The 60,948-nt window shown below is 55.3% G+C and overlaps 1 protein-coding gene and 1 long non-coding RNA gene across 8 annotated transcripts; one reads left to right on the forward strand and one right to left on the reverse strand.

Moving 5' to 3' along the window:
* Positions 1 to 5,556: 5,556 nt before the first annotated feature.
* TRIOBP (TRIO and F-actin binding protein) lies at positions 5,557 to 59,866 on the reverse strand. 6 transcript variants are annotated; one of them, XM_077914592.1, is made up of 22 exons: positions 59,710 to 59,838; positions 55,677 to 55,822; positions 53,923 to 54,118; positions 52,759 to 52,927; positions 46,009 to 48,805; positions 39,742 to 39,856; positions 37,909 to 39,054; positions 34,965 to 35,042; positions 32,470 to 32,607; positions 23,424 to 23,480; positions 20,867 to 20,935; positions 20,665 to 20,754; positions 20,207 to 20,316; positions 18,197 to 18,722; positions 17,442 to 17,552; positions 11,805 to 11,952; positions 9,978 to 10,080; positions 9,268 to 9,427; positions 9,077 to 9,190; positions 7,976 to 8,062; positions 7,035 to 7,198; positions 5,557 to 6,291 (listed from the first exon to the last, which is right to left on the reverse strand). In XM_077914592.1, the coding sequence occupies exons 1-21, from the start codon at positions 59,821 to 59,823 to the stop codon at positions 7,037 to 7,039; spliced, it is 6,636 nt and encodes a 2,211-aa protein (XP_077770718.1). In that variant the 5' UTR covers positions 59,824 to 59,838; the 3' UTR covers positions 5,557 to 6,291; positions 7,035 to 7,036. The 6 variants fall into 6 exon arrangements, with proteins under 6 accessions (XP_077770718.1, XP_077770719.1, XP_077770722.1 ...); XM_077914593.1 differs by lacking the exon at positions 32,470 to 32,607; XM_077914595.1 differs by lacking the exons at positions 5,557 to 6,291; positions 7,035 to 7,198; positions 7,976 to 8,062; ... (2 more) ...; positions 9,978 to 10,080; positions 11,805 to 11,952 and adding an exon at positions 16,364 to 17,270 and having other exon boundaries at positions 59,710 to 59,866.
* On the forward strand, positions 21,628 to 29,903 carry LOC144323754 (uncharacterized). 2 transcript variants are annotated; one of them, XR_013389119.1, is made up of 3 exons: positions 21,628 to 25,079; positions 26,239 to 26,336; positions 29,699 to 29,903. It is a non-coding gene; the product is annotated as an uncharacterized LOC144323754 (long non-coding RNA). The 2 variants fall into 2 exon arrangements; XR_013389118.1 differs by lacking the exons at positions 21,628 to 25,079; positions 26,239 to 26,336 and adding an exon at positions 28,937 to 29,148.
* Positions 59,867 to 60,948: the final 1,082 nt, after the last annotated feature.

The raw sequence follows: 60,948 nt of genomic DNA on the forward strand, positions 1-60,948 counted from the left end.
GGCCCCTCCCTGCCTGGGCTCCGAGGCTGCAGGGCCCTCATAAAGTCCAGAAGGGACGCTGGGATGACAGGGATGACTCGGGCTTCCACCCTGGCCTTTGAGGTACCAGAAGCTACCATCAGCTCCCAGGCCCCTAGGCTGGCTGCCAGGCTTCCCAGATGGTTTATGAGGAGACCCAGCCCATGGCAACTTGGGGTGCTGGAGAGGGGGCTGAGGCTGTGGCTGCGCCCTGGCTAGAGGGCGCCTGGCTGCCTGCGTGGTCACCTGCTTCTGGTCAGTCGGTCAGCCAGTCAGTCAACACACACACACACATCCAGCTGAGACTCCACGTGCTCTGCGCTGGGCCCTGGCCTCAGGGGTCTCACAGTCTGAGAGAGCCGAACGGAAAGAACACGGCGAGCGGAGGAGCTGTGGGAGCCAGAGCCGTCGTCCAGCCCCATCGGGGGCATCTGGGAGGGCTTCCCGGGGGTGGCAGATGATGACTGATCTGAGTTCTGACTCTCCCAGGGGAGGTGCGGGCAGGGGGCAGGTGTGTGTGGAGGAGAGCCGTGAGGACAGCGAGTGTGGCTGGGCACCCCGGGGAGATGTAGGCGGCCTCGTGGGGACGGCCCGAGCCCAGGGAGCCCAGAGGGGCAGAGAAAGCTGCGGGACGGCTGGGGGGCTCATGTGCCAACATCTGGGGGATCGGGCAGACCTTCGTGAAGAGAAACAATGGCCAGCTCTGTTCTAGAAAGCCCATGCTGGGGGTGTGTGGATTGGATGGGAGGGGAAGAAGCCAGGCTGGGGACGGGGACAGGGAGGAGGCAGACAAGGGGGGGGCTCAGCGGGAGGAGCTGTCGTCCTCCCGACCGGTGCTGCACCTGCCGGCAGGTGAGATGCGCAGGGAGCTGCCGTGAGCTCCTTAAGCGGACCCTGCTGGAGGCGGATTCTGCCCCAAGGGTCTGGCCTTGAACCTGGCAACACATCCTGCCTGAGAGAAAGGAAGTCTCAGGAAATCCTGAAAAGCAACAGGTGGGAACCGGCCAGAAGGGAAGGAAGAGGCCTGGATCCTGATGGGCCTTGGAATTGGGGTTTGGACCAAGTGTAACCAGACCTCCTGTGGAGGGCGGGGGAGGGGCGGGGTGGGGGGGGCAGGGCAGGGGCAAGGGGAGGGGCAGGGGCACCCAGCTGACTCCTGACAAATAACCAGTAATAACAGCTGCTGCTTCCCTAAGTACCTAGAACATGACATTCACCTGACCTGGAACACGCTCTCTGCCCTCCTAGCCTGGCTAGTTCCTGCTCAGCTCCAGCACCCCCTCCTCCAAGAAGCCTCCCCTGACTTCTCAGGCCAGGTCTGCTGCAGGCTCTGTGCTGACTGTGGCTCCTTGCAACTAACTGAAGAGCAGCAGGTTGGAGGGAAGACCAAGCCTTGACAGTGGCCTTGAGACTGAGGCCGCTCAGGTCTGGGGTTCCTGAGCAAGGTCTGGGCTGGAGACACACAAAAGCCAAACATGAGCAATCAAGGTTGTCACAGAATACATAGAAGGCTGGGCAGGAGAGCTGGGGACAGACCCCAGGAAGCTCCAAAATTACAGGGCTGGTGGGAAGAACAGAACTGCACAATGGAGGCCGAGAAGCAGGAGCTGGAGAGAGACGGGAGAAGCAGGAGTGGGGAAGAAAGATGGCGCCCAAGGAACCACTTCGAGCATTCAGGCCCCAGTGGCGTCCCCTTCCCTTGAATCAGGACTGACCCTGCGACTTGTTTCTGACTAATGTGATAGAAGTGATTCCACAGCACTTCCAAGCCTCAGTCATAAGAAGTGTGAAGATTGCACCTGGGTCTCTTGGAACTCTCCCTCAGGGAAGTCAATCACCACGGAAGAAGTCGGACTACAGACTCCCTGAGGCCGCCATGCTGCGAGGAAGCCCAAGCTAGCCACATGAAGCGGCCACGTGGAGAAAGGGAGAGAGCTGTCCAGTGCCGCCCACCCCCGATGTCACAGCCACCCCAGCTGAGGCAGCAGACATATGTGTAAAGAAGCCATCTTGGGGCAGCCCTGGTGGTGCAGCAGTTTGGTGCTGCCTGCAGCCCGGGGTGTGATCCTGGAGACCCCGGATCGAGTCCCGCGTCGGGCTCCCTGCATGGAGCCTGCTTCTCCCTCTGTCTGTGTCTCTGCCTCTCTCTATATATATCTATCATGAATAAATAAATAAAATCTTTTTTTTTTTTTAAAGAAGCCATCTTGGATGTCAACCCAACCGAGCCTTCAGATGACTCCCACCCAGTCACCACTTGACAGTGACTGCAAAAAAGACACCATGAGAACTGCCCAGTTGAGCCCAGTCCATCCACAGGACATGAGTGATAATTTAAAAAACTTGTTCTAGGCCATGAAGTCTGTAGTAATTGGTTATACCACATGGTTGTTGAAGCAGTTGGTAATTTAGAGCCCTCTGGGGTAGACATCGTCCCCATTTCACAGATGGGGAAATAGAGCCCAGAGAGGGATGTGACTCAGTGAGGGTTATGTAGCCAGCTGGAGGCAGCGGTTGGGCTTGGAATGCAGGCAGGTTTGTCTGGTAGCTCAACCCATGCTCTCTCCACTGCCTGGGACCAGACCTCACAGCCCCATCACATGGTTTGGGCCAAATTCCCTGTGTGACAGGCCACTGGGCTTTCCCCAGGGCAGCTCACCTGGGCACCCACTGGAACCCTAGGGTTTGTTTTTTTTTTTTTTTTTTTTTGCTTTGTTTTCCATTGAGACATGATTCATACACAAATGCACAAATCGTAAAGTATATAGTATGGGCCATTTTACATGTGTATACACCCCTGTGACCACTACCCAGATCAGATCTACAACATTGCCGGCACGCCAGAAACTCCCCTTGCTGCTCCCTGCTGGCCCATGTCCATCTCCCACCCCAGCCCAGAGGTCCTCCAGTTCCGATGACCTTCACCATAGCGAATGTCGCATCAATGGAATCGTACAGCCTGTGCTTTTGTGCCTGGCTTCTTTTGCACATTATCTGGAAGATTCCCCCATGTTTCTATGTGTGGCACAGGCATCCTGTCCTCTTACCATGTAGGATTCTGACGTCTGAATCTACCACCAACTCATTCGTTGGGACGCTCGCATGGTTTCCATATCCCGGCTACATCGGAACATCACTGTGCTAGTCATTTTGTAGACTTCAGCACTCATTTCTCTGGGGTGTATAGGAAGGAGCAGAAATGCTAGGTCACAGGGAGGATGCCCGCGTCACTCCACGGAGAGACTGCCAGCCTCCCACAGTGGTTGTATGAAGACCACTCCCCACCCCGCTTCTCCATATCCTAGGGGACATTTGGTATCGTCGGTCCCTTTATTGGAGTCGTCCCAGTAGAGGGGAGTGCTAGGTCACTGTCTTTAAAGGTGTGCGGTGGAGCACCTTTGCCCACATTGGCCTGATTTTTTCGCTTGTCCCAGCAGTTGAGGAGGGGGTGGGTGGGACCCATCGCTGCCCAGGAGCTAGATGGGCGCCCCCTCCAAGTTGGGCTGAGTTAGTTCTGGAGGCAGAAGATGGAATCGAGCACGTCAGGAGGGCTGGTGGGAGGTAACAGAGCAGGTGCAGGTGGGCAGGGCTCTGAGGTCAACTGGGTGCCGGGGGCCAGTGGCAGACATCACTTCAGAGTGGCTCAGGGATGCTCCTGATCTGAGACTAGAAGTCCTCAAACAGGGTGGCGCCAAGCCTGGGAGATTTGAAGTTTCAGGGTTCTGGTTCTTCCTCTTTCTACTTGGCCTTTTTTTTTTTTTTTTTTAAAGATTTATTTATTTACTAGAGAAAGGGAGAGTGTGGGAGAGGGAGAGACTCCTAAGCAGACTCCCCGCTGAGCATGGAGCCTGGCTGGGGGCTCCATCTCACGAACCTGAGATCATGACCTGAGGAGAGATCAAGAGTTGGACGCTCAACTGACTGAGCCCCCCAGGCGCCCCTCTACTTGGCCATTCTAGTATATTGACAAGGCAAAATGATGGCAACATGGGAACTTTACCTGACACCGTCGGAAGCCCAGGAGAGGACTCCCTCTTTTGTACCTCTTTTTTAAGAGCAAACACCTCCCAGATGGCCCCCTCCAGCTCTCCACCCCACTTCAAGACCCCTCGGCATCTCACCGACTGAAACTGCCTCCTGGGCGCATCCCTAAACCCATCACTAGCCAGGGAACGGGTATATTCTCCCCACAGCTGACACGGTTGCTCCCCTTGAGTCTTTCTCTGAACACATCAGGGATGTTTATAGGGCATTTGCTCATGCTGTTCCCTCACTTGAAAGGCCCTTCCTGATTCTTCCATGTAGAAAGATCTATTTCAAAATCACCTCCAAGGGATCCCTGGGTGGCGCAGCAGTTTGGCGCCTGCCTTTGGTCCAGGGTGCGATCCTGGAGACCCAGGATCGAATCCCACGTCGGGCTCCCGGTGCATGGAGCCTGCTTCTCCCTCTGCCTGTGTCTCTGCCTCTTTCTCTCTCTGTGTGTGACTATCATAAATAAATAAAAATTAATAAATAAATTAAAAAAAAACAAAAAAAAAAAACAAAATCACCTCCAAAAACCCTCTTCTACCTGCAGGTTGAGTAGGGGGGTCTTCTCTGGGACCCCAGTGTCTGGGACCCAACTTGTTTTTGTGGCCTCAGTTGGGGCAGGGCCAGTCCTTGATCACCTCACCCAGTACCCAGCCCAGATTGATTAGCAAAGCTGAGGGGAGAGGAGCACAAGGCCGGCTCACTTGTTACCCCATCTTGGCCATAGCCCTGCCGATTTGACAGCTGGGGCTGGGCTTGCACTGGCTCACATGGGGACTAAGGCTGAGGCCTCCAGCATGGATGTGTGGCCACATCCACCACCCCACCAACCTTGCCCAGGCTGGATGTGACCTCCGGGCACAGCCTCAGTATAGGATTGGGGCTGAAAGGCACCCATTTGACAGAGAAGCAAAATAAGGCTTAGAGGTGGGGCGTGGCTTGGCCGGTCAGCAGGGGCAGAGCCTCAGTACCCACTCTTTCTGAGGGCTAGGCCTTCTTGGACTTGGAGAAGTCACTGGGGGTCTGAGTCACAGTGTAGATTCTGACTTAGTGGGTCAGGGTGGGACCTGGATTTGGTATTTCTTTTTCTTTTTTTTTAGGTTTTATTTATTTATTTTATGATAGAGAGAGAGAGAGAGAGAGAGAGAGAGAGAGGCAGAGACACAGGAGGAGGGAGAAGCAGGCTCCATGCCAGGAGCCTGACATGGGACTCGATCCCGGGACTCCAGGATGGCGCCCTGGGCCAAAGGCAGGTGCTAAACTGCTGAGCCACCCAGGGATCCCCTGGACTTGGTATTTCTAACCAGCTCCCTGGTGATACAGCTGCAGCTGCTGGTCTGCAAACCCCACGAGGTGCTGCAAAGCTGTGGCCTGATGCATGAACTGGATTCTCGACTCTGCCCTCAGAACTCTCTCGCCTCCCTTCAGGAAGGGTGGAGAGCCGGGGGTGTGGGTGGTGAGGTCCCAGCCTTCATGACCCACCCTGCCCCAGCCATCCTGGACACCAGAGCTGTGGGAACATTTTATTAAGTTAAGAAGGCTCATGGGGCAGGAGAGAAATGCCTTCATGGGGCGGCTCCAGCGTTCCATGCCTAGCACCCCCTCGAGGAGGAAGAGGAGGAGGAGGCAAGGCCTTAGGGACAGCTTCTGGCTCCCTCTGCCCATCTGTCCCTCTGTCCAGAGTCCCAAGGTGTGGGTCCCCTCAGGGCAGGAAGTAGTTAGTGGGAGGTAGGGTAGGAAAAAGGGTGGCTGGCTCCCTGCCTCTCCCACCAGAGTCCACCCTGCCATGGCCACTGCTGGGCCTCTGCTAGACTCCTCGGGTAGGGCCACGGGCCCAGAAGCCCGAGCAGGTGGCTAGAGACAGAGGGGGAGCCAGTGATGGAGGCACAAGGCCACCAGGAATTGCTTTTTTCAAAGTATAAAGTGTTCTGGGGGGAAAAAAAAGGAAAAAATCTATATAAAAATCTCTTCACATATAAAATCCTGAAGAAGGTGCAAGGTAAGACCCAGTGCGAGGGGCGCGCTCAGATACGCAGAGTGTGTATGTGTGTGTACATGTGCATGCGTGTGTGTGGTGTGTGTGTGTGTGTGTGTGTGTGGTGGGTATGAGTGCATGTGCGGCCCACAGAGGGTGGGGAGAAAGCTTGGCTGGCTTCTGACTTCCATCCAGCAGGAAGGAGGGCAACGGACTGGTCCCCTCAGGCCAGAGTGGGGGGTCTGCCGCCAGGGCCGGGCCACCAGGACCTGGAAGGCAAAAGTCGGGGAGCTGCAGGTGGAGGCCAGGCAAGGTGGTCCCCAAAGGCTGGGCCAGACCTGCTGCTCCTCTGGGCTTCTCCCCAAATCGCCTGGCCCCTCCCAAGTGCCTCGGGAAGTCCACAAGGATGGGTCAGAAAGCAGGAGCTCCAGGCTGGTGCGGCCTTAGGAGATGCCCCCTAGGAGTGCTGACGCCTGGTGAGTCCCCGATGGCCCGAGACTACGGCAGGGCGCCGAGCTCCACCCGGGATGTCAGAGGTGCGCGGCTCAGTGGAAGGGATGCTGTTGAGGGTCAGTGATGGGCGCCACGCTGCCAGCTCTGGAGCGGGACCCAGGCTCCCTGGATTTGCTGGCCCAGCCGAGGCAGACCCACCAGGGGCACTGTTCAGTCCTGACAAGGCGGGTGGGTTCATGAGGCTGTGGTGGGGGGCAGGGGGCGCAGCGCTAACAGGTGCCTGCGGTCCTGTGGGGGGACGCGGTAACCATCGGGCCCTGACCTGCACTGCCCCAACTCTGAAGAAACACACTCAGGTTTACAAACAGCCTCTGACTGAGTCTGACTGACCCACCGACACCCCCACAGCCCCATGTTGCAGGGGCCACGAGAAGGAAGCGTCCTGGGTCAGTGGCACAGTGAGTCGGGCGTGGATGAGCCCTGAGCTCACCACCCCTGTAGGCCCAGTGTCCCACCAGGCCCCCGCCCCGCTCGGCCCTGCCCACCCCTTGGCACTCACCTCTATTCGGCCAGGCTGTTGCGCATCGATTCCTTCTCCTGCAGGGCAGCCATGGCAAGGCGTAGGTGTTCCTTCAGCTGCTCGATCTCCCGCTCTGACCGTGTCTTGATGTGGTTCAGCTCCACATACACATCCTGGTACTTCCCTGAAGTGAAGCGCTTGTCCTGGGAGGGCGCAGAAGGGGCCATGAGGGCGTGAAGCCCTCCCTCGCTGGCCCTGCTCACCTGGCACATGCCTGCCAAGCTCCCTGCTGGCCACACGAAGCACCCAGGCCCGTCCCCTTGGCAGCCCCCAGGCCTGGGCACACCCTCCTAGAAGGACCCAGTGATGGCTTCCAGCATCATTTTCATCCCTTGAGATGGGAGTTGAGGCTCAGGGAAGCGAAGCTTTTGTCTAAGACCTCTTGGCAGCAAGTGGCCAGGGTGCGAACCAGGTCAGCCTGGCCCAGGGCTTGGGCCCCTTCCCACGAGTCTGACTCATATCCTCACGGAGCCACCAACACACAGGGGTATCAGAGACATGGGGACATGGCACCAGGCAGGCCTCAGACTCACAACACTAGGCCCAAATCGTGGCCCTCCCCACTGCCCGCCACACTGCTCATTCCTCACTGGAACGGGTGCTCCGCTGCACAGGGCTGCGAGTCTCTTCTGTCCACAGCTGGCCCTCAGCACCTAGCACAGTGCCTGACACCTAGTGGGTGCTCAGTGAGTATTTGCTGACAGCACAAATGCAAGTGTGGCCATGGGCAAGTCACTCTCCCTCTCTTGGCCCCCATGTCTTTGTCTGTAAATAGGGACAAGGACATGTACGTGGGAGGTGCATGAGGAGAGTCAGGAACAAGGCAAGGAGAGTGGCTGGCATGGAGCAGGTGCTCATGGGGCGGGGCAGTCAGGTGGGCCCAGAGGTTCCCTCCCCAGCAGCGTCGAGTCAGACCCTACCTTCTGCAGCATCTGCAGCTCATCCCGGAGACACTGCACCTCCTTCTTCAGGTACTGGAGCTCATTCTCCTTCACTCGCAGCAACACCTAGGGTCACCGGTGCCAGGCTGACCCAGGGCCACAGGCCAGGGCGACCCTGGCCCACAGCACCATGTGGCCTGGCTTCTCTCTGCTTCAGACCCCTAGAATGTAATTCCCAACCTGCCCCAAGACCACCACACCCCAGGGCCAGGCTCCTCCAGGAAGCCCTCTCTGATTTCTCCTTGCTCTCTCACCTCTTCATACCAGTGAGTGGCTATCTCATGGTCACCTCTCCTGTTGTCCCGAACCAGCACCCAGCCCTCAACTTGAGGGCAAAGAAGATGACCATAGTGTAGCCCTCCAGTGAACCATGGAGGGCGGGCCCCCCTGTGAAATATCTCATTAACCCTTCCTCAAACCCTGAGGGGTAGGGGTTGCTATTCTAACTTGACCAAGTAGGGGATGGGTTCGGCCAGGACTGGGGAGGCTTAAAAGCTGTGATCTGGAGGCAGACAGCCAGGTTCACATCCCAAGTCCTGCGCTGACTAGCTGTGAGACCTTGGGCAAGGTACCTGGGCAAGGTACCCTACGTCTCAGTGTCCCATCCATAAACAGGTATAGTAACTATATCTACCTTGTAGGACTGTCATGAAGATTCAATGAGTTAACAGAGATGAAGGACTTATGGAAGTTCGAGACACAGCGTACAGCCATATATATATATGTTTTTGTAAAACAAAATAAAATAAAATAAAATACAGTACAAGGGGATCCTGGATCACACATTTTCTCACTCTAATGTCTCTCAGTAAGGGGGTGCTAGCCTCATCTTACAGATGAGCTACTAGGGCTCAGAATAGTGGGGTGACCAACTGTGGTCACCCAGCAGCTAGGTGGGACCCAGATGCGAGGGCTGGATTCTGGCTACAGGGCTTTGTCACAGGTGTTCGTCCCAGCTGTGCTGGCTTCTCCTCCCTGGGGGCCAGCCCAGCAGAGCCATGCCATTCTCTGCTGCAGGGCACACCTGGCCTGTCGGTGTGCTGAGAACCAGGCTGCCTGGCACAAGTGGTGGGCACTTACCTCCAGCTCACAGGAGCTCCGCTCGCTGCTGCGTCCACAGCTGTCACCTGTGCCCTGTGAGGCAATGAAGCCACGCAGCCGGTCGATCTCCTCTGAGAGGCAGGTGTGCAGCTCCTGGGAGGCACAGGATGGTCAGCGCAGGGTTGATGGACTGCTGTGCCCCGGTGCCCCCGACCCCGGGCCAGGCTCACCTGGTTGTGGCGCAGCAGCTCCTGGCCTTCTTGCTGGCAGCGCCGTAGCGTGTGCTCACGCTCCTCAGCCTGCCGCATCAGGGCCCCGATCTCTAGGCACTTCTGCGAGTACTGCTCCGACAGCACCTGCAGCTCCCGCTTCAGTGCCGCCACGTCTGACCTGTCCAGGGCAGAGGAGGACAAGGACGGGGTGGGACTTGGGTCAAGAAAAGACTCAGCAGCTCAAGACCCCAGGTACGGCTCTGATTTTGCCTTCAGCCCAAGGTGGGGCTGTGAACTGGTGACAGCTTCTTTGGGTTGCAGGGGCCTCCTCTATGAGGGGATGGGTTGGGCCTCAAAGAGCCTACAGCCCTAACATTCCAGAACTGTCCTCTGTGTGGTGGGGAGGGACAGCTACTGCCCGAGGGTGGTACTGCAGCCCAGCTCTAGGGGACACGAACCAGAAGAGGAGGTGGAGGCTGGGACCAGCCCCACAAGGAAAGGCCTAAGTACAATCTATGTGGACTGCCAGGGGGCTCTGGCTGAGGCCCTACTGATTCTGTCCCCTGTGCCAGGTGACTGGATTGGGAGTCTCAGCTGGGGGCAAAGTAATGTGTCCTCTGCCAAGGATCCTCAGCACAGGTTCCTGCCTCACCAATACCAGGGTGGGCAGCCCCATAGCTCAGAACAAGGCCCAGCCCAGAGACCCCAGGGTCCAGGTGCCATCTTACTGGTGCTGCTTGCGAAGGCCATCTGGGCCCTGCTGGAGACTCCGTGTCTTGCTCAGTTCCCGGCTCAACTCTTCCTGGTAGGCCTTCTTCATGGCTTCAATGGCTAGAAGCAGGGCAGAGAGGTGGGTGGAGTTTGGGGAGGGGTCAGCAGCAGTAAGCTCCACCTCCTCCAAGGCCCCACATGTATCACACAGACAGAAGTGAAGAGTACTGGGCCAGGCTGTATCAGGAGCTGAGTGGCTTTAGGTTAAGTTGCTCGACCTCTCTGAGCCTATTAAGGGAGGATAACAATCCCTCTCTGATGGGATGGGACAGTGCTGGGGAGACACCTCAGTGTCTGACCACTGGTTCCTCTTGTTAGTGATGTCTGGGTAAGACCCCACAGAGCCCACTATCCCTGCAGAGCCTGGAAGGTTCTTTCACAAGGCCAAGCTCCCTTGCCCACCCCACTGATCTTGCCCAGTGCAGGGATTGCAGTTGGTACAAATCTGTACAACTGTATGCAGAGGACTTAACCCTCTGGGCCTTGGGTCCCTTGTTGGAAAACAGGAATAACAAGAACACCTTTTCTTGTGGGTTATTGGAAGATGTGTGTAGAGCATGTAGAGCAATGCCAGGCCCGGAGTGCTCCCACTGGCTTTTCAGACTGTGAGCAACCAAGGACCAAGTGTTTCCATACTCACACAGAGCTGCTGGGAGGATTAAACAGGCCCTTGCCCATAATCTTATCCATAATTCTAAAATCCAAAGGTTCTGAACACTGGAAGCTTTTCATCACTCTTTCGGTGGCAGTCCCTGACCTGAACAGATGCCAGGCTCTCTGCAGCCATTCCTAGTGCATGTAAGCATAACTCTGAGAAATTTCACTGTGAAACCTTATAGCACTAATCTTAGATGCCTAGGATGTGCCAGGCCCACTCGGGAGGTGCGCAAGGAACACAGGGAAGGAGGGAGTTATCTAAAATCTTGGGTGTTCCTGTTTCTGGCTTGTGAGAGCAGAGGGTAGGGGCAGGGCCTGGCTGTGCAGTCGGGGTGCTCTGAGCAACCCCCACTCCACCATATCCAAGCTGTGCCATCTGGGACAAGTCGCTAACCTCTCTGGGCCCCAGTTTCCTCATCTGTGAAATGGGGTCTGTCAGGCATTGCAAAGAGCTAAGGGTGCTTGCATGGGAAGCAGGGCTTGGCAATAGCTTACAGCTTTGCTCCTGCCCTCCCCAGGGTCTGGCCTCTCCCCCGGGAAGCCGGCAGTACAGGAAGGGTCTGTGGCTGCGTAGTCTCTATCCCAGCAAACAGTGTGCACCTGAGCATGGAGTTGGAGCTTAGGGTGTACATGTGGCTTGGGGTGGATCCCCAGGGTCTGCGGGCCCCTGAGAGACAGGAGTCACAACCCAGGAGAGGACATGGCGGGAGGAGGGGAGATGCTTTTATTGTCTCAGTTTCCCCTTCTCAAGTAAGAGCAGAGGCCAGGTCTGGGGGTTCCACCCCCTCCCAGCCCCTGTTCCCAAGTTTGGACTGAGACCCCCACCTCTTATTTAAAATCCTCCCCGGGCAGCTCCAGTGGCGCAGCGGTTTGGTGCCGCCTGCAGCCTAGGGTGTGATCCTAGAGACCTGGGATCGAGTTCCACATCGGGCTCCCTGCATGGAGCCTGCTTCTCCCTCTGCCTGTGTCTCTGCCTCTCTCTCTGTGTCTATGAATAAATAAATAAAATCTAAAAAATAAAAATAAAATAAAATAAAATAAAATAAAATAAAATAAAATAAAATAAAATCCTCCCCAATTTCATCGAGGAGGTGCAGTGGGGGGCCCATGGGGCCCGGGGTCCTCACCTGAGGCCGTGGCGGCCGTCTCCTCGGCCAGGAGCCACTCCTTCTCCTGCTGCAGCCGCTGCAGCTCACGCTCATGGTGCCGCTGCAGCTCCTCCATCACCTGCTGGTGCGACGACTCCATCTCGGCCAGGCTGCGCTCACATGCCTCCTGTGGGCGGGAGGCCAGCTAGGTCCCGGTGCTGCCCCCACTTGCCCAGGGAAGGTGGCCTGTGCCCAGCCCCAGACGGTGAGCCTCAGGGGCAGGCCTGCCCCAGTCCGGCTGTCTCCACCTCTCCTTCCTGGAGTCTGGCTCCACGGGCCACACCTGCCCCTGCCCCCCCAATCCACAAACCTCACCATGTCACTCTCCTGCTTCCAACCCTTCAGAGGCTCCTCTCCCACGGGGTCAGGTCCCTGCTCCTGTGTCTGACCCTTGTGGCCTCACGCCAGGCCCTTCCCCACCAAGGAACTCTAGTTATAAAGAATGACTCATGGCATGTTCACAGCTCTGAGCTTGAGCTAAGGCTAAGCCCCTCTGCCTGGAACGTTCTTCTGCAACTTTCTCTTCCAGGGTAATGGACTTGGCCTGCAGTCCAGCTTAATGTCTTCCCTGCTCTGTTTCTGGACAGCCTCTCACCTGCATCCGAAGGCTCTGCCTCTGCCAGACTGTAAGTTCTCCAAAGACAGGGAAGACTTGGGCAGCCCGGGTGGCTCAGCAGTTTAGCGCCGCCTTCAGCCCAGGGCATGATCCTGGAGACCCAGGATCGAGTCTTGCATCAGGCTCCCTCCATGGAGCCTGCTTCTCCCTCTGCCTGTGTCTCTGCCCCTCTCTCTCTCTCTCTCTCTCTCTCTCTCTCTCTCCCTCTCTCTCCCCGTGTCTCTCATGAATAAATAAATAAAATCTTAAAAAAAAAAAAAAAAAAAAAAGACAGGGAAGACTTGATCCAGCTCAGAGTCCCTGGGGGCCCAGACCAGGGCCTGACATGTGGCAGGTGCTAAGTAAGTGAGCTAAAATTGATGACCTCACAAGCCTGTAGACTAGACTGGCAAGTCTTATTAAAATATTGACAATACGCACTTGTTTGGGAGGGTCAGCTGGGACAGGTGCGTGGAGGGCACCTGGGTGGCATCATCACATTGTTAGTAACCCCCCCCCGCCCCATGACCTAGCAGAAAGTCACATGTGTACGAAGGAATGACCCCACAGAAAGTCACAAACACTCTTGGACAAGGGTATGCCCTACGGTAAGGCTGGTAACAGAGGGAAACAGGAACAACACTGAACAGAAGAGCCCTTAAATAAATGATGGGATCAAGCCTTACAAAGGTTACCTGCCCCCCTCCCCCCACCACTGGCGGCTGGTAAAGGACAGAGCTGCCCACGTGAACTGCCGTGGAAAAGTGTCCTGAAAGTGAGGTCACCCAAGCTGGTCTCTGACATGTACTGTGCGATCCCACTCACGGAAACAAAACACAGAGCCACGCATCTGAGTACATGCACGTCGAACACAGAAAAGGGTATGGGAGGACACTGTGGGAGGCAGAGTAGTGGTGCCCAGAGATGCCCCGTCCTACTCCCTAGAACCTCTGAATGTCACCTTACACGGCAGTGGGGAATTGAGACCGCTCATCAGCTGACCCTAAAACAGAGACTATCCTGGATTATCCCCTGGGCCCAGTGGTCACGGGGTCCTCAGATGTGGAAGAGGAGGCAGGAGGGCAGAGAGGGAGAAGTGACCACAGAAGGTCAGTGCCCGGGAGTGAAGCGGTCAGGCTCTCCACCACGGGCTTGGAAGATGAAGGATGGGGCCAGCTCAGGGATGCAGGTGGCCACAAGCTGCTGGAAAAGGCAAGGAAACGGGTCCCACCCAGAGCCCGAGGAAACAATCTGAACCCAGTGAGACCCTGGTTAGGCTGCTCCCCTCCAAATCCATGAGATGATACATTTGTGTTATTTAAGGTTGTGGTGATCTGTTCCAATAGCAACAGGAAAGTCTAGAGATATGCTCCGATGGTGACCAAGGGGACCCCTGGGAGTGGGGGGCAGGGGAAGGAGAGCTCATGTGTTTATGTCTAACCTTTTGATTGGTTGAATTATTTTTGAAAATGTATTTTTTATGTAATTAAATATAAGATCACTAAAAAGGAAAGGGGAAGAGCCCTTGAAGAAATCGATATGGATATTCCCCTGATGCCATAGGGCACCTCATGGTGTGTGTGTGTGTGTGTGTGTGGGATGGACCCCCACCTCTCCAGCAGCCGCACCAGGGGGCTACAAGGACCAGTCTGGAGAAAGGGCCGGGGCTCTCAGGTCCAGGTGCTCTGAGTGGGGCAGGTAATGCCTGTCCCTTTGCATATGTCCTCTGGTCCCTCCAGTCAGAACAGGACATAGCTTTGGAGTTCCACACATCAGGTCCTGATCCTCCCTGTACCAGAGTGAACAAGCCCCTTCCCCATTCTGAGCCTTAGTGTCCTCTTCTATAAAACAGACCTATAAGGCCAACCCATGAGGGTCCCTAAGATAAGCCTACTTATAGAGATAGGAGTAACATGGGGTGGGGACTGCTGTCCTTACAGGGCCAGATGAGGCAGGCACACCCTGCAGCAAATAGGGGGTCCAGAGGCAGGACCCCGGCCCATGAGAAAGGAGGGGCTCCTAGAAAGCCAAGTGCTGCTCTCTGACCGATTTTCCTGAGGGCCCAAGGTGTCCAGCAGTCACCTCAGTCATGGATCCAAGTAACTAATGAAATGCCTGTTACTCCCAATAACCTGCGGGGAGGCCAGACGAGGAATGGAAGTCCCAACAGGTAAAGCCCAAGGCCCCCCAGCTGCTGTCCTATGTGGCAAGGCCCACAAGCTGAAAGAGAGGTGCCCACTGGATGCAGACACCAGGTTGGGGAATCCCTCTCCAGCTGTCACCTCTCCAGCGTCCACTGAATCCCCAGCCACCTCCTCCTGGGCCAAAGGGAGACCCGGATGGCTCAGCTCCTCTTTCTGGTGCCCTCCACACCTGGGGCCCCTCCTCCACCCCATCTGTTTCCTTATCATTCCCTTCTCACCCCCGGCCTCCCCAATTCTGTCTGCACCCCTGCCCACCTCAGCCTAACAGGGTGAAATGCTGACAGCCCTTTGTGAGCCCAGTGGCCCCACGGGGACCAAGAAGCCTGGACTGCAGACACACGGCTGCCTCCAGCTGGGAGGTCTCACCTCCTCTCTGGGGCTGTTTCCCCACCCATAAGCTGAGCAATCAGAGCAGTGCTTTTCAAACTTCATTTTAGTGACAAATCTTTTCCCAAAGAGAATCTAATGCAGGTTCTAACAGTAAAATAGGTAAGTGAGGCTGCTGAGATACTGGATACTGATGGCTGTGAACGGAGCCGTCCAGGGGCTCAGAGAACATTGTACAGGCTTCTGGACAGGAGGGTTTCTGAGGGGTGTCCCAGCTGCCTCTGGCCCTGGTGCTGGGCCTCACCCAGCCTGAAGATGTCCCACCCACTCCTTCCTCTGGCCTCAAGGGAGCCTTTGACACAACACTGCTCCCTCCCCGCTGTTCCCGCTCCGCTCCCCTCCCCTCCCCATGTCTGGTGACCCCAAAGCTAGACCCCCTCCTCCCACCCAGGTCCCGAGTCCCCTTGGCCCTGGTGTCCCTTCAGCTGAATGGCCCAGCCACCACTCAGCCACAGAGGGTTCCCTGGCCTTGCACAGCGGCCAGCCTCAGGGCCCTTGTGGCTGCCCCCGTCTTCCTCGGGCCCAGTAGCCCAGTCCTAACCTCTCCTCTCTGCACCGCCCCCCCTGCAGCCCTCCCCTCTCCAACCACTGTCTGAGCTCTTGACCCCACCCCTGCCCCTCCCAAGCCCCCCTCTGCCCCAACACCGCCTTCCTGATGTCAGCCTTCCTGATGTCAGGGTCAGACCCCAAGTCTCCTCCGGGCTGTGGAATGAGATCCCAATTCCTTGGCTTGCTGGAGGTCTCCACCTACAGGCTTGCCACCTCCTGCCCCACCCTGTGCCCCCACCCCAAAACCAGTGTCTTCCTGGGCATGGCCCGCACAGCCACCTCCAGCCCTGGAACTTCTAGAAGGCAGCCCCTGCCCACAGCCTAGGATCCCAGCATTTTTTTCTACTTCAGGCTATGACGTGCTGACTAGAGGCAACCAACTGTCATATTTTTTTGCAATTTTGTGACATGATTATTAAGTGCAGCCATTTTAGAAGTTAAATTATATAAACTTACAATTAACTACAGCGAAAACAAAGGTTAATACTCAAAATTCATCACTTCCTAATTATTTCACTGCATTTTATTATTGTCTATGCTTTTGAGTTTTTGTTGTTTTTTTTTTAATAGATTTTATTTTATTTTTAAGTAACCTCTACACCCAATGTGGAGCTGGAACTCACGATCCCAAGATCAAGTCGCACACTCCACCAACTAAACCAGCCAGGCGCCCCTATGCTCTTGAGTTTATTTACGTCTTCTGTATCTTGTAAGGTGGAAACGCTCTAGAATCCTGTACACAATATCTTCCGATTCGGCGTTTAGGGACATCAGCTATGGTGGGGGTATTTACACCACGGAAATTGGTAAACATCACAGATCAGGGCTTGATTTATTGTTTTGTTGACTGGGCTTAAGCAAGGGATGAGAAAATGCTAATAATGCAGATTCAACTTCCAAGTCTGCCAGATTTACGACCATCACATTGTAACTAGAACACAGACTTGAGAAAATACTCTAAAGAGAATATTCTCAAAAGAAAACTATTATCCGATTTGGCCAGAAGTTACTTGTGACATTGATCAAGTAAAGTTTTGACATAGTCTTCTCATTTTACTCATTAACATAAACCAAACTGTCAACGAATGTTCATGTTAGAACAATCCTTGCTTGTCAGTTAGCAGAGGATACAAGTATTTGGAAAAACTAGTGAAAGTATTCTGAGAAAACTCAATTAGCTATATATGAATTCACAATGAGAGTTACATATTTTGTATTTGTACACTGTGTCCTAAACATCCCTTATAGCGTTAAAATGGACAGTAAACATACATTAGCATGTATGTGCTTAACATACACGTGTATTTTTCTGTCAAACTGTTTCCAGACATGGCCAAATGTCCCTGGAGGAACAAAATCAGCCCTAATTGAAAACCACTGTCCCAGGCTGACCGAGTGTCCCTGGGGGCCACTGGAAGGTCCCACATCCCACAAGCGACCTGCTGTAGGGCCTTGGCCTGGCAGGCATGGGTGGGATTTCTCTGCGCCGAGGCAGTGACCCTGGCGGTCTGCCCGTCGGGGATCCCACTCCCCACTGGCTCTCCTTCCCCAGGATGGTGTGGGCGAAGGGGTCCAAGTGCAGAGTGTCACATGGGGGCTCACACACAGGCTCTGAAGTTAGCCGGAACCGAACTCAAATCCCACCTCTGACATCTGGAGCTCAGTTGACCTCGGGCAAGTCACATAACCTCTCATAGCTCAGTGGCTTGTCTGTAAAATGGGCACAGTGGTCATGTCTACCTGCGGGGTACATTCAATGAGATGATGCATGTCAAATGCCTCACACGGGTTCTGCGACACTCCCAGAACATCAGCTGTTCTCTGAAACCACGGCAACCAGAAACCTGCCCGCAGCCCCCACAAATAGCCCCTCAGCCTCACCTGCGAGATGTAGCCAGGGGGGATGTGGCTGTCCTCCTGGGACCTGTGCGCACCCTGAGGAACCTCTCCTTGGAGACGCCACGCCTCCAGCTGGGCACGAAGAGACTGGACCTACAAAGGAAAGGGGGGGTGCAGGGCCGTCAGTGGGAACCGGGAAGCCAGGAAGGGGTTGGTGGAAGGCAGGGAGGAGCTTTGGGTTTGAGCAGGGGAAGCAGCCCGTGGTGGAAATGCAGGCAAAGGGCCGTTCCAGCTGTTTCCTGGGTGGCCAGGTCAGTGACCCAGGAGAACTTTGTCCCAGAGAAGACTAAACAGGGTTGGGAGCAGGACACTGTGGTCAGACATTTATCACATTATGTAGGTGGTCTGTGAGCCTCAGTTTCCCAGAAATATAACGTGACAAGGTCTATCCTCTGGGACCATGAGCGTGCTCTGAGGATTACATGAGCCAATATAGGTAAAGAAGGCCTAGGATGAATATACAGAAGATGCTTAATAAGTGATCTCTCCCTCCTCTTCCCTTCTCTGTGGTTGCTGAAGACAAACCTAAGAAGGGGGGAAAAATGCCCCAAAATGAGAAACACCAAGGTTCAGGAAAGAAGATTCCAGTTTGTAAGAGTCTGAGGTATCAGACAGTGAATCAGGGGTGAGCTCCCCATCACTTTATGCATGCAAGATAAATGCTGCAGGGTAACTGCAGGGATTGGAGGGGCACTGGCGGGGTGAGGGGGCTCCCAGGGGCCAGCTGCAATGCCTACCTCCTTCTCCAGGGCCTCGTGGCTGTCACCGGGAGGCCCCCGGCGCTCCCCGCGGCTTTGGTTGAGCAGGGCGGTGAGAGGCACCCGCTTGTTCTCCCGCAGGGGCAGCTTCTCTAGCTCCTGCCATTTCTTCTCAATCTCCTCACTGAGCCGGCTCTGCTGGTCCTCAGTCAGGGGGGCCCCCAGGCCCCGGCGTGGCCCCTCACCAGCTGCGGTGTCCACAGGCCTGCTGTCCGTGGCCTCAAACCACTTGCGTCGCTCTTCAGAGCGCTGGGCCAGGTCCCGCTCCAGCTCCTCCTGCTTGGCGGGCCGGTCGAGAGTGCGGGCCGGGGTGCGGGCCCGCTGCGGGGAGCCCTGGGTCAGCGGGGAGAGCTCTACGTAGTCCAGGGACTGCCGCTGCCCGTCCGTCTTCCGCGGGCTGCCCCGACTGATGACCTCGGAGCACCCCCGCTGCTCCCCTGCCTTCAGGGAGCCCTTCTGGGTGCTGTAGCCATGCAGCGTGTTCTCCTTATTGCAGTCTGAGAGCCTAAGGTGCCAACAGAGCCTCGCGTCAGGCAGGCCCTTGCCCGCTCAGCCCCCAAACCAGCACTTCTGGACTGCCACCCCTGGGCCAGGGCCTGGGGACAGACCCCCGTGGAGGAAGCACAACCCAATCTACAGGTTAGAACTAGAGCTTCATCACTAACCATCCCAGGGCTGACACTTAGCAGCGCAGGGGCCAGGACTGCTGGCTTCCCTCTTTGGCCCCTAGTGACCCCCAATCTGTAACACGGGCCAACAGTACCTCTCACAGGATGGATGTGAGGACTAGGTGAGGGGGGGATGTGTGTAAAGCAGCCAAAAGCCCTTTGCCAATGGTGATCAAAGTGTTATTACCAGAAGTGTAGTTTAAGGCAAGGTCCTGGGTTCAAGAGACTCACAGTGGAGTAGGGGAGATGCCCACGGCCACTGCTGATGCAGTGAGTTGACCTCTGGGTATAGAGCACAAACCGTGGCAGTCCTCCCCTTCCTCTGTTAGTAACAGCTAGGTACATAGTTGCCTGGCCAAAAATACCCGCCAGCACCCGTCCCAGCGGTGAGGCCATGTGACAATACTCTGCCCAATGGTGTGACAGGTGGCACCCTATGAAGCACCGGCCATGCCCTGGCCTGGCTCCTGGAGAACAGAGCCGGAGACAAAGGTGTGAGCTGTGGGCCGCAGAGCTGCCCCACCAGGTCTGGATCACACACCTCTGGATTGTTCTGGAGAGAGAAAGAAAGTTCTCCTGTATTTATGCCACTGTGTTTGGGGCTTCTTTGTTACAGCAGCTGAGCCTATAGACTAAATAAAAGTCCAGCTGCATAGTGCTTCAGAGTCCACAGAGGGCTTCCGCATACATCCCTCCCAGGAGGCAGATGTCACATTCAGCATGACAGATGAGGGATCTGAAACTCAGACAAGAAAGTCACTGGCCTGAGGCTGAGCAGCCAGGGTATGGCCCAGTGAGGGAGGGGGGGCTCATGTTTGGGCCCCCCATCACCACACCCTGTTCCTGCTGTGCACCTGCTGCAATTCCCACGCCCCCACAGATGGCTAGGGTTTATACCGTGTGGGCACTGCTACCAGCTCATTCAGCCATCCTACCCTCTACTCATGGCCACCTCCAGGGGATGAGCTCCCCAACCAGACTATCTGACCACACCTTCTCCCTAACACAGGCTTAGACACAGCTCCCTTGGCTCACAGACAATCAGCCACCTAGCGGGGGCCTTTCACTCACTGGCATCTTCTCTAGAGTCTAACCCCCTCCCCCCCTTTCAGGATTGGGGGGATGGCAGTCAAACCTCAAATCCTCCATGTATTTTCTAGTGAGTGCCCAGAATGCTCATTGCCATCTCTCCATTTTGTTGATGGAGAAACTGAGACCCAGGAGGTACAGCCTCAGAGCCCTCAGCTGGTGTGCCTGAACCCCACTCAGGGAAGCTGGGCTAAGTGCTTCCCTCAAGGTCCCAGTCCAGCTTGGCACATACTTGGTGACATCCGGGGCAGAGGTGGGTCGCACGGTCTTCCGCAAAGCCTCGATCCAGTTCCGCCGGATACCCGAGGTCATGGCCGACAAGGTGTAGACAGCATCCTTGGTCTGCAAGTCCACCCCATGGGCAGGTTGCCACGTGGCCAGTCCCCACCCACCACCCCGTGTCCACTGTTCACCCTGGAAGGATGGCTCTTTCCCCCTGGGGAGGGAACCTAAGGTCCTGCCCCTAGGGATGAGCAGAGGGTAGAAAAGCTCCCCTCTGTCAGCTGATTCCAAGATCTCCCCAACATCCCACCCACCCGGTGATATCTGTGGTCTCCCCAGATAGGCTAGGTGTTGGCAGCAGAGTGTCTGACTGGCTCTGAGGACAGGGCCTCCAGGTAAATGAGTGCTTGGAGCCAGTCACGAAGCCCATCACCCGGATGACGCTACCCCAGAGGCATGGAGGCTCACGTGGATCTGGAAGCCATAGTTGCGCTGCACTGCGTACTCGGTGACATCAGTACAGGAGCGCAGGTCGATCTCACCGTCCAGCTCATCGGCCTGCAGCAGGAAGGCCCATGATGGTCCACGTCTTCCACTTCCCCCACCCCTGGCCCCCTGATCCCCTTCCAGGGCCCCCCAGCACCTGATGAGCCTTCCCACTCTGTCTCACCTCCTCAGCGGTAGAGTCCCTGTAGTATTTAAGGCTTGAATCTGTCAGCACAAACCAATGCTTCTTCCACTGTGAAGGAGAGGTGGCTGTGAGCAGGGGAGGGGGGCTACGGGCAGGGCAGAATGAAAGGGCGTGTGTGCAGGGGACAGAGCAGAGGTGGAACTCCAGATCTGAAGCCTGGCCCCTCCAGGGGCAGCATCTGTGAAATGACTTGACTACACCTTCCCTTTCCTTCTGGGAGCCCTTCTCTGATTTGGTGACAGTCCCATACCTCTCCTGACCCTCTCCATTGAGATTATCCCTCTGGTGCAGACCAGGAAGGGGTTGTGACCTGTGCAAGGTCATTTGCCTAGTAAGTCAGGGAACAGAACCTTGCACTTGTCTTTTTCCCCATGCCCCTCTGGGCCACCTCAGTAGCCAAGGACAAGTGCCAGAGTAGGACTGGAAGGTGGCCTGGGGGAGGTGTCTGAGCACTGGTCCTACTCTGCTTCCTGAGCTGGGTGCTGCTTACACACGTGTCCAGCTTATGAGAGTATGTTATCTGCACATTTATGATTTGGGCACCTTTCCACAGTGCCTCTCTGCTCCAGCTGGGGTTAGGTTGGCAGGCCACAGAGGGGAGGGGAGAGGAGGGGAGGGGAGGGGAGAGGAGGGGAGGGGAGAGGAGGGGAGGGGAGGGGAGGGGAGGGGAAGGGACCAGAACAGCTCGATATTAAATATGCCAAGCTCAGCCCACCTCTGGGCTTCTGGCCATTCACTGGAATGCCAGTCAAGGTCCACCTACTCGCAGGGTCAGCACATGCCACCCAGTCCTCAGCCCTCCTGGGGCTCCCCTATCACCAAATTCTATCCACATTGTTATTTCAAATACTTAGTTTTCTTTTCTCAAGAAGATGGCAAGTTTTCAAGGATGCGCCAGGATGACACTTTTGAATTCTTTCCATATGGCCTCCCCTAAGAAATAGGGTTTAGCATCCAAGAGACCTGGGTTACGATGATTTTATCCCTTGCCAGCTATGTTCCTTCAATCAAGTATCTCCACCTCTCTGAGCTTCACTCTTCTGACCTGTAGGGCTAATAAGAAGTCCCTAAGTCTTCTTGTGAGCTTAGAAGTATCTATCCCTCTCTGCCATGAGTATGTCTCTCATGGCACTTAGCATAGGGCCAAGCACTAAGTTACTCGGGATTGTCCTAAGCATGGCCCGAGTTCCCACTCAGGACCTCAACTGTCCCTCTATAAAGCAGGGCAGGGTCTCTGGGCCACATGGTCTCTTTGGCCCTTTCAGCCTAATCTATGACTGAGATAGGAGCCAGTGAGTTCCACGGTCTTAGGCAGCCCAAGTTCTAGGCCTGGGTCTACCACAGGGGCTACCAGCCCTGGAAAAGATGGAAGCTTTGTGGGCTTGTCCCCTGTCTGCACCAACGGGTTGGGCTGGCTGAGCTCCCAGGGCCCTTCCAGCTTGGACATTCCAAAACCCTGTGAAAGAAGATGAGTAGCGGCCAGTTCTGGGTGGGGCCCATAATCTCTGCCCTCCAGAGACCCTGGGTGGGGAGGTTGGGAAGGGTCACTGGCAGGGTGCCAGGCCTTGTGTGAGCCTGGAGCACAGCCACCAGAGGACCAGCGAGCAGGCAGCAGGAACGGAAGGCTGTGGGCTGGAGGGAATAAAACATGTGGGTAGGAAACACAATGAGATTCCCTTTGGCTCGGAGCCCTCCCCGGCATGCGGGCTGCACACAGACCCAAGCCACGGGCGCATGCAGGACAGGGGCGGGGAGCCGTCCCCTCCCAGGCTGAGTGGGCAGGAAGCCAGCTCCAGCTCCCAGACTCCATCCAGCCTGGCAGCTGAAAGGGCAGAGCCAGTGAGAGGCCGATGCCCTTCCTGGTTCTAAGGATGGATGCATCAGAGAAAGGGAAAGGTTATTAGCTGAGCTCTGGCAGGGATCCTATGCTGCTCGACCTCCCTGACCCTGTTGTCCACCCTGGAAAGAATCATTATCCATCATGCCCATTCCATAGATGTGGGTCCTAAGGCCAGAGGAAGCTGTGATCTGACCAGTGGAGCCCAGGTTGGTGAGACTCCAAAGCCTGTGCTCTGAGGCCCACTTCTGGGGGGAGGGAGAGGTGCCTACATGGCTGAGTCTTTGAGAATCTGTAACGTCTCAGGCCAGTTGATCTCTCTGAGCCCTTCCACCCCACACCCTCAGAACCAGCCAGGGTTGTCAAAGGTGAGAGGGCCAAGGGACTCTTGGCGACAGGAGCAAATGGGGTACAGGGAGTGAGGGGCTAGGAGGCCTCTACTCCTGCTGCCCTGTACATCTGCAGACTGTCCCAGCAGCCTCTGCCTTCCCATCTCCATAGCCCAAGGCCCTCTCCAACTGCACAAAAAATACCCGCCCTCAGGGTGCCCACTCAGGCCCCTCCACCCATAGGCCAGGCTCTCTAGAAGCCTAGACAAGACATGGAAGCAGCTGAGCCTGCTGGGCTGCCCCCAGAGACCTGCTGGAGGCACTGAAACTGCCTAGGCCGACCCCTCCCTTCTCATTGCAGCCCTCCTACCTCTCCAGGCTCGTCCAAGATCGACATCCATCCCTTCTTGAAGTTGAGCAGATCGGGCTGTGGGAAGATGAGGAGGCAGATAATTTAGGCCCGGTGGAGAACCAACCAGGGCTGGGGAGGAGGGAGTGTTGCATCCATTCTTCCCCTGAGTCCTGTGAGACTGAGGTCCTGGGAAACCAGGAGGGGGGCACTGAAGGCCCAGGTAACCCCCAAATCCAGGCAGGTTCCCCGGCCACGGAGGCAGCCTTGGCCCCTTTCCCCAACAACCTGAGAGCCAAGAGCAATGGTAGGCAGGATGACTGGCACATCCCCATCAATATCAGGCTCCCCTTCCCACCAGCCTACCTCCTCACTGAAGAGTAGGAGTGAGGGCCCAGAAGAACCCTGCCTATCAAGACCCCGAGAGCTCTAAGAACAGTCTGGACCGGCAGGGCTGAGCAAACTGTCCAGTTCCTCTCACTGACAAGACCAGGAGACCCACCAGGAGAATATCTTAATGCCCCACTCATCCCCCGCTCACTGATCTTCCTGTGTTCTGACAAGCTCTGCCCTTTTTGTGTCTCCTGCAGACCCTGAAAGATGGAGCCAGGCCCAGGCCAGCGTCAGGGATTCTCTGGTCCCCTCCAGATCTCTGGGAGGGCCAGGAAGATGGCACCTCAGTGTCAGCAAGCCCTACCTGCTGGGTGCTGCCCAGTGGGGCATGGCTCGGAGGTCTGGGGGCTCCCAGCTGCAGCATGGCCCACAGAGGCCTGTGAGCTAGATACCCCCACCTGGGCCTAGATGAAGCAGCAGCTCAGCCAGGCATTTTCTCCGGCCGTGCCCGTCCGGTGGGCTCCAACCACCACACCCTCCCAGCCCACTGACAAGACTTCTCTCTTGTCTAAGTCCTGCTCCCTTCAGTAGTGTCAGCTTCTGCCCACTGGCAGGGAGGAGAGTGGGGCGGGCCAGGCTATGGGCAGAGGAGGCAGCCACCTGTTGCCATGGCTCTGAGCCCACCTATCAGCACCGGCATCACAACCTCACCAGGCCAAGGTGTCTGGTTGCGTGGAAGGAGCCTGCAGCATGGCCCAGTGGGGTAGGCAGCAGAGACAGCAGCTGGAAATCGGAGCCACCTGACCTGGCCACCTCCCCTGACCCACCTGCAGCCCGTTCTCCTCTTCCTCAGGTAGAGGAAGTGGCTTAAGAGGGGCTTGGGCCAGCAGCCCCACCCTTGCGGGGCAGCCCCTCCTGCATACCTGTCTGAGGGAGAGGACAGGGCTCCATTCAGAGCTGGGAAACCCCGGGGCTGTGTTTGCCCCGTGTCTCTCCATTCTCCCCTACCCTGCTCTCCACAAGTGCCAGAGGCTGCTTAGGGTGGTCTCAAGCTAAGACCAAAGACTGGCAGCTACACTCGGAGCCACCAAATCACCAGGGTGACCTCCATTCAGACCGGAACCTCCAGTGAGGAACCTAGAGCCCCGGAACCCCCCCAGGGCCTGGCGCGCTGTGACTAGGCCTCGACAAAAACCTGCTGAATAAATATTACCCTCGTTTACCTTCCTGGTCTAAATTCCCGCGCTCTGGGGGCAGTCGTCACCCCCCACTCCCCCGGCCTGGAGAAGCCAGGCTACCTGGGATGGCCCGCAGAGCTGGCATCAGGGGAAAGCTCCTGGGAAGGTACGAGCAGATGACCCAGAGCCCATCAGACTGGGCCGGGGCCGGGAGATCAGTGATCAGCCATAGGCTTCCAGGGGTGAGCAAGGGCTCCCTGGCTAGAATGGCAAGCAGGGACCCCCAAAGGCTGCCTGGGAAGCAGAGGGTGGGGAGGGGGCAGTGTGGGAGGGTGCATCACATCCCTTCCCTAAGCCCTGGCTGCCTAATGTGGCAAATGATGGGGGGACGGTCCTGCTCTCCACCAAGCTTTGTGAGAGGACTGAATGAGCTCCACACGGAGAAGCTTAGTGACCTTCTGGAAGCTGGTACAAACACACCACACACCATGTCGGGTGCTAGATGGCCCAGACACCTTGCGGGGAGGAGGCTGCCAATGGGAGATTTCAAATTCGCTGGCAGGGAAGGTCCTACGGTACCCTGGGAACCCTGTCAAAAGGTCTGGAGCCTAAACCTCCATGCTGTTCCTTCCCACATGGCCTCTTCGGGCCCAGGCACCCTTCCTCCATGTGAGGAAGCTCACATTCCCTGAGGAAGCTCCCACAACCTGCCCTCTCCTCCCTTTGGTCATGGCCACAGGTCAGCACTGCCTCCCACCTGCCTGGACCACTGACACGGCCGCCCCTAAGCACACTCTTGGCAGGCGGACCCCCTCATAAAGGCCTAGTGTCACAAGTCTGCTTCAAACCTCCAGGGATGGCTCCAAGTGGCTTCTAAACAAGGTCCGGCTGCCTGATGGCACAAAAGCCTCAGCTCACCCTTCCAGCCTGGCCTCCCTCTTGAGCAGAGAACTCCATTTTTATATCACCACATATGCTCTCTGATCCTCAACATATCAGGACCCCCGACCTTCCACATGGGCCCATGTCTTCTGCTTAAATACCAGTCTTCCTCCTCCTTCGTGGACCAGGCAAATCCCTACTCATGCCCTAAGGCCCAGTTTAATTGCCACCTCCGAGGCCCCTTTCCCAGTACACAGCACACACCATGCCAGCTGCTCTCCCACAGCCTCTGCTGCATTTGTGATTATCTTAAAGCCATTCACTTATCCCTCACAGGATAGAGGAGAAGCAACTTGGAGTTAGAGACATGCGCTGACCCCCTCCAGGACCAGGGGCTAAGAGAATGTGTGCTGAAAAACAAAATTTTTTTTTTTTTTTTAAAGCACCAGCCACTGCTTTAGGCCAGGAAATCAGCTGCAAACAGGAGATGTGGCCCCTGCCCTGGTGGAACTCAGGAAACAGACAATAAACAAGTGGACAGGTATATAATTTGATGCCAGGCAGTGGCTGGGGAAGGAGGCTCCAAGGGCAGGGCTGTGTGGGGCCAAGGCAAAAGGAGGTGAGGCAGATTGGGACTCCAGGCCCGGCTTCCTGAAGCCTTCAGGCATTTACCTGTTCATGGCAACTTTACCACTTGCTCCCTGTAGATCTCTGAGCTCAGGGCTGGAGGCCAGGAGAGGGGAAAAGGATGTGGAAAAGGTACAGGAGGGACAGAAGGCTAGGGCAGGCTCAGGCATGAAGCAACCACGATGAACACAGCAAACATTGTCAGTGGTGACCATGAGCCTCTGCTCTGCTCCAAAACTTTTCTTGGCTCCCCAGTGCCCCTGACCAAAGCCCAAACTGCTTCTCCTGGCCTGCGAGGCCTTCCTTTCCAGGTCCCTTTTGTATGTTCTCAGCTTTCCCCAAACATGACCAGGATGTGTTTGTCTACAGTGTTCCCTCCCCAGTCCATTTCCACCTGACAAAGTCTGACAATCAATCACAGGAGGGTGTCTTCCTTTGGAAGCCCCCATCACCACCACAGGGATATGCTGTCCCTCCTCCAAGTGCTCCCACAGGCTGCCCGGAGCAGCCTCACCCCTGTTCACCACGGGCTTCCTCAAGAGAGGCAACAGTGTACATTTCTTATTTAGCCCCGGAGAGAAAACTCGGACAGATCTGGATCCAAATGCTGGCTCAGCCCTGGGGCCATGTTACTTCCTCTCTACACCTCAGTGTTCTCATCGGTTGGATGGGAAGCTATAATCATCCTTAAAGGATCAACTCTGCTAACGTGAAAGCACCCAGTTCGAGATCTGGCAGGCACCCAGTAGGCAATGCAACCACCCTCCCCCTGGGCTTGGGGGCCTGGGGGTGGGTGGCCAGGACACTGACTCAGCTCCTCCCCCCACATCCCTCTCTGCTCCCTGACCAAAGGGAGGCTGCTGACGACAGGAAGAGCCAGCAGGGAGGTGGCAGGATGTGCGGAGGCCGAGGAAGTCCAAGCAGCGGCCCGGTCATCACACTCACGGGGGCAGGGGCCCTTAGGGCCAACCAGGGGCAGCCCAGCTCACTTCTTGTCAGGGTCTCCACTAGCTGAGGGAAGGGACGTGCGCATGCGCAAACCCTCCCCGCTCAACTCCATCACCCCCCCCCCCGCCCCCAGGCTGTCAGAGCCTCCCCAAGGCAGTCGCCAGAAACCAAAAGCAGCCCCGCCCCTCCTTTCCAGAACATCACGGTCAAGGGGCCAGACTGACCTGAAAAGAAGCTACTCCTTCCTCTACGCTCAGGGCAACCCCGGGCCACTCACCCCCGTCCCTCCCCAAGCCTCAGTTTATCCAGCTGTGAAATGGGAATAATGGTGACCTCAGCCGTGAGGCCCGATACGATCATTGAGGCACAGGTACCGACGTGACTTGGGGAGTGTCCACCCCCAGAGCACGACAACGCCCTGCCCCTCTGTGCCCCACCTCACTCGTGGGCTTGCCCCCGCCGAGCCCCAGCGCCGCCGCCAAGTGGCAAGCCCGGCGGAGCAGGGCATCGCGCCGCTCCAGAAGTCCCAGCGCGGGCTCCCGGACAGGGCGGGGCGGGGCGGGGCGGCCCCTCACCCCCCGGCCTCGGGCCGGCGCCCACGCGGGGAGGCAGCCGTCCCAGCGCTGGGTCTGCGCGCCCCTTCCGAGCCGGGACGGCGTCGCTGCGGCCCAGGCGCGACCCCACGCCGCGGCCGGGCCCGTCCTCGCTCCCGCACTGCCCGCAGCCCCGGGAGTCTGGCAGCGTCGGGTCAGGTCTTCCCCGGGGGGTGAGGGCAGGTAGGAGGCGGCCGCCCGAAGTGTCCGCGACCCGTCCCGCAAAGGTGGCGGCGGAGCGGAGGGCTGCCGGGGCCCGCAGCCCGCTTTCCTCGGGGTCGCCCTGGCCCCCCGCCCGGGAAGCCGAGGGGAGGCTGCGGCCAGCGGAGGCAGGCCGGCCGGGGGCGCCGGGCTCGCCGCGTCTTCCGGCCGAGACCTCCTCCGCGCCCGCCTCCGCCTCCGCCTCCGCCTCCGCCTCCGGGAGGCGAGGGTGCCCCGGCGGGAGCGGCCGGGCGGAGGGGCGGCCCGGCGGAGGGGCACTCACCGTCATGGCGGCGCCCCGGGGCGGCGGGAGCAGGACGCAGGAAGGTGGAAGGGGCTCTCGGGCCGGGCCCAGCAGCGCGGGAACCCCGCCGCCACCGCCGCCGCCGCCGCCGCCGCCCCGCTCGGCCGCCCGCCGCCGCTCCGGCCCTGCCCTTCCCCGGCGCTGCCCCGGCCCCTTCCATCCGCCCATAAAACTTTTTTTTTTTTTTTCAAACTTCCTGGGAGGACCCGAGAGGGCCAATGGGCGGCGGGGACGCCCGGACAAACAGCGGCGGGGGCGCGGGCGGACCAATGGGAGCGCGGGCCGGGCCGGGGGGCGGGGCCTGCCGCGCCTGGACGGGCGCGAGGGCGGCGGGGCGGCGGGGCGGCGGGGCGGCGGGGCGGCGGGGGGGCGGGCGGATGGGGCGAAGGGAGCCGCGCGGGGCCGCGGCCGCGGGCGCTGGCAGGAAGGCGGGGCCCGGCGTGCAGGGGACTCGGCCGGCCGCGGCGCGGGGCTGCACAGCGGGGGCGGCGCCGGGTCGCCCTGCCTAGGGCTCCTGCGAGCCGCCGGACGGAGCCGGGGTCCTGCCTCCGCTCCACGGGGCCGTGGGCGACTCGCCGAGCCCCGCTCTTACCTGTGCAACCTGACTTCGGCCTCGCCACAGACCTGACCGGGAGGTGTCCCTGTCCCCATGTTACTGATGAGAAAACAGGCTCAGAGAGGTGAGCCGACTTGCCCAAAGTCACACAGCAAGAAGGGGCGGGGATTCCTAGCGGGGAATGCAAGCGCACGGTGAGCTCAGGGAAGGTAGGGCGTTCCCCAGGCGGCCCCTCCTCACAAGCGGGTCTTTCTGGGCCTAAGAACCCCTTTTTGGGTTCTTGGGGGTGGGCGTACACCTGATTCCCACATTCTCAGCACTTGGCAGTTTGTAAGAGGCCTCTTGCCTGCGGGAGCTCCTCTGAGCCTTGCAGCACAGAAGGGACCTTGATGGAATTTGTTGAAAATGTGGTGGAAGCTTGTGCGGCATTGTAGTTCAAACCCTGTTAACTTTAAGCACAGCGCTTAACCTCTCTGGGCCTCACCCTCTGTAAAAGGGGATCCTTCCTGCTCTTATCTCACGGTGTTCCTGTAAGGATTCAGTGTTAAGTGCCGTCGCTAGGGGAGGTGGGGCAGAAGAGCTGGGAATAACTGCCACTCCAATTTTCTGTCATCTCAGTTTGGGGTTCAAATATTATTGCGGTCATATCCATAATGACTCCCCCCATTTCACAGACAAAGAAACAGAGTCCCAGGGACCTGAAGTTCTTTCCCGCGTTTCCCACTGGACCGCCTCTTCTCCACCCTGAGGAATGAGGCCAAGAACAAGCCTATCTTCCTTTAGACACTGGCCTTCCTGCCTTCGTGTGCCCTACGCCTGTACCTCACTCAGGCATTTGGTCCTTGATAGAGTGAGTGAATAAACAGAAGACCCCACCTACCACCAGTGCCCTGGCCCAGTGGCCCCTGACAGCACCAGCCTCCTTGCTGCTTTCCTGGCCTCTGGGACTCGGCTTGTAATACCCTTAACCCAGCGATCAGATCACTCTCCTGCTCAAAGTTCAACACCTCCCCCGTGCTAATAGATCAGCTCTGCATTCTTGTTCCAGGCTGTCAGCGTCCATCATAATCTGACCCCTGCCTGTTGTCTTCCATCACCACACACACACACACACACACACACACACACACACACACACATTTTACGTGCTAGGGATACATCACACTGAGCAACTGGGAATTCCCAGATTAAGCCAGGTCCTTTATACCTGAAATGGGACTACACTTGTGGTTCTCTGAAACACTCCATTTCCTGTCCTTTGTGCCCCAACACACACACACACACACACACACACACACACACTCCCTTCTGTCCCCCACCCCTTCCTCCCCTCTCTGCAAATGTTTGTTTTGCCTGGAAAATTTCACCTGGCCCTCCAGGTCTCTCAGTCCAAAAGGAGCCAAAGTGCCCCCAGGAGAATCTCCTCGCGCAGGGCTCCCTGCATCGGACATTCAGCCACTAAAGTGATGACCACACTGTGTTCTCATCAGTTACATGTCAGTGGCCTCACCAAATTGAGTTTCCTGTGGGCTGAGCCTGTATCTTGGAGGCCAGCCCAGGGCCCCAGTGCATAGTAGGTCTTCAGTAAACATCGGTCTAGGGAAGGCATGCACAAATGGAGGGATGGGTCCCTTACCACAGCTTGTCCCTAGTAGGACGGAGCTAGTACAGACCTAGGAATCCAGGGCCACCAAACTCCGGGGTTATCCATGTCAAACTGCTACCCTATTGAGGAGAACACCATGAGGCTGAGAAAGGGTGACGATGGCCCAAAGCCATGCACATTGGTGACAGACAGGACTCAAGCCTAGGGTTCCTGACTCTTGACCTTGGACCAGTTTCACTCTCCAACACAAGAGATGTTTGAAGCTGCTCTAAGTAACTGTCTGGGAGGCCCCGCTGGCAGTTCCATTCCCAGCTCCTGAGTTTCCTCTTTCCCAGATGAGAGAGAAAACGGCTGCCAACTCAGCCTCCATGGCCACATTTGTCTAATGGGGAAAAATCTGTGGAGATTCTCTGCAAGCAGGGCTTGGAGCTCAGGATGCAAAGAGGTGGGAGGGCTCCGCAGTCAGCCCGAGCAGGGTTCGAATCTCAGCTCTGCCCCTGGTGTGACCTAGAACAAGTGGCTTTTCTCCTCCCCGGGTTTCACTTTCTCATCTGTAAAATGGACAATACACACTGTACTTAGTATGCCTGGTGCTGAGGGTTAAATGCGCTCAGGCATGTCACTCACTGAACATGGAGCTGAGCAAAAGGAGGTGCCCATTGGTTCTCATCACCAGCACCATTATCCCAGAGTCCTTCCCCCTGTTTCTGTGCCCTTCTCTCTGCCAGTGACTTACCTGCTCCCTCCTGCCAGACCTGCCGCACGTTGGCAACCTTTACTTAGTGTGATAAGGTAATTCCCGCCCAGGGTTTGAAGGTACCACCCTGCCCAGATAACCTTGTTTGTCTGATCACCCTAGTGCCTTAACCCCCAAAAGCAGCAGAGAGGAAATCATAAGGTATCAGGGAAAGTTAGTGTTTAGATCTCCCCCCACCCCCCGGCCCACCCTTGCACCTCTGTGCATCCTGAGCAACCTGCTCTCTGCAGCCCTGAGAGTCACTATAGACTTTTCCCCATTACACAGATGTGGCCCTTGAGGCTTGGTGGGGCGGGGGGGGGGTGGGGGGTGGAGGGGCTAGCTGCAACCATTCTCTCGTCTGGGAACCAGGAAAATCACAAGAGGCTAGCTCCTCTAAACCCCATCTGTGCAACTTGAACAAGTCAGCTCACCTCTCTGAGCCTCGGTCTTCTCATCCACAAAATGGGTTGTACTGTCCCTAATGTGCCCAGCCTAGTGCTGGACCCAGGCCCAAAGAGAGTGTAAGAGTCAGCCTGTCACTAAGAGAAGGGACCCTACGAGCCAGCCAGTGGCCCCTGGAGAGGCCAGGGGCCTTGCCTCTGTTGTGAAGGGGGCAGGAGGGAGAGAGTCATAGCTGCCTCCCTTCTCTGCCCTTGAGGAAACCCTGAACCAGAGGCCTGAGTGTTTACAGCCCTCACTGGGCAGGGGGTAGGTTACGTAATGCCAGATGTTTGTGAAACTGGCTCAGGCCCAGGTCTGAGACACACTTTGCAATCCTAGAGCCCCCCTCAGGCCATCTCGCTCTCCCTTCCCCCAACCTGGCTCCCCTTGGCTTTTTGGGAGCCATGTAGATTATTCAGTCTCCCCCCCCACCCCAAAAAGTGAAAACAGCCCCAGCCCTGTCCTGGGGGTGGGAAATCCCAGCCACTTGCAGAGACACGGGGCCCTGAGGACCCTGCCTTTATCTCTCCTTTCTTGTATGGGAGCCCCAAATCCCCCTCCCAGCCTCCACTCTCCATCCTTTGACTGACACCAACATCCTTCCTCCCCTCCCCCTCTCTCCCACCCTTATCCCTCCCACCCTGCTGGAGCCAGCCTACCCTTTGCCACCTGAGGACCCCCAGAGACAGCAGGAACGGATTGAACAGCGTGGGACGGTCCCCGGGCATCCGCCATGAGGTCACCAGTCGGCCCTTGAGTGGGCTCCCAGCCTTGCCCTCCGCTGGCCTCTTGTCTGCCTGTCAAACAGGGTCCAGTGTTGGCCCCCACGTCCCTTTGGTGGGATGGGGGGGGGCTGACTACAGTCTCCCCTGCCTATTCTGTAATGCCCACCTCAGAGGCCCAGGGTTCCTACCTTTCTTGTCTCACAGAGCTGCCAAGAAAAGAGCTTGTTAACTCATTCACACTACGGGGTGTTTGGCTGATAGGGCTCTTGGGGCTCAGCACCTTTGGAGACGTGCACCATCCTAAAGTCAAACCGCCAGTGGCCAGGAGGAGGGCCATGCAGGCCCCAGAGGTGTGTTCAGCCTGCATAGGGTTTTCAGATAATGTGCATTAGGTCCCAATGTTAGAGAATCAAGAGATTAGGGGCAGCCCAGGTGGCTCAGCAGTTTAGCGCCACCTTTGGCCCAGGTCGTGGTCCTGGAGACCTGGGATCGAGTCCCATGTCCGGCACCCTGCAATGGAGCCTGCTTCTCCCTCTGCCTATATATCTACCTCTGTGTGTGTGTCTCTCATGAATAAATAAATGAAATTTAAAAAGAAAAAAGAATCAAGAGATTAACATATAACTGCCTATTTCCAGTTTCTCATGAAATACCTAAAGATGTGGAAACTCTGAGTCCATCTTCCCCATGGCAACAACCCGTCTGGCACCAAGGGGTCACATAAGTGCCCCCACCTGCCTTGCTCTCTCCCCTTAATGAAAGGAATGAATCACAGACTTCTGCGGTCACCCCTGGCAGAGCCCCCATATGCACCCCCTTTGCAGTCATCTTTGTTTGGGAGACAGGCCCCAGCAAAGCAGAGACATTTACCCAAAGTGCCATAAGCAGCTTACAGCCAGAGAGATAGGACAGAGTTGCAGGGGTCCCCACTCTTCAGAATCCAGAGAGCATCTGGCAGTGGAATGGAAAGCGTCAAAGTATGGGTCCGGCAAGGCTTTGGGGGAAGGACTGCTCCCCACCCAGCCTCCACCTTCCCCAGCACAGCCCTGGCCACCGGACCAGGAGCCCCATGTGCTCCAATTTACTTCTGGCCCACACCCAGGCATACAGAAGGTTCTAAGTATATGTGAATGAATGAATGAATAAATGAATGAATGAATGAACGGACAAGCAAACGAGGCAGTCATCAGCTCTGTCCAATCCAGGTTGCCTGGAAATGGATTGAGAGGTTTCGTGTTGGTGGGGATTAGAGGGGGACCCCCTATACTGCTCTTGCTTTTTGGTTCACAAAACTCTGGCCCCAGGAAGTATGAAGAAATAACCCAGAAAGAGGAAGAGCAAAGTTGCCAGAGCCCGTGTGAGAGCTGGAAGTGCCTTTAGTGACCGGTCGGTCCTCTGTCCCCTCCCATTTCACAGACAGGAAGACAGGTCACCGAGCAGTGAGGGTCCTGCTGCCATTGTGGGAGGCTACGCACGGGGAATCAGGACAGGGCCAGGAAGCCACGCCCAGGCCGCAGAGGGACCAGGGTCCAGAGCCCCAGGTCCTAGCTGGAGGTCAGCGGCTGCCTGGCGGTGTGATCTGGGATGACTCCCTTCCTCATGTGCACAGTGCCAGTCTGGGCAGAACCCACCCCTGGAGCACCTCCGATTAGCAGGAGGGCCAGCCCGGGGGTTCCAGGCAGCCAGACAGATGCCCCCCCCACAACTTGACTTCTCAGGCGGCAGCACCGAAATAGCAGAACAAGAGCAGGACGAGGAAAGCACAGCCCCAAGCAGCCGGTCTCCTTCTCCCTGCCTCCCGCTGCCCGGGCTGTCAGCTCTGACCTCACCTCTCTGGAGGCCGAGGGTGATGAGAACAGTCTGTTTGGCAGGTTGTGGGGAGGGGCGGGGCCGGCAATGTGCTCCAGCTGCAGCCGGGCCTCCCAGCAGCCTCACGGGTCCCACCCCGCACCCCTCCCGTACACATCTCTCCCGCCCAGGACCCTGAAGACCATCCAGGCTCAGCTGACGGCAGCACCTCCTCGGCAGTTCTCTGGCTCCAGCTCCTGGAATCTCTACCCCTTCTCCCTGCCTGGCCAGCCCTCCAGAACCAGAAGGACCTTGCCTCCAGACACCATCAGGGTCAAACTGCCATTTACCCAGAAAAGGGGAGTGAATTTTCAGGGCATCCTAACAAGTTAAAAGCAGAGCCCTGGGCTTTGGACCCAAGGATCATTTACCTACCCAGGTCCCCAAGCCAGAGGTGGCTCTGCTGCCCAGCTCCTCTGGAGGCCCTCCTCTCAAGGCCCTACCATGCACATAGATGGCCCCATGGCAGAGCCAACCCTGGTCTGGACGACCCTAGAGCTCATCAGAGGACCTCAGCCCACATCCAACCTGATTTCCCTTCCCTTCACCGCCCTATGTGCCCACACCCATGACCCAACTACCGAGTCTGCCTGCTTCTGGTCGGTCAGTGAGTCTTGGCCTTTGCTTGGTTCTGACTCCTCAGGCTCCTCTGATTGTAACTGGAGATAAGAAAGAACAGAGCTTAGCCCTTGGGTTATTCCCCAGGTTCCATTCATGTTTCCACCTTCTTAACCATCCGTTCATCATCCATCCATCCAACATCCATTTAGCATCCAACATCAAAAGATCCAAGTATTATCCATCCAACCAACCAATATCTGCCCTACATTATCCACTCACTAACCTACCCAATATCCATTATCTCACACATACATCCATTCTCTATTCATCATCTATCCATCCATCCAACATCCATGTAGCCTTTCTCAGTCCATCCAACATCCATTCATCCATCATCCATCTACTCATCCTTCCAATATTCTTTCACCACCCATCATTCATAGTCCACATTTATCCTTCCACACACTAACGATCCATCCATATTCTACTCATATTCATCCATCCATCAGTTCATCACCCCATCTGGCATCTAAGCAACATCATCTATCTAACATCCATCATCTGTTCCACCATCACCCATCTGACTTTCCACCCAACTTTTTATCATTTATCATATTTATCTATTTATCTGTCCATCACCCACTAACACATCCAATGTCCATTATGCACCCGTCATCTACCCACTGACCCACCCATCCTCCATTTGTTTCTTGCATGCATTCAAGCATTCATAAATTCACTGTTCAATCATCTGTTGAGCTGAACCCCTCCTTTGTGTCACGCCCTGAGTCAGGAGCCAGAAGTGCAGAGATAAAGTAGGTGCAGCTCCTGCCCCCATGGAGCTCATCTTTCTTAGGGGAAAATGACAACTGAGTGTGGCCAGATGGAGGGTAGCAGAATCACCGAGCCTAGAAGGGAAATATTATCAAAGTAGGGGTGGGGTGAGTATTCAGGGAAGGTATCTCAGAACAGGGCACCTGGCCTAAGACTTGAACAATAAGTGGTGGGTGAAGAGGGAAGGGAGGAGCATCTTAAGCAATGGGAAAGGCACATGCAAAGGCTGGCAATGCGCCCACAGAATTCTGCAGCCAGCTCTGCAAAGTAGAGAGTAAATCTGGGTAGAAGGAAGTCCAGGAGGAAGCCATACCAAGGATTTGCATAGAGGGAACCCCAGCAGCACCTGGTGAATGCCTCTGTGGTCATTCATGAAATGCTGTTAAGCACCTGGTGCTCCTGCCCCTCCCTAATGGCCATGGCTAGCTTCCCAGGGACTCCAGAGCCTCACCATGGTGTAGGTGAAGAACCTTTCGGGATCCCTGGGTGGCGCAGTGGTTTGGCACCTGCCTTTGGCCCAGGGCGCGATCCTGGAGACCCGGGATCGAATCCCACATCAGGCTCCCGGTGCATGGAGCCTACTTCTCCCTCTGCCTGTGTCTCTGCCTCTCTCTCTCTCTGTGACTATCATAAATAAATGAAAATTAAAAAAAAAAAGAACCTTTCCAGGCCAGGCTGCAGTGTCTCAGCATCCACTGGGACATAGTACCCCTCCTCCCTAAGCTGCCCATGTCCATCTGCCTCCCTGACAAGCCCGACAGCTTCTTGTGTGGGGGCTCCAAGTTCCCCAATCCCCCCTTGGCCAGGAGGACAGGACCAAGCTGGTTCATCCCTGCATCTCTGGTGTCCATGCATTGAGTTGATTGGAGAGTAAATAGATAAAAAGCCTCAGAGAAATACAGGGGAGGGGGGGTCCCCAGTTAGGCCCTGGGCTCAGAGGCTTCACAACATGGCAGTTAAAAGTTCAGGCTTTGGAGCTGAAACTTTGACCTAATTTCTCACAACTTCCACATGTGTGACCCCGGCAAATGCTGGATGAGGTTGAGCCTTCTATCAGGCTGAGGCATACATGGCACATGTAAAGCACCAAGCTCAGAACCAGGCACACTGTAACCTCCCCACCCCTGCTGTCATCCAGGAGGGAGGCAGCACCGGGCTGGACATAAGGAAATGAGGGGTTTGGATGAACGAGCACGAGCCTCCGTATCACCCCAGCGGTGCCTATCAGGGAAGCAGCTCGTCCCATTTCACAGGGTAAGACCAGGCAAGAAGGGCTGGGTGCCCCAAACCACGTTCCCAGTGAGCTGAGGCCAGGTTGCCTCCAGGACCCCCCCAACCCACCATCTTCAGGTAGATGCTCCAGGAAGCACCGGAGTACCAACAACTCTAAGACCCAGCCCCTGGGGCGAAGGGGGCAGGGAAGGGACCTCATGGGCCCTGATTACATGCCAGGCACTGGGCCTACCTTGCGCATGCACTCTCAGTCTGTCCTAGCAGCCTGCTTGACCCAGTGAGCATTTGTGCAACCTCTCCTCTGTGCCTAAGAGAAGCCATAGTGGCTAGAAAGGGGTAAGTGAAGCCAACCCGGACTTTGAGGAACTTAGAATAGAGCAGGGGGGAGGGGACTTGACCACACCGGTTGGGTCCCAGCCAGGCCAGGTAGGAGCCAGCAGAGGCTTCACGAAGCAGAGCCTGAGCGCTGGGAAGGGGGGAATGCCCTGGGCAGAGCACCTGGCCTGAAGCCCCAGGGTGGTCTGCACTGAGCCATCCTGTGGGCCACCCCTGCTCCAGCCTTTACTAGCTGTGTGATCTCAAGTAGCATAACCTCTCCGTGCCTCAGTTTCCTGCTCTGTAAATGCACAGTGCCTTTCTTACCAGGCTGCTATGCAGATTAAATGAGGAAAATAACCAGAAAACATTCAGACCAGGGTTTGGTTGGTAGTCAATGTTGGTCATAAAAGAAAGTGTTGGTTATTATCACTGCAGTCAGGTTGGGTGGTTGGCAAGTTTTGGTTCAGGAGAGATGATTAGGGCTGAGCCTTGGAGGCTATGCAGGAGCCGAAGGGAGGCCTTTCTAAGGATACCTGTCTGGGTGGGGCAGACTTTCAGGCTGAGGTGAGATGGACTTACCTCCCACTCTGGCAAGCTGGGACGCTCTGCAGGGCTCCTGCTCCCCAGCTGGCCCATCTCCTCCAGACCAGCCATAGTTGAGGTCTCTGGTCCACTTGTCACTTTGGTGTTTGGCCACTGGGTGGAGATGCTGGCAGGGCTGGGCTGCTGGGCGGAGCTCTGGGGCCACTGCCCAGCGCTTTGTCCATTGACTAGGGTGGCCTCCATCCAGCCGTCAGGCTGGCCCTGTCGCCCCAGCTCCAGGGTGCCGTTTGTGCCTGAGGAACCCACCTCAGGTCCTGAAGCCGTGGCCAGGGCACCCCAGTGTCCAGCTGGGTCCCTGCGGGGCAGCTGGGCCTGCAGCAGTTCCAGGAGGCCTTCCCAGTGCAACCTGGGAAGGTGGGAGGCGAGCGTTGACTCCTCTGTGTGGGCCCAGGCCCCCTCTCTGGGTGCCCCGAGAAGGCCCACCAGGTCCCTCCAGTCAAGCTCCGGTCGCCTCTCAGGGCTGTGCAGGTGGGGGCAAGTTCCCTCAGCCCCCCAGCCCGTGGTGGTGGGTGTCTCAGGCCTCTGGGATTTCAGAAACTCTATTGGGCCTACCCTGGAGTCCTCTGGGGGGCTCTGAGGCTGGGGAGCACTGGGCAGCTCCTGCAGATTGCCCCAGCCTCTCTGAGCTGGCCTGTCAGGGGCACCCCGCAACCCATTACTGGAGGGCTCCTCCCAGGCCTCTGGCTGCCCTCTGAGGCCGGTGGGGCCACCTGGCTGCCCCCAGCTCTCCTCGGACTCCCTGAGAGGGCCCCTCCAGGTTCCCTCTGGGGCTATGGCAACCCCCCGGCTGGGATCCCCAAGTCCTTGCCAGCCCTCTAGGCCAGGGCCCTCCCGCCGGCTGCCACACGCACTCTCCAGAGGTCTGTGAGGGCCCTGCGTTCCTGGAGGCTCCTCCTGACTCTGCCACCCCCCCAGAGGCTGTCTTGGGCCCTCCTGGCCACTTTCCAGAGGTCTCTCTCTCCGCTGCTCCTTCTCAGGGATCCTGGCTGATGTCCTGGGGGGCAGCGAGGACCCCTGGAGCCGACGGTCCCCTTCAGGCCGCCTCTCGGGGCTCCTGGGAGGAGGGGGCTCTGCTTGGGTCCGCCGGGCCGGTCCTGCCTGCTTCACAAGGGGCTTGGTTACCTGAGGGTGAGGTGAGGGGGTGGGTGAGGCTCCAGGACCCTGACTGTGCAGTCTCTCTCTAGGACAGAAACTGGCCTTCACCTGGCTAGGGGAGAGTCAGGCTGTGTCTTCACAGCAGCCCACAAAGCATCCAGGGTCCCTGAATTCCCTCCCTTGGGGTGTCCACTCTTCCCTTTCACCCAGTCTCCTCCCTTTGAGACCGAGATCTTTAAAATGCTGCTTACTTTCCTGGCTCCCCACCCCCCACCCCAAGGTATTGATTCCAACCTGGGGTATCGGGTGCCGGAATTTCCACCACCAATACCCTGCTTCACTGGGGTCGGGCCCTGCTCTCGGAGTTTCTTTAAAAATACAAATCACCACCCTGACAGAGGTAGCCCTTAAAGCCAGAATGATGCATCCGGGGCTTCCCTGAAAACTTTCCAAGGTAGCAGGTGCTACCTGAATGAAGGAAGGCAACAACATGGAAGGGCCATCTTCAAAGGACTAATCTGGGGGACTTCTCAATGCTTCCAAGAGCTGCTGGCTCTTTGGGAGAGGGGGAATCTGAATGCCCAAGATTGGGACTCTGACCCTTTCATAAAGGACCTCCCTTCCCAAGCCCCCTGCCTGGCACCTGGGGGAGGGGAGAAGCCGTGGGCCACCTCTTGGGGCTGCAGGGGCCCAGGGCAGACTGGCAGTGCTCACCTCCCTGCTGAGGGCAGGGCTGGACTGTCTTCGGAGAAGTTGGCTCTGACCTTGGCTGGGCCGCTGCGACCGCCCCTCGTCCCGGGCCTGGAAGGTCCCTGGTGCCTCGGACTTCCTATGAGCAAATGCAGCCGCCCCTCTGAGGGCCCTTGGGACTGTCCCACTCCCAGCATCCCGGCTCCTCTACTCCCGCCCCCAACGGGAGCCATGAGCTCGTTGAAGGGCCCTGAGTGAGGGATGATCCTCTCAGGTTCTCAATTTCCCGTTCTGAAAAATGAGGATGGTCAACCACTCTAATCTACCTACCTCGGGCGGGTGATGAAATGAGAAAAAGAGTAAGCACAGGTGGGAGGCTTAGCCTTGGCCTTGACTGTTTCCTGTCTCACTCGGTACTACCACCACCCCACGTGCAGCCCACCACTCACCCCTAGGCAATGGTTAGACTGGTCCTTGTGGGAATTAAGATTTATTGAGCACCTACTGTGTACCAGGCACTGTGCACACATGATTGTAACAGCAAACATTTATTGAGCACTTCCTGTGTTCCAGGTGCCAAGCACTTGCCCATCCCACTTTGTCTCACGCAACCCATGAGGTGGGGAGGAGAGATGCAGTGTCATGTGCCCTCATTATCCCATTCTTTCTACCCTTTTCCTGTCCACATGGGGAGTTTGGGATTTCCCAGGCCCGTCTTCCCTCCCCTTCCGTAACTAAGAGGGTTCTGGCACTTAACCTTGCACACTTCAGGCCTACCTAGCTGTTGGTAAAAGAGCTCTTAGCAAGATCAGAGGGAGGAAAAACATCCTCTACAATTCCGAAAAGCCAACATAAACTGTCCACACCAATGTCACTTCTAAGACACCTGGACTTCAAGCATTGTTGCCACATCTAACAAAGATAACCTCTAAGCTATAAAAAGTCTCTAGTTCCAGTTCATTGTCTTGCTTTATAATGGGAAGCTGTGGTTGTTAATTAATATTTAATTCAATATCTCTGTTGAGAGGTAGGAACCAAACAGTATCTGGGCACGCCTCTCCCATCCTGTGTGTAAGGGCATCAAAACCCAAGACCCAGGGACGCCTGGGTGGCTCAGCGGTTGAACATCTGCTTTTGGCTCAAGGCTCAGGGTGTGATCTGGAGTCCTGGGATCAAGTCCCAAATCCAGATCCCCACAGGGAGCCTGCTTCTCCCTCTGCCTATGTCTCTGCCTCTCTCTCTGTGTCTCTCATGAATAAATAAATAAAATCTAAAACAAAAAACAAAACAAAAAAAAACCTAAGACCCAACTACTCCACTGGACGTTTATTTCAACAAGTCTGACTTCACCTAAATTGACATAGGAAGCTGGGTCTCTAAAGGCTGAACTGAACTGAGAGAAGCCTGAAAGAGATGACCAGGTGCCCAGCTTCCACTGAGCCAGCCAAAAGGGAAGGAAGAGGGATCTCTGCTCAGCCAGACCTGTGCTCTGCCTTCAGCCCGCCTCCTGCTTGGGAAATATGCTGAAACTCCACAGAGGATTTGGAGAGTAAAAAAATTATGAGTTTGAGGTCTGTTGCTGTTGTCGTATAGCTTTTACCAATGTCATTAGAATCAGACCCGTGGGATGCCGAGGTGGCTCAGTCAGTTAAGTGTCTGCCTTCGGTTCAGGTCATGATCTTGAGGCCTTGGGATTGATCCCACGTCTGGCTACCTACTGAGTGGGGAGTCTGCTTCTCCCTCTCCCTCTGCCCCTCCCCCTGCTCATTTTCTCTCTCTCTCTCTCTCTCTCAAATAAATAAATGTTTAAAAAAATTGGACCCATAAAGTAAGTTGAGTTTTTAGCAATTCTGAGCAGTAGACTCACAGGAAACCAAAGTTCTCTACCCTGGGAGTTAGGGTTTCTGAGTTTGAGAGCTGCCCAATCAGCTTCCATTTTTAATCTATCTGAGACGATGGGGGATTCCTTGCTCTGTGAGATCTGAGGCCTCAGAGTGAGTTTTCCCTAGAACCAAGTGTTGGAGGCACCATGAAGTGAAAGCCCCCAAATGTGACTAGATTAAGGAGGGTAACAGTGAAAAATACATGGTGCAGGTGGACAGGAGAATGTGTGCTCTTTCTAATGGAAGCACTTCCCATATAAACTCCAGCTTGCTAAACAATCATCTCTTTTGAGAAGTTTCCCCCATGTGGAATCGAGAATAGGAGGAAAGGACTCAAGAAGATTCCAAGACACCAACAGAGACCCAGCCTTTGTGATGCTGAACCAGTAGTGTCCCCTTGGGCCACCTGTTCCTCAGTGTTGGTGTGGCTGCACTAAAGAAGACAAAGGAAGCATGTTTCGTTTGGAAGCTTAGATGGGCTCTACTCTACTTCCAGAGAGTATTTAAGGACAAAAGCCATCAAGTCAGGGATGCCTGGGTGGCTCAGTGGTTGAGCGTCTGCCTTTGGCTCAGGGCATGATCCCAGGGTCCTGGGATCGAGTCCTGCATCGGGCTCGTCATGGGGAGCCTGCTTCTCCCTCTGCCTGTGCCTCTGCCTCTCTCTGTGTCTCTCATGAACAAATAAAATCTTTTTTTTTTAAAGCCATCAATCCTAGCAAATTCCATGAAAGCTCTCTTCTAAATTCAAGAGATTGCAAAATGTCTATATGATGCTAAGATAAGGGATTCCCAAGGCATCTAGGAGAGAAATATGAACCTATCAAGCCAAAATGCCCAGTGCTTTAATGTGAAAGCCCTTTTAAGAGAAATTTCCCAGGCCCACATAGACAATGCTTGGATAGAGTAGATGCTCAATAAATACAGGTTGAATGAATATATGGGAGAAAATAAAAGCATAGCCCTCTAGCCATCCACTGATAACTTTGTCTGTCCCCTTACAGATACTTAAATAGGTCTTAAAATTTCATCTTCAGAGGACAAGTGCTTTTCTATTACGAAAAATGTCATATAAGAGAAAAAAACCTCAAGTACTCAATAGTTATAAAACCTTGATTAAAAAATAAATAGTCTACTTGGCCAAAATGTATACATTAAATGTATGCAATTTTCTATCAGTTATCCTGCAATAAAGCTTTAAAAAGGTAAACAACGTCAAAGAGAGCAAAAGAAATGAATAGAAGTATCTGTGTAAAAATAATTAAATGGTTAATAAAAGTATAAACATATTCCTGATTTCTATTACAAACCCTTTATCTCTCTCAAAGTTATCCCCATAAGGAAAAACAAAAGAAGGAGGAGGAGGAGTGGGGGGAGGAGGAGGAGGAGAAGAAGAAGAAGAAGAAGGAGGAGGAGGAGAAGAAGGAAGAAGGAAAAGAAGAAAAAGAAGAAGGAGGAGGAGGAGGAGAAACTGAAACTGGAACTCTGGTTTAAATTAGAGTCCCTGTGGAGTTATCATATAAAAATCAAAAGTCTGCAAATTGATACTCAAATAAAAATAGTAATCATAGAAAGGCCAAAGACAGGGGAGGGGACAGTTTAGGGCAGTTAAACAACTCTGCATGATATCATAACGGTGGTTACGTGCCATTATACATTTGTCCAAATTCATAGAATGTACACTGTCAAAAGTGAACCTGATGTAAACCATGGACTGTGAGTGATAATGTCATGTCAGTGTAGGTTCATGGTTTGTAACAGGTGCTCCACTCTGATGGGGGCTGTGGTAGCGGGTGGGCCGTGCAAGTGGGTAGGGGGACAAGGGCTGAACGGAAAATCTCCGTACTTCCCACTCAATTTTACTGTGAACCTAAAACTGCTCTAAAAAAACATGAAGGGAACCCTGGGTGGCGCAGCGGTTTAGCGCCTGCCTTTGGCCCGGGGCGCAATCCTGGAGACCTGGGATCGAATCCCACGTCGGGCTCCCGGTGCATGGAGCCTGCTTCTCCCTCTGCCTGTGTCTCTGCCTCTCTCTCTCTCTCTCTCTCTGTGACTATCATAAATAAATAAAAATTAAAAAATAAAAATAAAAAAACATGAAAATGCATGTGTGTGCGTTTTTTTAAGGGCAAAAAAAAGAATTACACTAATGATGGAGACCACAGAGGTTGTCACCTGGGTAGTAAATGGATAAAACTTACTAGAGAAGGAAATGTGAAGAATAAGAGAGATAAGCTTTCTCAAGGAGATTCAAATCTCAGAGAAAATATTGCCTAAAGGAAAACAAAGAATTCTGGAATGCAAAACATTACCCGGTCCCAGGGTGATGGAAAGGCTCTAAAATTAGGTCGTCTCAGTAAATACACTGTAATGCATTGAATTGTACACTGCAAATTTTGAGACTTTCAGACCTACTTTTTTTTCTTTGCTTCTCTTGACCTTAACTTATAGAATTCCAGCCCTGATCCTTGAAAATCCTGAGGCTGGCACTGCTGCAGAAAGAAATCTCAGCCAGATTGGGAGGAAATGTTTTCCCTCCCCACAGCTGTGCCAAAGCAGATGCCCTGGTTCATAAACCACCTGCGCAGCACTGCTTGAGCACCAAGGGGACTCGCAGAATACGTGGATTTGGGGCATTGTCGCCCTATCCCAGGAAAGTGACACTTAACCTCTAAAAAATTTGTAATTTGGGCAGCCCCGGTGGCTCAGCAGTTTAGTGCTGCCTTCAGCCCAGGGCGTGATCCTGGGGACCTGGGATCGAGTCCCACGTCAGGCTCCCTGCATGGAGCCTACTTCTCCCTCTGCCTGTGTCTCTGCCTCTCTCTTTCTCTGTGTCTCTCATGAATAAAGAAATGAAATCTTTTTTTTTTTTTTTAGAGTCTCAAAAATCAGTAAAACTTTATTCGCTTCCATTCTTTCGCCATTAACAGAAAACTGGAGAAAGCAAAAATGTTTCGTGTTGAAATGAAATCTTTAAAAAATAAATAAAAAAATAAAAAAAATTGTAATTCTGTGAGTTCTCTTATTTAAGATATGTGGCTTTAGCCATTCATTTTAAACTGACATCTCTGGGGGCACCTGGGTGGCTCAGTGGTTGAGCATCTGCCTTTGGCTCAGGTCATGAGCTTGGGGTCCTGGGATGGAGTCCCACATCGGGCTCCCCACAGGGAGCTTGCTTCTCCCTCTGCCTGTGTCTCTGTCTCTCATGAATAAGTAAATAAAATTCTTTTTTTTTTTTTTAAGATTTTATTTATTTATTCATGATAGTCACACAGAAAGAGACAGAGAGGCAGAGACACAGGCAGAGGGAGAAGCAGGCTCCATGCAGGGAGCCCGACGTGGGATTCGATCCGGGGTCTCCAGGATCGCGCCCCAGGCCAAAGGTAGGCGCCAAACCACTGTGCCACCCAGGGATCCCCCAGTAAATAAAATTCTTAAAAAAAAAAAAATAGGGATGTCTGGGCGGCTCAGCAGTTGAGCGTCTATCTTCAGCTCAGGGTGTGATCCTGGGATCCTGGGATCAAGTCCCACGTCGGGGTCCCTGCATGGAGCCTGCTTCTCCCTCTGCCTATGTTTCTGCCTCTCTTTCTCTGTGTCTCTCATGAATAAATAAAATCTTTTTTAAAATCTTTAAAAAAGTTAATAGGGATGCCTGGGTGGCTCAGTGGTTGAGTGCCTGCCTTTGGCCCAGGGCGTGATCCTGGAGACCTGGGATCGAGTCCCACGTCGGGCTCCCTGCATGGAGCCTGCTTCTCTCTCTGCCTATGTCTCTGCCTCTCTGTGTGTGTGTCTCTCGTGAATAAATAAATAAAATCTTAAAAAAAATAAAAATAAAAAATAAAAAATAAAAAAGTTAATAAACTGACATCTCTGTTTTCTGAAATGCATGGGGACCCATGAGTTTCCTTTGTTAAAGCAGACAAGAACCATGGGTATTTTCTTTTCTCACAGGTTAAGAAGGAAATAAACAAAATAAACCTGTGATTCTGGATCACACAAAGGGTTTGAGAGTTTGATCTTATTTGAATTAATGTACTAACGTTCTCCCCATTTTATGGATGAGGAAACTGAGACTGAATAGGTTAAATCACTGTATCAGGTCATGTAGGTTAGGGACTGGATTTGACCCAAGATTTGAACCCAGCCCACCTGACCCTGGTCTTTGCTCTTAATTGCTAGACTATGCACAGTATCACTTGGTAGTCAAAACAAAACAAAACAAAACAAAACAAAACCTCCTAAAATGTGGAAAGAGAGATAAAGTGACTGCCCAAGGTCACACAACCAGTCAGTGGCAGGGTGGGGGGTTCTGAACACTTTCCATCTGCCAACCCGAGCCTGTGAACCTTCCACCTGCTCTGCTGCCAAGCCTCCTCCCCAGCCCACCTGGCTGACCCCACCCTGAGCTCACCTGCGCTCTTGCCCGAAGAGGCGCTCCACCTCTGCACGGCCAGGGCTGCGGGTGCGGCCCCCGTTGCTGCACTGGGGCCCTGGCTCCCTCTGTGCCAGCCTCCTGGGTGGGGGCAGGTCAGCCAGCACGGTGTACTCCTCCCTCTCCAAGTTGTGCCTGGTCTCCCCAGGGGGTGCTGAGCCCCGGGAGCCCCCCGAGCTGCCTGGTGGAGGTGAGGGTGCCAGGAACGCTAGGTCACTGGGGGGGTGGCGGGGTGGGGAGGTGGCTCGAGGTGCATCCCGGTATCCGATGCACACTTGAGGGAGCAGCATTGGGGAGCCATGCAGAGAGTCAGTGGAGGGGGCCAAGCTCTCCATACTAGTCCCTGGGGGATCCTGAAAGAAGAGGGAGGGCTCAGGGGCCTGGCGTGGTGGGGACGAGAAGGAGGGTGCATCACGGTGCCCAATGCACACGGGGGTGGGGATGTGGGGGGGCTCATGTAGTGAGTCTGTGGAGGGGACAAGGCTCTCAGTGCTGGCCCTGGGGAGATCCTGGAATAACAGGGAGGGCTCTGGGGGCTGGCGTGGTGGGGAGGAAGCCCGGGGTGCATCACGGTACCCAATACACACTGGTGGGGGGAACTGAGGAGGGTCATGCTGGGGGGACTGAGTCTCAGCATCTGATGTGTCTGGGAGGAAGGGGAAGGGGTCAAACTGGGTGTGGCGGGGGGGTGAAGAAGCCCGGGGAGCATCTCGATGACCAATGCACACAGCTGGAGGTATATAAGGGGGGGTATGGTGGGGCAATTCACTCTCAGATGCATGGGGGTCTGGGAAGAAGGGGAAGGGGTCATGTTGCAAATAGCGAGGAGGTGAAGAAGCTCGAGGGGCATCCCGATGCCCAATACACACAGAACATGCAGGCTGGGAGGGTTCAGAAGAGGTCTGGGGTGCTCCGTGGGTAGCCAGGTACAGAGGTGAAGAAGTCCGGGAGGCACTGTGGTGGCCCGGGTTATGGGATGAGGAAGTGGCCCGGGATGGTGAGTTATGCTGGGTAGATCCAGAGGAGGAGAGAGGCGGGTCACGCTGAGCTGGCCTAGTGGGAGATGAGGTCTGAGGCTTGTCACCTTGGGTTGGCCGAAGGGTGATGGAAGCCCAGGGAACCTCACTTTGTTTGGAGCGAGATGGGGAAGAGGTTCGGGGACCTTCACTCTGGATTGGGCGGAGGGGAAAGGAGGCCCAGGGAATGTCTTTGTTGGTACGATGGGGAGAAGAATTCCTGGGATTGTTCCGCTGAGTGGAGCGATGGGGAGACGATGGGCCAGGATTGTCCTGTTGTGTGCAGCATCGAGGGGAGGAAGTTCCAGGGTTGTCGCGCCGAGAGGAAGATTGTGGATTGTTTCGTTGAGTGTAAGAGGTTCTAGGGTTATTCCATTGCGTACAAGAGGTTTTAGGGTTGTCTCGTTGGGTAGAAGGAGTTCTGGGGATGTTCTGTTGAATACAAGATGTTCTGGGATTTTCCCGTTGAGTGGTTCTGTTGGGAGAGGAGGCTCTGGGATTGTCCCGATGGGCACAAGATGTTCTAGGGTTGTCCCGCTGGGTGGTTCTGCTGGGAGAGGAGGCTCTGGGATTGTCCTGCTGGGTGCAGGATGTTCTAGGGTTGTCCCGCTGGGTTGTTCTGTTGGGAGAGGGGGCTCTGGGTTTGTCCCGCTGGACACAAGATGTTCTGGGGTTTTCCTGCTGGGTGGTTCTGTTGGGAGAGGAGGCTCTGGGATTGTCCTGCTGGGTGCAGGATGTTCTAGGGTTGTCCCGCTGGGTTGTTCTGTTGGGAGAGGGGGTTCTGGGTTTGTCCCGCTGGACACAAGATGTTCTGGGGTTTTCCTGCTGGGTGGTTCTGTTGGGAGAGGAGGCTCTGGGATTGTCCTGCTGGGTGCAGGATGTTCTAGGGTTGTCCCGCTGGGTTGTTCTGTTGGGAGAGGAGGCTCTGAGATTATCCCGCTGGGTGCAGGATGTTCTAGGGTTGTCCCGCTGGGTGGTTCTGTTGGGAGAGGAGCCTCTGGGCTTGTCCTGCTGGGTGCAGGATGTTCTAGGCTTGCCCCGTTGGGTGATTCTGTTGGGAGAGGAGGCTCTGGGATTGTCCCGCTGGGTGCAAGATGTTCTAGGGTTGTCCCGCTGGGCGGTTCTGTTGGGAGAGGATGATCTAGGGTTGTCCCACTGGGTGGTTCTGTTGGGAGAGGAGGCTCTGGGATTGTCCCGCTGGGTGCAGGATGTTCTAGGGTTGTCCCGCTGGGCGGTTCTGTTGGGAGATGATGTTCTGGGGTTGTCCCTCTGGGGAGTACAAGTGGAAAAAGAAGTCTGAGGGTTGTCCTGTTGGATAGAAGAGGTTCTGAAGTTGTCTTGTTGGATGGCTCTAGTTGGAGAAGAAACTCGAGGATTGTTTCGTTGGATGGAGGAAGTTCTGGGGTTATCCCGTTGGGCAACTCTTGAGGGAGAGGATGCTCTGGGGGTGTTGCGCTGTGTGAAAGAGGTCCTGGGGATGTCTTGTTGGATGGAGGAGGTTCTGGGCTTGTCCCGTTGGGCGATTTGTGTGGGAGAGGAAGTTCGGGGGGTATTGAACTGTGTGGAAGCAGTCTGGGCAGCGTCCCTTTGGGCAGAATGATGAAGAGAGGAAACCTGGGGGGTGGCACTTCGAGGTCCGCTCTGCGGTGTCGCACAGGAAGCCTGGGTTAGCGCCGACCAGTGCCGCTCCAAGAAGTGCCCACTTTCTCCCCGGAGTTTCGCCCAGTGCTGTCCAGCACTTCGGCTCCCACTGCAGGTGTCTGGAGAGAGGAGAGGCTGGTTCAAGGTAAAAGGAGGGGTCTCACACACTACCTCTCTTTGTCCCCTGGGACAGATAATTAAGGCAGAGCCCACAGCCCCTTCTTAGAGGACCCACTGTCCGCACCAAATGACTCCACCCCTCGGAAGGAGTTTGATTGGAGGAGGCTTAAAGGCCTCTCTCAAGCTGAGGCTGGGAATTTGAAATTGAAACCCCACCTGACTCAGTCACTGGGAGGTAGTTTTCTGAGCCTGAAGGGACTGGGAGTCCCCGGACAAATTCGTAGAGAGCAATTTTGACAATAGCCCATGGGACCCGAGAAGAGGAGAAGCGAGTCTAGCAGCAGCTACCTAGCAATTTCCCTTTCTCTATTCTACTTCCTGCAGATGGGTTCTGAGAAATTCCCCCATCTCTTCTAATGAGGCTCTTTCATGTGTGATAGCTCTAGAAAGCTCCCATTCCTGACTCCCAGAGAGGCTCCTGCCCCAGCAGCGCCCGTTGGAGCTGCCATGAGCATGGAATAGGCTTTTGTGAACCTGCAGCATAGGCCTCACCTGGGAGTTTGCTAGAAATGCAGATTCTCTGGCCACCACCCCACCACCCCCTCATCGAATCTACATTTTAATAAGATTCCTGGGTGATTTGCATGCACATTACTGTCTAAGCAGCCCTGGTCTGGGAGATTAATGTAACTGCCTGAAACAGGGACCCCCTTTACAACTCCCATCCCTGTGAAGGGGCTGCCGTGGCCTCACTGTCACCCTCCAGCCCCTGCAGGCCCTGGTCATCCAGCATGTGGTAGCTGTGTGAGTGTCCCTGGGCCAGTGCTTCAGGAGAGGACTGAAGGGGAAGGTGGCCTCATCTGGAAGGAGCCATGGCTGCTTTCATTAAAGGCCACGCTTAAGACACACCCCCACCCCCTCATGCTGGGAAAGCTCTGCCTCCTCCAAGCTTTCTGAGCTGCTGTCCCAGAAGTCAGAATTTCCCGCACCTAGCAAGGAACTAGAACCAAGCACACAGCAGATTTTAAATTTTTCGTTGCTGTTGCCAGATGAACTGATGCCCCATGACCTTCCAAACCCCGGGCCAGTTTCTCTCATCTGCCTCCTCCCACCCCCTACCCGTCCCTCCCCCATCAGCCAAGTGAATCCCTTGCCTTGGATGGTTGCAGTAGCCCTCAACATGTGTGCTGTGGGCCCCAGATCATCATCCCATTCAGGGAGATCCTTTCCAAAAGCAAACCTGGATAGTTCACCCTTGCTTACAGGGAGGGTCCAAAGAGCTATAGACTGGAGAAGACTGGGAGACATGGCGTCTACAAGCCATGTGGGTCCTGGTTAGGAGCATAGGACCACAAAGGGACATCAATGGAGAAACCCGGGGGAACCCAAATAAAGTCCATAATCTAGATAGTGGTGGCATACAAATGTTAATTTTTTAAAAAAAGATTTTATTTATTTATTCATGAGAGACGCAGAGAGAGAGGCAGAGACATAGACAGAGGGAGAAGCAGGCTGCATGCAGGGAGCCCGATGTGGGACTCGATCCCCGGACTCCAGGATCACGCCCTGAGCCATAGGCAGATGCTCAACCTCCGAGCTACCCAGGCATCCCAAATGCCTATCAAAATTAAGAAATTAATATTGGGGGCACTGAGGGCATGGAGCCTGCTTCTCCCTCTGCCTATGTCTCTGCCTCTCTCTCTGCATCTCTCATGAATAAATAAATAAAATCTTTAAAAAAAAGAGGCCAACATTAGGGGAATGGGGGATACAAGGAAATGCTCTGTACTCTTTGCAACTCTGCTATCAATCTGACATTATTTCAAAATAAAAGATTTCAAAAACATCAGGAGCTCCCAACTGCACTTGGAAGAAAACCCAAGGATTTCCCATGGCTGGTAAGGCTCTGACTGCCCCCCGACCGGCCTCCCCGCTCCATCTGGGGAGGGGCCCCACCTTCTAGTTTTCTACTGTGCCTCCTGGGCTGAGTGAAGAAAGTGCCCAGCACACCAAAAGGGCTCAGTAATGCTGTGCCCCAGCATCCAGCTCTGAGCTCTCTCTTACCCTTTGAGCAGGGGTGCTGGCTGAGATGGCGTTCACCACCACTCCCGGGGCCTCACAGCTGGGTCAGTGCCCCCAGCCCAGGCTTCTTCCTTGCCCTCCCATCGTGAGCATCCCTTTCAGCCTGGCCCACTCAGGATCTGACTTCACTCCAGCAGCCCCACTACTGCACACACAGGACAAGCTCTACAGATGTTCTGGGGCACCGGGTCCTGTCCCTTCAGCCAGCTGGGCTCTGCACAGCCCACCGCATAGAGCGTACTTTGTAAACTAGGAGGAGCCCAGAGAGGAATGTCAAGGAGTTCCTAGCATCTCATCTTGGAGTTGGCAAATTCCTCCTGGGCCCTGGCCCCCTGCCGATGATTTGGGAGCCTGCCATCAGGTGGACAGTAATGACAAACAGGTCACACATAGGGAGGGTTTCCCACTCCACTGCCCTGTGTTAGAAGCAAGAAAGCAGGTGTTTAGTACAAAATCCCACCTGTTTACTAGGCCACTCTTGCTCCAGGGAGGCTTGGCTCCCTGTGTTCTGTGATATTACTTCTTCCTACAGACCCTCTCCCCAGGGCCTGATAGGGCAAGGCAGTGGGGGTAAGGTGGTGATAAAATCTGAGTCATGGGGGGTTTTTTGTTTGACTTTTTAGAGACAGAGAGAGAGAACATGTGAGCAAGGGGAGGGGCAGAGAGAGAGAGAATCTCAAGCAGACTCCATGCTTAGCACAGAGCCCCACACAGGGCTTGAGATCATGACCTGAGCCAAAATCAAGAGTTGGACGCATAACCAACTGAACCCTCCAGGAACCCCTCATGTTTTTAAAGGTGTCTCCAGCTGCTGTGGGGAACGGACTGAGAGGCTGGGCAGAGACCAGAGGCTTGGAGGGGGCTCTGGGGACAATCCCAGCGAGGGGCAGCGGTGGCTTGGCCAGGGAGTATTTATACCGATGGCAAGAAAGGGACAGACTTGAGGTATGTTTTGCAGGTGGTGCTAACCAGAACTGCTGTTGAATATAAAGGGTGAAGAAATAAATCAGGAAAACACCAGATTTGAGGTCTAAGCTGTTAGCATAGTGGTGACATGGAGCAGACTGCAGGAAAACAGGTTTGGAGGGAGGGTCCAGTGGTGGGTGGCCCTCCACAGCAGCCTCCTCTCCCCTCCCTTCCCTGACTCCTATGCTCCACATGCTCCCATCACCCATACTGGGCTCACATGTCGATGAGATGCTAACCAGTGTCACGAGCATCCGGGCGCTTGGCCTGTGCAGTGGCCTTTCCCTTTCTCTGCAAACAATCCTCCTGATTTCCCGTGGGCAATCTCCTCCCCTGGTCGCAGGCCATGAGGCATGCACAGAGGCCTGACTCCATCCCTGATCACCAGGTTGGGCACGTGACCCACGCTGGGTCCCAAGGAGAACCATATTGAGAAGACTGTGCCCTCTTCCCTAGGAGCTGATACACAGGTAGGAGACAGCCAGGTCCTGCTGCTGCTCATCATGCTATGACCGGGGCAAGGTCTGGCTGAGAACAAAGCCAATGCAGGAGAAAACTTAGCAGAGACCAGATGTCCGATACTATTTGAACATCTGGATCCAGCCATGCCTGAAGTCACAACCGCCTGAACTTTTTACTTAGTGTGAGTCATTCCGTTTATGTTCAGTCGGTTTCCATCAATTGTAACCTGATCCTAACCAACCAGTTGTGAGATGATGTACTTAAAGCAGGTCGCATGGCACACCAAGGCCGCTCCGTAATTATGTGGGAACTGTACTGTTATTACTCAGGCCACCAAAGTAAGATGTGCTGGGGGACCCAGATGGCCAGTGAGATCTGGTCAGGCCCCGGGCTGTCACCACACCTGTAGTCACAGAGACCAACCTGGCCTAGCAGGACTCACCTTCCTTTCTCTGGCCTGCGGTATCACCTCCCACGGGGGAACGGGTAAGGAGAGATGGAGCCCTTCGGGCACTGTCGGCTCTTGGCCCTTCCTGGGGTTTCCTCGGGATCATCGTGGTGAGCTCGTCCCAGCTGGGAGCCTCCTCCTGCCTCGTAACAATATCCCAGTCCTGCCAGGGAAGGGAAAGAGAGAAAACATGTTCCGAACCTCTAGGACCTGTGCTCCCAGCATGAGATGGGGAGAAGGAAGGGAAAGGCACTGACACGAAAAGAGCACCTACTGTATACTCCGCACTGCCCTGGGCTCTTTGCAGATGTTAACCTAGATTAGCTAATCAACCCTTGAGGTGGGCGTGACTGCACCCAAAATCAGGCAGCTGGGAAATGGTTTAGGTGGGAGGGGACTTGAACCCAGGGCAATTGGACTCCATGTGGTGGGAAGGCCCTGGCCTAGCAGCCCCCGGTCCCCAGAGACATCCCCAGAAGTCCAGGGAGAAGTGAGTTCAAAGCCTTGCCCCTCCACTTCCCAGATACATGGCCTCAGGTAAGATGGTTTGCTGCTCTCAGCCTGTTTCCTTGCCCCAAAATGGGGCCATAAAAGTCTCTACATTTCCTGAGCCCACACTTGCAGTCCTATACTTTCCCTTGGAGGTCTCACAAATAGCCTGCCTCTCCAGCCCTCTGAGGGGTGAATATCCTGGGAAGTTCCAGAGTCTTCTCTTCTCCCAGCCAAATGGCCCCCAGCCCTTGCCCAGGCTCTTTAGCCTACTCCCTCCCCTCTGTCCCTTTATACCAGGAGATCTGTACCAGGGCCAGTCATGGAGCTCAGTGGTGTGCGATCGGGCCCAGGACCAGTCCCGTCCCTGCTCTGGACAGCATGCCCGACATCCAGGCCCTCTGTGACCTGAGAGTATTTGGCAGCCCGACCCTGTTGGTGATTTACTTGCTACTCCCTGTCAACTGAAACTCCTGTCTTTTCACGGTCAGCCCCCAGTTCCTTGGGCTGGCTGGGCAGAGACCCCTGCCCCTCCCAGGTGGTTGGTCCTGGAGGCCAGAGATGCTGGCTAAGTCTCCAGAGGACCTTGGCCCAGTTCTCCGTGTGGGTGGGACCCCAGGGCTGGCACAGAGGAGTGATCTGGCCCCTGGCCTTCCATCCCCAGCTCACCACGGACGACAAGTCGCTAGTATCATCAGGGGTGTCACAGTCAGGGCTGGAGCTGGTGCCAGAGTCAGGACCTTCGTCGAAGCTGCCACTCTGAGAGGAGGCCAGACCCTCCAGATAGGGCACTGCTTTTGGTTCCTGGCTTCTGCTCTTGGGGGCAACTGTGGGGACCTCTGTGGAGGATCCTGCTGATGGGCCCCTGGGAGAAGACACAGACCTATGACTTCTTCCCCAAAAAGTCATAGAAATTAGAGAGTAATACCCCCACCCAGGTCTGCACACACCTCATATTAGAGCAAAGGAGGGAGCTAACACCAAGGCCTTCACACAGACTGCCTTATTCAGCTACAACAATCTCCCTTTGAAATGTAATGATTCCCATTTTACAGACGAAGACACCGAGGCTCAGAGAGATCAAGGGACTGGCCAGGGTCACAGAGCAAGGAAGGGGGTATAGCTGCGTTGTGAACCATGCCTGTGGCCCTAGCATCAATCCTCTGTCACTGGAGCAGGAGTGGGATCCTCAAGCTCAGTACAACTAAGAGGACAGAATTGTACTGGGGTGAAGGGGGCTTCAAAAGGTAGCAGGGCTCCAGGGGTGGTGACAGGGTCACCAGTCTGGATGCCATGGAGGGGGTAGCAGAGAAAGCCCTGCTTTAGAGAAGCCAGTCGGGATAGCCACAGGTCCAAGGAGGCTTATAGATGACAGTATCCCCAAAGAGTGACCCACAGATCGACCTACAAGATGGAAAGAGATGATAGCCCTGAAAAAGAGGTCTGTGGCCAAGTGAGTTTGGGACATATCACACACTTCTACCTCCTTACCTAAAAGCACAAGGCCTGCTAGCAAACTAAAGGTTCTGACAAATCTTGCAAGGAAGATATTCAAATCTTTTTATCCCAGACTTTCTGAAACATACTTGGTGGCAAAGCTGGATTTTTTGTTTAAGTAATACCTACCTGGGAAGAATACAAGTTCCCAAAGCAAAGCTGATTTGGTTCAATTCCTCTTATTTTTTAAACAAGGAGGGGCACCTGGGTGGCTCAGTGGTTGAGCATCTGCCTTCAGCTCAGTTCGTGGGCCCAGGGTCCTGGGATCGAGTCCTACATCGGGCTCCCTGCAGGGAGCCTGCTTCTCCCTCTGCCTGTGTCTTTGACTCTCTCTGTGTCTCTCATGAATAAATAAACAAAATCTTTAAAAAATAATAGTAATAAACACGGAAACTGAAGCATAAAGGAGGGAATAATGTTCCCTTAGTTCATCAGGAATGGAGCTGAAAAAAAAAAAAAAAGGAATGGAGCTGAGGCTAGAACCCAGGTTTCTGGACCCTTAGCTAGGCCCTTCCGAGGCACCATGTCCTCAGAGAGGGACTTCAGTTCAGCTTAGGCCTGGAAGTGGAGGGAATCCCAAAGCCAGAGCAGTGTACGGTCAGGTAGGTGGGTGGTTAACAGGCACCCTGAGTGCTGAGACTCTTTAATTTTTCAAAGCTGTGCCAAGGGAACCAAGAAATGTGAGCGGGCTGGGGGCCATGTGCCATGCAGGGTGGGTGCACGGCTGCTCCATACCCCAGAGCAGACGGAGCTAGAGCCCGAGGAACATGCCCACTGCCAGCCTATGTCCAGGCTGTGTGAACTGACCATGTGACCCATGCCCACAGCCAGCACAGACACTCCTGCTATCGTGAAGGGGCATGGGGGGAGGGGTGAGGGCATCCTTCCCTAGGGAACCCTCCCCCAAGCCCTGGGGCTCTACCCACCTCTCAGGCCCTGGCCCAAGGCCCAGGCCCAGGCCCAGCACGGACTGGCAGCTGGAGGTTGAGGGGCTGACAGGGTCCTCAGAGGCAGGTGGGCGGCGTGGCAGGTCGCAGTAAGGCACCTCAGCACTTGGAGGGCTCCCCGGCTCCTGGGGCAGGGTTGGAGAGAGGAGGCAGCTCCTGGCCCACGTGGGGGTTCCCCACCCCCTGTGCAGCCCCTCCCCCCACCAGGCAGTGTGGAAGAGTGTCCAGGCATCTCCTGGGGGTTCTCATGCTTCTCAAGGAGAGCTGTCCATCAGGCTGGAAGCGCCTCTTGGGACCCAGGCTGGGGGCTGGCAGAGGCACAGGGTGTGTGCACCTGCACACGTGTGTACAGGTATGTGTGTGTATATAGGCCCATGGGTGTGCAGGTGTGCACACATGCATGCGTCTGCAAGTCCGGGGGATACACTAGTGCATACGTTCACATCAATGCATGTGAGTATATTGCTACAAGTGTGTGTGCTGGAGGATGTGAAGTCAACGGAAGGGCCCAAGCGGGTGTTCTGGAGCTGGAAAGCCAGGTGGAGGAGGGAGGGGAAGAAGGAAGGACCAAGCCCACCTGGAGTGAAGGCAATGGTCCAGGGAGAAAGAGGAAGTCTGAGGAGCCAGGAAGCGGGGACTGGGGGATCTGCCCTGCTGCAGGGGTGGGGGCAGGGGGCCGGGAGCCTGGAGGGTCCAGGCCCCGGTGGGGGTGGGACCCCAGCCGCCAGCCCTTCTCTCCCCCCGCCCTCGGCCAGGCCACACCTGGGCGTGCGAAGGCTGGTGCTGGGCTCACCCGGGGGGAACGGCGGCGGCTGGCCTCCGGGAAGGCCCCCCCATCCCTCCCCACCTCCCCGGAGCCGCGGGCCGCGGCACCCTGCACCCCGCCTCCTCTCGGGTTACCTGGGCGGCGGGCTCCCGCGCGGTGGCGGCTGGCGGCTGTCAGCACCCTCGTCCCCGGGGGGCTCCGGCTCAGGCCCCCGCGCTGCCGCCCTCCCAGGCCCCGACTCTGGGCCGCGGTGGCGGCGGCCGAGGCAGCGGAAACCTTAGAGGGGCCGGCTGCGAGCAGGGGCCCCTCATTACTCTTTCATAAGCCGGGGCCCAGCCAAGAACAATGCGGGACATGAAACCGCAGGAACCTGATCCCTGCGCTCACCTGAGAGCTGGGCAGGGCGGAGGGGTAGCGGGGCTGGGCGCGGGCTCCCCGGGGACCCCGAGGCTCAGCGCTCAGGGCTGAGGCCACCGCCGGGCCCCAGGGCAGGGTGGGCACAGGGACCCCGGATTCCAAGCCGCCTGGCAGCGGCCAGGGGCAGTGCCAAGGAGCTGGGCCAGGGCGCCCACTGTGCATCCAAGCCAGAGCACGGCCATGTGGGTTCGGTTTCGCCCCCTGCCCTGGAGCCAGATTCTGATCAGAACTCGACAGCGGGAGGTGTCAGATCCGCAGCCCAGCCTGGCGCCTTGGCCGCCCTGGGGACCTTGCCACGTGAATGAGGAGGGAGTAGCTGGTTGGGTACCACCAGGGGTCCAGCTCAGCTGGGCCCAAGCAGGAACCCCAGCCTGTCATGACACAGCCTCTATGCTTTCACCCCCAGCCCCCATCACTGCCCACTGCCCATTGGAGCAGGCCCAGTAGCCAGTCCTTGGCTCTGATTTCCTGCCTGGCGGGTCAGCACGGGCTCTGGCCTCAGACATCAGGCCCAATCCTGGCACCTCCACTTCCCAGCTGGGTGACCTCAGCTTGGTGGCTTCCCTCTCTGAGCCTGGTTTTCTCAACTATAAAACTGAGGATGATAAGAACACCCATCTCCTGGGGAACTTGGGAGAATTAAATGGGTTAATATTTGTAAAGGGCTTAGAACAGTGCCTGGTCTACACATCTTCAATATAATAAATAATGTAAAAACATTAAATAGGATTTTATTAGTGTTAAATCAACAGAATGTTAAATAAGTGAAGAATAAATATATTGAAAGGGAGCCTAAGTGGTTCAGTCAGTTGAGTGTCCAACTCTTGGTTTCAGCTCAGGTCATGATCTCAGGGTCCTGGGATCAAACCCTGAGAAAAGCTCCATGACAAGCCCTGCCTTGGGCTCTGTGCTCAGTGGGGGAGTCTGCTTAGGATTCTCTCTCTCCCTCTCCCTCAGTCCCTTCCCCAGAGTGTGCACACATGTGTATGCTCTTTCTCACTGTCAAATGAATAAAATCTTTAAAACAAAATAAAGATAGATTTATTCATTTGACAGAGAGCACAAGCAGGGGGAGTGGCAGGCAGAGGGATAGAAGCAGACTCCCCACTGAGCAGGGAGCCCCACATGGGGCTTGATCCCAAGACCCCAGGATCATAACCCAAGCTAAAGGCAGATGCTTAACCAACTGAGTCACCCAGATGCCCATCAGTGTTTTTGTTTTTTTTTTAAGATTTATTTATTGAGAGTAGCACTCCAGCACCCAGGCTCCTAAGGGAGCCAGAGTAAACTTTCAGGGTGAGGGCTGCCCAGGCACCTAGGATCACTTCTGCATATTCCCGGGTAGCAATAATGCCTGACACATTTTAGGCACCTGTTCATGTGTGAATATGTGAGCTGGCCTCGGTGTGGCCAGACTGACACTAGAACTCAGACCTGTCTGGATCCAAGTTTCTCCTCCCGTTCCACGCTTGCCATCTCTCCACTCACTGCAGGAGGGCATGTGCATCGGGACTGACTAGAGGGGCTTTCAGGAATGTTTCCTGAACTTGGGGCTTGAGGGTAGAGAGCTGTTATTGGAGGTATCAAGACATGCAGAAAATAATCTCCCAGGTTTACTTTCCTCCCAGGAGGAAGAGAGGAAATAACATGTATTGAATTAGCCACATGTGCCTTGGACTAAACGGTGCCAGATGCCCTGAGTGAGAAGGCTGATGCCCTACTTTCCGCATTAGGAGAGTGAAGCCAGAGAGGGTAAGTGACCACAGGTCACGCGGCAGGTAAATGGTAAACCTAGGACTGGGACTCTGGCTTGCCTGGCTCCGAAGCTGAAGGGCTAACTCCCTCCTAATGGCCACCCCGTGGAGCCTAACACCCTGCCCTGAGTGGAGCTGGCTGCCAGGCTCAAGAAGAGCCTCAGGACCCTCTGGGGATGACAGACCCATGGGGTGGGGGTGGGGGTCAAGGCTAGAGGGGTCCTTGGAGATTCACAGCCCTGTGCTTCTCGTTGCTTGTGTACCAGGCGCTCTGGGTTTACCCGTAGCAGGGCTTGGCCTAAGACCATGAGGATTGCAAAGTGAGAAACCCCCCTCCCCTTTCACTCCTTCAATACCTCCAAGGAGAGAATCTCCAGTGAATGCTGTGGTACCTTTTATGCCTCCATAACACCTGCCAATCTCTTTTTTAACAGAAGAACAACAAGACTCAGGCCCAGAGTTTTCAGGAGACATTCTCTAGTTAGAATTTAATGATATTTCTGATTCTTTTCTTTATCTTTCTTCCATTTTAACCTTCTATATAAAGGATATGATTCTAGTTTCTTATTTGTAGTGATGATATAAAGTTTTGTTTTAGTGTAAGTTTTAAAAAGGGGTTTTATTTATTTGAGATAGAGCGAGGGAGAGAGAGCGCATGAGCAGGGGGGAGGGGCAGAGGGAGAGGGAGAGAGAGAAGCTAACTCCTCACCAAGCAGAGAGCCCAGTGCTGGGCTGGGGGGCTCAATCCCAGACCCAGGGATCATGACCTCAGCCAAAAGCAGACACTTAACCAGCTGAGACCCCCAGGTGCCCCAAGAGTGTTTATTTAAAGGACAATAAAAATAAGTTCTGGATTACATGAGGCTATGGCAAAAAATTATAAAGCAGGAGAATGACTTGCATTTGGAAAACATGACATGGTCCCACCGGCTCATGGTACAGATGGCAGAACCGCAGCTGTGCCCAGGAGGAAGGGCAGTATCTGAGTTTGGCCACAAGTTAGTGGCCCAGCCGGTGCAGCCCTTCATGAACACGCCCATCCCAAACCACCACCACAACCACCCAGGAAACCTACCTGGTGCCTTCCTCTGTGAGCCTCCCCAGGGTGGAAATGGTTTTGACAGCAGCTCTGGGCAAGCAGGTTGGCCTCCAAGCACTCACAGGGGGCATTCCCAGCCACCCCCTCCATATTGGTCAAGTCAAGCCAAAGTAGTTCCTGTGATCCGATGGTGGGGCCTGGGAAGAATGGTGGGGAGCAAGGACCAGGTAATTGGCTGGCAGCCCACCCAGAACCCAGCCTTAGCTGCCCCTAGACAGATAAGGACTAAGGAAACAAAGTTATCCATCCATTCATTCATCTGCTCATGTATGTCCACTCAGTAAACACTCATTAAGCACCTACTAAACACCAGGCACTCTGCCAAGCATTTGGCATGTGACTTCTAGTCATTACTGCTGTGTTGCTCGAAGTGTGTTCCAAGGACGCTGCATTAGACTCAGCTGAGCTGCTCATAGAATGCATGTTCTGGGGCACCCGGGTAGCTCAGTCGGTTAAGCACTAAATGTCTGCGTTGGGCTCAGGTCTTGATCCTAGGAGCCTGCCTTGCATCTGGCTTCCTGCTCTACGGCGAGTCTGTTGCTCCATCTGCCTCTCCCCCTGCTCATGCTCCCTCTCCCTCTTTCTCCCTCAAATAAATAAATAAAATTTTCAATAAAATAAAATGCATGTTTTTGGAGCACCTGGCTGACTCAGTCAGTGGAGCATGTGACTCCAGATTTCAGGGTTGTGACTTAGAGCCCCACGTTGGGCATTGAGATTACTTTATAAACAAATAAACATATTCCCAGTTCCCTGCCCAGATCCACCCAGTGAGAATCTCTTGGAGGTGAGGCCTGGGGTTGTGCATTTTCAACAAGTATCCTAGGTGATTCAATGCACTCCAAAGGTTGACTGCCCTTGACTCACAGTTATCCTACATTGTAGATAAAGTCAATGCCAATTTCAGAGGAGGCATCTGAAACCAAGGCTCACCAAGGATTCACACCTTGCTCTAGGTCCCTTGCTCTAGGCTGAACTGGATTCAAACCCAGGTCTGTGTCCCTCCCCACCCTCTTGGAGGTGGAAGTGAGGGGCACTGCATCATACCGCCAATTCACACAGGTTCCTTGGGGAACACTGTGGAGCAAAAGGCCAGTAGGTGTTTTCAGAGTTGAGGACAAAGTTATGGGCAAAGGCGGACACCCTAAGGCCCCACAGTTAAGTATGCAGCACAGTTTAGCCAAAAAAAAGCTCTGGTGCTCTAACTTGAACACA

Source organism: Canis aureus, chromosome 11 (genome assembly GCF_053574225.1).
Source record: "Canis aureus isolate CA01 chromosome 11, VMU_Caureus_v.1.0, whole genome shotgun sequence".
NCBI classification, from domain to species: Eukaryota; Metazoa; Chordata; class Mammalia; order Carnivora; family Canidae; genus Canis; species Canis aureus.

Coding starts and splice junctions, on each gene's coding strand:
- TRIOBP (XM_077914592.1), bottom strand. CDS start 59,823: ATGGAGGGGGTGGCTGGGAATGCCCCCTGTGAGTGCTTGGAGGCCAAC. Junction 39,857..46,008: donor CTCTTCGGGCAAGAGCGCAG/GTGAGCTCAGGG, acceptor ATTTGCTCATAG/GAAGTCCGAGGCACCAGGGA. Junction 20,755..20,866: donor GGGACTCTACCGCTGAGGAG/GTGAGACAGAGT, acceptor TTCCTGCTGCAG/GCCGATGAGCTGGACGGTGA.